Below are 52908 nucleotides of genomic sequence, written 5' to 3' on the forward strand. Positions count from 1 at the left end.
CCAACTCCCTCAGTCTGTCCTCATAGCAGAGCAGCTCCAGCCCTCTGATCATTCTCATGGCCTTTCTCTGGACACCTTCCAGCACCTCCAGATCCTTTCTGTAATAGAGGCTCCAGGGGAGCAGAGGGGGAGAATCATATATGGAGGTATGGAGGTGCTGGAAGGTGTCCAGAGAAGGGCCAGGAGGATGATCAGAGGGCTAGAGCACCTCTCCTATGGGGACAGACTGAAGGAGTTGGGGCTGTTCAGTCTGCAGAAGAGAAGGCTCCCAGGTGACCTCATTGTGGCCTTCCAGTATCTGAATGGGGCCTACAAGAAGGCTGGGGAGGGACTGCTCAGGATCTCAGGCAGTGATAGGACTAGAGGGAATGGAATGAAGCTGGAGGTGGGGAGATTCAGGCTGGAGGTGAGGAAGGAAGTTCTTTCCCATGAGAGTGGTGAAGCCCTGGAATGGGTTGTCCAGGGAGGTGGTTGGGGCCCTGTCCCTGGAGGTGTTTAAGCCCAGGCTGGATGAGGCTCTGGCCAGGCTGATCTAGTGTGGGGTGTCCCTGCCCATGGAAGGGGGGTTGGAACTAGATGATCCTTGTGGTCCCTTCCAACCCTGACTGATACTATGATACTACCTCCCTCGACTTGCTGGCTGTGCTTCTCTTGCTGCAGCCCAGGCTCAGGTTTCTGGACTGCAAGTGCTCACTGCTGGCTCATATTGAGCCTCCCATCCCCCAGCACCCCCCAAGTCCTTCTCTCTTGCTGGGTTTTCTATGTTGAAATCTGAACAGCATGTCTGAGTGACAGCAGCATTTTTACTACAACAAAAGCCATTTTTATTCACAGAACTTCTGAACAGGACTGATGCTTCCCCCAGGTCACAACCACAGGAACAGCTCAAACCAAAGAGTGAGGGGACATTCCCATGTCTCTAGCAGTACTGATCTCTTCTATAAACACTTTATTTTCTTAGCTGTGACCCAAAGTGGAGACAAGAAGCATCTGTCAGTAAAGGAGGGAACAGCATATCAACATATTCAGGTCATAAGAGATACATCAAGGAAATATTTACACATTGTTTTAACTCCAGGGGTAGGGTGATAAAGCTTGAAGGTTCTCACATCACCTTTTGTACTGCAGGCACTGGAGTGCTTTGTAATTAGCAGAGATCACAGTCACCAAGCAGCAATTTGCATTGCTCACCCTAAGTAGCATGCAAAGAGCGAACCAGCCCACAGTAAAAAGCACTCCCTTAAATGTTTCAACGATCTACAAACATTATCAGAAGACACAGAGAGGTTTTAAAAGGTGAAAGATGCTGAGTGTCCTTCCACAAGCTAGCAGCACAAAACACTCTTCTCTCTTTTTTTTTTTCTTTTTTAAACAGACCAGACATCTCTGTTGCATCCTGAGCAGCAGCAGATCACTTTGTTGTCCATGATTTGTGACTCCCCTGTTTTGCAAAGGCCGAGACGTCCAGACGCTTCCCGCTGCTGCACTGCTCATACAGAGTCTGAAAGGCAAGCAGAACACAGGAACTCAGCTGAGCAGCTGCACTGCACAGGGATTCCAATCACATCTGCAGGGCAAACAATACCATAACACCATGGAGATAAACCACAGCACAGGAGGTTCCACCTCAGTGTGAGGACTACAGGAGGGAGGGGACAGGCTCCGCTTAGTTGTGCCCAGGGATAGGACAAGGAGTAATGGATATGAACTCCAGCACAGGAGGTTCCACCTCAACATGAGGAGGAACTTCTTCACTGTGAGGGTCACAGAGCAGTGGAACAGGCTGCCCAGAGAGCTTGTGGAGTCTCCTCCTCTGGTGACATCCAGAGCCTGTCTGGATGCATTCCTGTGGGGCCTGTGCTAGATTCTATGGTGCTGCTCTAGCAGAAGGGTTGCAGTCGAAGATCTCTTTGGGTCCCTTCCAACCCCTAACACAGGAATTCAGCTGAGCAGCTGCACTGCACAGGGATTCCAATCACATCTGCAGGGCAAACATTACCATAACACCATGGATATAAACCACAGCACAGGAGGTTCCACCTCAGTGTGAGGACTACAAGAGGAAGGGGACAGGCTCTGCTTTCTTGTATCCGGGGATAGCACAAAGGGCAACGTATATAAACTCCAGCACAGGAGGTTCCACCTCAACATGAGGAGGAACTTCTGCACTGTGAGGGTCACAGAGCAGTGGAACAGGCTGCCCAGAGAGCTTGTGGAGTCTCTTCCTCTGGACACTTCCAGAGCCTGTCTGGATGCATTCCTGTGGGGCCTGTGCTAGATTCTATGGTGCTGCTCTAGCAGAAGGATTGCAGTCAAAGATCTCTTTGGGTCCCTTCCAACCCCTAACACAGGAATTCAGCTGAGCAGCTGCACTACACAGGGATTCCAATCACATCTGCAGGGCAAACATTACCATAACACTATGGATATAAACCACAGCACAAGAGGTTCCACCTCAGTGTGAGGACATCAAGAGGAAGAGGACAGGCTCTGCTCTCTTGCACCCTGTGATAGGACAAGGGGCAATGGATATAAACTCCAGCACAGGAGGTTCCACCTCAACATGAGGAGGAACTTCTGCACTGTGTGGGTCACAGAGCCCTGGAGCAGGCTGCCCAGAGAGGTTGTGGAGTCTCCTTCTCTGGAGACTTTCAAGCCCCATCTGGATGTGTTCCTGTGTGACCTGTGCTGGATTCTATGATCCTGCTCTGGCAGAGGGCTTGGACTCTATGATCTTCAGGTCCCTTCCAACCCCTAGCATGCTGTGATCCTTGAAATAAATCATCACAGACTGAAATATTCTCACCTCCATGCTACAGCTTCTCACTCAAATCAGGGAAAGGGAATAGAATAGAGCAGGTTGGAAGAGACCTTAAAGATCATCCAGTCCAACCTATCATCCAACACCACCTTATCAACTAAACCATGCAACCAAGCACTCTATCAAGTCGTCTCCTGAACACCTCCAGTGATGGTGACTCCACCACCTCCCTGGGCAGCACATTCCAATAGGCAATCACTCTCTCTGTGTAAAACTTCCTCCTAACCTCCAGCCTAAACCTCCCCTGGCACAACCCGAGACTGTGTCCTCTTGTTCTGGTGCTGGTTGCCCGGGAGAAGAAACACCTAAAGGGAGGTTGTAGCCAGGTGGGGGTTGGTCTCTTCTCCCAGGCAGCCAGCACCAGAACAAGAGGACACAGTCTCAGGCTGCACCAAGGGAAGTTTAGGCTTGAGGTGAGGAGAAAGTTCTTCACAGAGCTGTTAGCCATTGGGATGTGCTGCCCAGAGAGGTGGTGGAGTCCCCATCCCTGGAGGTGTTCAAGAGGGGATTGGATGTGGTGTTTGGTGCCATGGTTTAGTGATCAGGAGGTCTTGGGTGACAGCTTGGACTTGATGATCCTTGAGGTCTTTGCCAACCTCACTGATTCTATGACACTGATCTTCAGAGGTCCCTTCCAACCCCTAACATCCTGTGATCCTTGAAATACATCATCACATGTTGCAATATTCCCAAGTCCATGCTACAGCTTCTCTCAGAGACAGAGACACTGCAGGCAGCTCAGTTGGAAGGCAGTGTAGTTGCTTAAAAGGCAGCATGGGCTGATTTGGCTGCACAAGCAAGCTGGCTGAGAAAGTAATTGCTGAGATTAAAACAACCCACAAAATAAAAGTCAGATTTATTCCATGAGTTGCCTCTGATGTAGTAACACCAGCATGGAAGGAGAGAGGCATTTGCAAGCTCAGGGCAAGCAAGCTTTATGAGAAGAGAGGGAAAATAAGCGGCCACAGCCAGAGCTGCGTCACAATGCCATTCCAAAGGGAATTTCTTGTTCACTCCCAGCTCTCAAAAAGATATTCAAGTATGACTAGCAGTGCAAGGCAGTGCAAGAGCCTTCTGTAGATTTACTCACTGCACCCTGAAAATTACAGGCAGAGGTTGGTCTCTTCTCCCAGGCAGCCAGCACCAGAACAAAAGGACACAGTCTCAGGCTGTGCCAGGGGAGGTTCAGGTTGGAGGTTAGGAAGAAGTTCTACACAGAGAGAGTGATTGCCCATTGGAATGGGCTGCCCAGGGAGGTGGTGGAGTCACCATCACTGGAGGTGTTCAGGAGGAGACTTGATGGGGTGCTTGGTGCCATGGGTTAGCTGTTTGGGTGGGTTGGATTGGTTGATAGGTTGGATGCGATCATCTTGAAGGTCTCTTCCAACCTGGTTTATTCTATTCTAAAGAGCTTTGTATTCCTTCTCAGGTTACACACAGACCACCACCACCCCTTCTGAGAGAGATGGAAAGAATCCAGGTGGTGAAGAGTTCACAAATACCTGAGGGCTGAGTGCCAAGAGGGAGGGGACAGGCTCTGCTCAGTTGTGCCCTGGGATAGGACAAGGAGCAATAGATGTAAACCCCAGCACAGGAGGTTCCACCTCAACACGAGGAGGAACCTCTTCAGTGTGAGGGTCACAGAGCACTGGAACAGGCTGCCCAGAGAGGTTCTGGAGTCTCCTCCTCTGGAGACTTCCAGAGCCTGTCTGGATGTGTTCCTGTGTGGCCTGTGCTAGATTCTATGGTCCTGCTCTGGCAGAGGGGCTGCACTCAAAGATCTCTTTGGGTCCCTTCCACCCCCTAACATCCTGTAATCCTGTGAGGAGTTATCAAACCTCTCTCAGGCAGTCAACCAAGAGACTGGAATCATAACACCTCAACATACAAAGAGTACTTCACACAGCAATGCATTAACAGTTCAGCAGCTTCCAGGAAGCAAAGACTGAGTCCAAGAGCTAGCACACTTGACAGATGAATTTATATCATCTCTGTATGAGGATGGTCCTTAAAATTAGAAGACCTACTACAGGTTTGGGGCAGCCTGAAAGCAGTTCAGTAAGGAATGCTCCAGAGAGGAGATCCTGGGTCAGCAGGGCATTTGGAAACAAAGCAGCACAGCTGTCATGAGGAGGAGCAGCTAAAAAGTAGTAAAACACAAAGTAACTTCATGTGACCATCATCCCTTCAACAGTTTCGATTCAGAAGGACGTAGAGAGATTCTGCATGCTTCCAAACAAAAAGCAGTACAGTGTGGCATGGTTTTCTAAGCTGTGGGTACAGCTTGGATTGAGGTATCCTTCCAGCTCTCATCACCAAACAGTCTACCCTTTGTTGGCATGAACAGGGACTACCACACAGAACAGAAAATGCACTTACCCTAGCAGCTCTAGAAATAGAGTTGGGAGAATTCAAGCCAACAAGCTGGCCAAGGATAAGTTTCATTTCCTCTGTTGTTCCTTTTGCAGTTGGAAGACCTGCAATTAATTAATTTAGAATTATGCTGAAGCTGTACACAACTCCTAAGAGGTTTAATTAAAATCTTGATGAAAGATGTTGAGGTCCTCAAAAATGTGTCCAGAGAAGGCCAACAAGGCTGGGGAGGGGTCTGGAGCACAGCCCTGTGAGGAGAGGCTGAGGGAGCTGGGGGTGTTTAGCCTGGAGGAGAGGAGGCTCAGGGGAGACCTTCTTGCTCTCTGCAACTGTGGCTGTGAGCAACCTGCTGTAGTGTGAGGTGTCCCTGCCCATGGCAGGGGGGTTGGAACTAGATGATCTCTGGGGACCCTTCCAACCCTGATGATTCTACGACCTCGCTGAAGGGAGGTTGTAGCCAGGAGGGGGTTGGTCTCTTCTCCCAGGCAACCAGCACCAGAACAAGAGGACACAGTCTCAAGCTGCACCAGGGGAGGTTTAGGCTGGATGGTAGGAAGAAATTCTTCACAGAAAGAGAGATTGGCCATTAGGATGTGCTGCCCAGGGAGGTGGTGGAGTCACCAGCACTGGAGGTGTTTAAGAGCAGCCTGGATGAGACTCTTGGTGCCATGGTTTAGGTGGTTAGATGGTGCTGGGTGATAGGTTGGACTTGATGATCTCTGAGGTCTTTTCCAACCTGGTTAGTTCTGTGATTCTATGAAAACACTGAAGTCTGTTCTGAAACACACATAGGCACCAAACAGAACAGACTGTTCACCAGCAAGTGGGAAGGACATACAGGAGGCAGAGCATTTTGTTTTCTGAAATAAAATGAGAGAGACTAATGAATGCAAATGCATTTGAAAAGGTAAATGTACCTGTTTGGCAGTGACTTGGAATTTGAACATAGGGGTGCACCAGCAGCTCTGAGACAGATATTCTTTGTTTGGGATTTCTTATTAAGCAGTGCTGCAAAGGAAAACAAGGAGAATGCTTTGCCCACAAATCAAGAACTTGCCTAAGAGTTAACAGTGAGGACTCTGTAGAAACATGTCAGCTGTTCTTTACTGCCAACCTACATAACAACCCCAATCACAATACAGTAACAGATTAATTGCCTTCATTATCTTCAGAGTCAAGTTAGGCATCTCTGTTTGACTCAAGCAACAGTGCCAGAAGAGGTGAAGCCTAGAACCTACAATGTCCTTTTGTGTTGCATGACAATGACACTGAGATTTGAAAGCTAAGGGGATTAATGCTTCTAGACTTCAGTTTGTTAGAGGGACCTGGACAGGCTGGAGAGGTGGGCACAAGCCAACCTCAGGAGGTTCAACAAGACCAAGTGCAGGGTCCTGCATCTGGGTGGAGGCAATCCCAGGCACAAATCCAGGCTGGGCAGGGACTGGCTGGAAAGCAGCCCTGAGGAGAGAGACTTGGGGGTGCTGGGGGAGGAGAAGCTCAACAGGAGCTCTCAGTGTGCACTTGCAGCCCACAAAGCCGATCAGATCCTGGGCTGCATCAGGAGAAGTGTGGCCAGCAGGGCAAGGGAGGTGATTCTCCCCCTCTGCTCAGCTCTGCTGAGACCCCACCTGGAGTACTGCCTCCAGTTCTGGAGCCCCTATTACAAGAGGGACGTGGAGGTGCTGGAAGGTGTCCAGAGAAGGGCCACGAGGATGAGCAGAGGGCTGTCCTCACAGGAGAGGTGCTCCAGAGTGAAGGAGTTGGGGCTGTTCAGTCTGGAGAAGAGAAGGCTCCCAGGTGACCTAATTGTAGCTCCCTTCAGATACTGGAAGGCTACAGGAAGGCTGGGGAAGGACTTCTCAGGATCTCAGGCAGTGATAGGACTAGGGGGAATGGAATGAAGCTGGAGGTGGGGAGATTCAGGCTGGAGGTGAGGAGGAAGTTCTTCCCCATGCAAGTGGTAAAGCCCTGGAATGGGTTGTCCAGGGAGGTGGTTGGGGCCCCATCCCTGGAGATATTTAAGCCCAGGCTGGCTGAGGCTCTGGCCAGGCTGATCTAGTGTGGGGTGTCCCTGGCCATGGCAGGGGGGTTGGAACTAGATGATCCTTGTGGTCCCTTCCAACCCTGACTGATATTATGATACTAACTTTGTTAGCTGCTGAGCAACATAACTAGAGTTTGAGCAACAGCACAGGCCAAGTTTCAACAGCAGGCAAGGGAGAGGGATGGCAAATACAAAGGCTGCTGTGATTACTTTGCCTTGTTCAACCAAAAGGAGCTAAGCCAGACTACCTACTGACTTATTTGATGAGCTGAAAATACACTTTTACTACAGCAGCTATAGGAAGTAGGCTCTGGCTTTGTTAAGCCTTCTTTTGGCCTAGTTGCTAGAAGGAGCAGGAAGCATTTTGGTCCCCGATTTCTCAAGCACAGCTCAATCAGCTTTAAGGAAATATGCTTTAAAGAAGCTAATCTGAAGTCAAGTAAGGGCAATTTATCTTTGTTACCTTTAGCACATCTTGAAGGTCTTTCTCAGCAATATCTGGAAATTCTATATCATAGGTGGGATCAACGATGGCATGCAGTTTGTTAAGTGGATTGGTTATATGTTGGAATGGAGTCCTCCTGTATGTCATGCAGTACAAAATGCATCCCAACGACCACACATCGCTTTTGGGACTTATCTGAAACACAAAACAAGGATTACTCCTCACTTAAAGGAGCTGCCCCACTCAGTTTGTCACTTAATTGAGCTGGTAAATGAAATTACTGGGCACCTTTGAGCATAAGCCCTGTGAGGAGAGGCTGAGGGAGCTGGGGTGGCTTAGCCTGGAGAAGAGAAGGCTCAGGGGAGACCTTCTTGCTAGTTACAACTCCCTGAAGGGAGGTTGTAGCCAGGTGGGGGTTGGTCTCTTCTCCCAGGCAGCCAGCACCAGAACAAGAGGACACAGTCTCAAGCTGTGCAGGAGAAAGTTTAGGCTTGAGGTGAGGATTCTTCCCAGCAAGAGAGGTTGGCCATTGGAATGTGCTGCCCAGGGCAGTGGTGGAGTCCCCATCACTGGAGGTGTTCAAAAAAGGATTGGATGTGGTACCTGAAGCCATGGTTTAGTTGTCAGGAGGTGTTGGGTGATAGGTTGGACTTGATCTCTCAGGTGTCTTTTCCAACCTTATTGATTCTATGATCTATTTTACACTGGTTAACAGAGCTTAGCATACCACACATGCACCAAGACTCTGTGCCACTAAGTGCTGTGACTTCAGTCATTAATAGTCCTTAAAAAAGATCTTTATTAATTATTTTTTGAGTATCAAGCTCCTTGAACAACAAAAGCTTACAGGTAGCTGTGGTGGGTTGGAATTTCCCCCCCGCCACACACACACACATTAGCTTTGCCAGACCAACTGCCACAGCAGCCCTTCAGTTGAGCAGCAGTAGTTTACTTTCATATTGATGAGTAAATACAAATAAAATCATACTAAATTAGTTCAGGGCAGAAACCACTGAGACAGAAGCAGCCTCAGTGATGCCAGCCTCTTCTCACTGATGTCCAATGATCAGACAAGGGGCAACAGTGCAAACTGGAGCACAGGAGGTTCCATGTGAACATAAGGAAAACTTTTTTCACTGTGAGGGGGCCAGAGCACTGGAACAGGCTGCCTAGAGAGGTTGTGGAGTCGTCTTCTCTGGAAACATTCAAAGCCCACCTGTGTGACCTGCTCTAGGTGACCCTGCTCTGGCAGGGGAGGTGGACTGGATGATCTTTTGAGGTCCCTTCCAACCCCTAGCATTAGGAGAGGCTGAGGGAGCTAGGGTTGCTTAGCCTGGAGAAGAGAAGGCTCAGGGGTGACCTTATTGCTCTCTACAACTACCTGAAGGGAGGTTGTAGCCAGGTGGGGGTTGGTCTCTTCTCCCAGGCAGCCAGCACCAGCACAAGAGGACACAGTCTCAGGCTGCACCAGGGGAGGTTCAGGATGGAGGTCAGGAGGAAGTTTTACACAGAGAGAGTGATTGCCCATTGGAATGGGCTGCCTGGGGAGGTGGTGGAGTCAGCATCACTGGAGGTGTTCAGGAGGAGACTTGACAGGGTGCTTGGTGCCATGGGTTAGTTGGCTGGGAGGTGTTGGATGATAGGTTGGACACGATCTTGAAGGTCTCTTCCAACATGGTTTATTCTATTCCATTCTGTGACCACTGCCATGTCCCTAACTGGGAAATCAGTTCAGTTCCTCTGGGTTTAAAGGATTTAGACCCAGATTTCAAGCACCACACCTAGGCTAGTTTCTTACAGGCCTACCTACTTCTGTTGAAGCTGAAGTACTTTAAAAGGAAAGCACATAAGGTTGGGAGAGGGATTAGGGGAGAGGAGGGAGGTGAGCAAAGAGACCCAGAGAGCTTGACTCCAAACATCTCTCTCCCAGGAAGAGGGAAACAAAAGAACAACAGAAGATTGCTACCTTAGAGCGAGGTTTCCCATTTTCTCCATAGGAAGACATATCTTTTATTGCTTCAGGGGGCATGTAGTTCATTGTGCCAACCTAAGCAGAAAGAAGTAAAAACATTCAGTGACACATGCCCTTAATTTAACTCACCTGATTACAAATCAACACTCATCTCTCAAAGCACTGAAAAGCACCTCAAAAAGAACCATGCTGCACTTCAGGCTGCTGCAATCCCATTCAATAAAAGCTCATGAATGTTTTACCTATACATAAAACCATTCAGCTGCACATTTCAGTAGCCATTGCAGTTACTACATTGATCAACATATTCAGCAAGTGCTACAGCACTTCTCTGGGAAGCCTATAGGGATGTGCCACAAGTATTTCACCTGAGAGTCCATAATGATGCTTGTAACATCTGGCTGCATCTGGTTTGCAATGCCAAAGTCAATTAGCTTTAACATTCCATCCACTATCAGAAAGTTTGCTGGTTTCAGGTCACTGTGAATGATGCCTGTAAAAGAAGAGTTTGAAGTCAACCCAAGTTGCTACCAGGTTTTTGTATTGCTCACTTTCCACAGCTGTTGCTCAGAGAGATGTGGAGGTGCTGGAGCAGAGGCAGGCAACAAAGCTGGGGAAGGGCTTGGAGTATAAATCTGATGAGGAGCAACTGAGGGAGCTGAGGCTGTTTAGTTTGAACAGGAAGCAGAGGGGAGACCTCATCACTCTCTACAACCACCTGAAAAGGTATTGTGGAGAGGTTGGTGCTGGTCTCTTCTCACAGGCAAGTAGTTTCAGAACAAGAGGGAAGAGCCTGAAACTGCAACAGGGTAGGTTTAGACTGGACATCAGGAAAAATGTTTTCACAGCAAGAGTGGTCAGGGATTGGAATGTGCTGCCCAGGGAGATGGTTGAGTCCTCAAGCCTGGATGTGTTTCAAGGTGGTTTCTATGTGGTTCAGCAGCTAAAAGGGACCTCAAAAGATCACCCAGTCCAGGTCCCCTGCCAGAGCAGGATCACCAACACCAGATTACACAGGAACACATCCAGGCAAGTTTTGACTATCTCCAGAGAGGGAGACTCCACAACCTCCCTGGGCAGCCTGTTCCAGTGCTCTGTCACCCTCACAGGGAAAAGATTTTTCCTCCTTATTTACATGAAACTTCCTATGCCTCAACTGCCACCCATTGCCCCTTGTGCTGTCATTGGGCACCACTGAAAATAGGATTCAATAAAGATGGAAGGAAGGAATGGTGAGAAAAAGCTGAAACACCACATCAACTAAACTATAGAGCTGGGTACAAGCTGTCACTCATGTAAAAGCTTTGCTGGAGAGAATGAGTGGCTGTCCCCCTCTGGAGATATTCAAGACCCATCTGGATGTGTTCCTATGTGGTCTGCTCTAGGTGATCCTGCTCTGGGCAGGGCAGCTGGACTGGATGAGCCTTTGAAGTCCCTTCCAGCCCCTAACACTGGGATTCTGTGGAAGTGTGAGTGCAAAGGGGAACAAGCAGTATTGAGAGTATAGAATGTATAGCAGAAGAAAGAGAGAATAATTCCAAGGAGCTGGGAAGCCTCACACAATGCTGACACCTCATAGAATCACAGAACAGATGATTAGAAAGACTTGGTATTTGGCACTTCAAGCAGTTTCTGGCAGACCTATCCCACAGTTAACAGAAATGTACATCATTTTCTGCATCAGAATAAATGAACAGAGTTCATTTAGTGGAATCAGGCATTAAAAGGCATTAATGCAATCATCAGGATTCATTCAGTACTAATAGCATCTCAACACAGAGAATCATAGTAGGGTTGGAAGGGACCTCAAGGAGCATCTAGTTCCAGCCCCCCTGCCATGGGCAGGGACACCTCACACTAGATCAGGCTGCCCAGAGCCTCATCCAGCCTGGGCTTAAACACCTCCAGGGATGGGGCCCCAACCACCTCCCTGGACAACCCATTCCAGGGCTTCACCATTCTCATGGGGAAGAGCTTCCTCCCCACCTCCAGGCTTCATTCCATTCTCCCTAGTCCTATCACTACCTGAGATCCTGAGCAGTCCCTCCCCAGCCTTCTTGTAGCCCCCTTCAGATACTGGAAGGCCACAATGAGGTCACCTCAGAGCCTTCTCTTCTCCAGACTGAACAGCCCCAACTCCCTGAGTCTGTCCTCACAGCGGAGATGCTCCAGAGGTACTTGGAGATCCTTTTGACTGCTCCAAGCCCCCTCACCTTTGAAGGTGACTAGGCTTTCAACTAAGAGAAATACCACTTCCAAAATGCAAACCCTGATATTGCCTCTGCCCCACCACCTGTACAGACACCTAGACTCATTGAACAGCACCATATTCGTGGATTGTGTGAACAGCTTCCAGCATGTTTTTCCAATAGCTCTTCCTTTCCAAGGGATCAATGGTTTTCTTCTTTTTGAGCCAGCTATTGAGGTCAATATTTCCACACTCCATCACCATGTAGATATGCTGGTCAGTAATTTCACTGCAAAGAAATACATAAATACTTGTTAAAATTTAAGGCCAGTTTTTCCATGAAGAATAGAATAGACCAGGTTGGAAGAGGCCTTCAAGATCGTGTCCAACCTATCATCCAACACCACCTAATCAACTAACCCATGGCACCAAGCACCCCATCAAGTCTCCTCCTGAACACCTCCAGTGATGGTGACTCCACCACCTCCCCAGGCAGCCCATTCCAATGGGCAATCACTCTCTCTGTGTAAACCTTCCTCCTGACCTCCAGCCTGAACCTCCCCTGGTGCAGCCTGAGACTGTGTCCTCTTGTTCTGGTGCTGGCTGCCTGGGAGAAGAGACCAACCTCTGCCTGTCTACAACCTCCCTTCAGGTAGTTGTAGAGAGCAATGAGGTCACCCCTGAGTCTCCTCTCCTCACAGGGCTGTGTTCCAAGCCCCTCACCAACTTCATTGCCCTTCTCTGGACTCATTCCAGCAAGTCAACCTCCTTCCTAAACTGAGGGGCCCAGAACTGGACACAGGACTCAAGGTGTGGCCTAACCAGTGCAGTGTACAGGGGCAGAATGACCTCCCTGCTCCTGCTGGCCGCACTCTTCCTGATGCAGGCCAGGATGCCATTGGCCCTCTTGGCTGCCTGGGCACACTGCAGGCTCATGTTCAGCCTACCATCAACCAGCACCCCCAGGTCCCTCTCTGTTTGAGAGGTCTCCGCCACTCTGACTCCAGCCTGTAGCACTGCATTGGGTTGTTGTGGCCAATGTGCAGCACCTGGCACTTGGATGTGTTCAATCTCCTGCCCTTGGACTCTGCCCATCTGTCCAGCCTGTCCAGGTCCCTCTGCAGAGCCTCTCTACCCTCCAGCAGATCAACTCCTGCCCCCAGCTTGGTGTTATCAGCAAATTCACTGCTGATGGACTCAATGCCCTCATCCAGATCATCAATAAAGATGTTAAAGAGCACAGGGCCCAGCACTGATCCCTGGGGCACACCACTGGTGCCTGGCTGCCAGCTGGCTGTGGCACCATTCACCACCACCCTCTGGGCTCAGCCATCCAGCCAGTTCCTAACCCAGCTCAGAGGTCTTGGTGCAACCAGAGTTGACTCACTAGGCATAAAGGCGAATGATCTTGTCACTGTGCTGCTGCAGCTTACTCAAATGAGCAATTTCATTCTTGTAGCTCTCCACAGTCCGTGGATCAGCTTCCTCCAGGTTCACGTATTTGATGGCATACAGCTGCTTCTTTTCATTGAGGACCTGAAACACCTGCAATAGTGTATCAGTGAGGAACTCCAGTCAGTCCTAGTACTGGTTTACTCTGGTCCTTCAAATCACCATAGAATCATAGAATCAGTAAGGTTGGAAGAGACTTCAAAGATCATCGAGTCCAACTTGTCACCTCATGACTACTAAACCGTGGCACCAAGTGCCACATCCAATCCCCTCTTGAGCACCTCCAGGGATGGGGACTCCACCACCTCCCTGGGCAGCACATTCCAAAGGCAAACAACTCTCAGTGAAGAACTTTCTCCTCACCTTCAGCCTAAACTTCCCCTGGCACATCTTGAGACTGTGTCCTCTTGTTCTGGTGCTGGCCACCCGTGAGTACCTGGCTACAACCTCCCTTCAGGTAGTTGTAGACAGCAATAAGGTCTTTTCTGAGCCTCTTCCTCTCCAGGCTAAGCAATCCCAGCTCCCTCAGCCTCTCCTTGTAGGGCTTGTGCTTGAGACCTCTCCCCAGCCTTGTTGCCTCTCTCTGGACACGTTCAAGTGTCTCAATGGCCTTCTTAAATTGAGGGGTCCAGAACTGGGCACAGTACTCAAGGTGTGGCCACATGATGAAGGACATTGAGAGACTTGAAGGTGTCCAGAGAAGGGCAACGAGGCTGGTGAGAGGCCTTGAGCACAGCCCTGTGAGGAGAGGCTGAGGGAGCTGGGGTTGCTTAGCCTGGAGAAGAGGAGGCTCAGGGGAGACCTCATTGCTCTCTACAACTACCTGAAGGGGGGCTCTAGCCAGAAGGGAGTTGGTCTCTTCTCCCAGGCAACCAGCACCACAACAAGAGGACACAGTCTCAAGCTGTGCCAGGGGAGGTTTAGGCTGGAGGTGAGGAGAAAGTTCTTCACCAAGAGAGTCGTTCACCATTGGGATGTGCTGCCCAGGGAGGTGGTCACCATCCCTGGAGGGGTTCAAGAGGGGATTGGATGTGGTGCTTGGAGCCATGATTTGGTTGTCAGGAGGTGCTGGGTATTAGGTAATGGATTGATCTCTGAGGTCTTTTCCAACCTGGTGGATTCTATATATATATGTTAGGCACTCATTAGATGACCTAAACATAATTTCAATATGCAACTGCCACTGTGTTAATGAAGAACACTGAAAAAGATAAAATACCTTCTTACCTTACTTGAGCCTCCACTACCTATTTGCTTTAATATTGTATAAACTCTTCCTTTGACAGTAAGGCATTCATGTGAAGGGATGGGAGTTGGAACCTGGGTATAGACAGAAAACAAAGTAACTATTAGCACAGATGCAGCACAACTTGGTAGTGCCCTACTCAGTTGATGAAAAACTCAACAGCAGTCAGCAATGTGTGCCTGCAGTCCAGGAGGCCAAGCCATGTCCTGGGCTGCAGCAGAGAGAGTGTGGCCAGCTGATTGAGAGGTGATTCTCACCCTCTGCCTGGAATACTGCATTCAGTTCAGCTGCCCCCAACACAAGAACATCAAACTGTTGGAGCAGGTCCAGAGGAGAGCCATGAAGATGATCAGAGGGCTCTCTGGACACATTCCAGCACCTCCAGATCCTTCCTGTAATAGGAGCTCCAGAACTGGACATAGTGCTCCAGGTGGGGTCTCACTAGAGTGGAGTACTGAGGGAGAATCACCTCCCTCGACCTGCTGGCTCTGCTTCTCTTGATGCAGCCCAGGCTCTGCTTGGCTTTCTGGCCTGCAAGTGCTCACTGCTGGCTCCTGTTGAGCTTCTCATCCACTAGCATCCCCAAGTCCTTTTCTTCAGGGCTGCTCTCCAGCCAGTCCCTGCCCAGCCTGTATCCATGCTTGGGATTGCCCTGAAAACCAGATCACCTAAAACACATTGAGTCACAGCATGCAACTAGCTTAGAGCTGTACTCATCTCACCTACTGAGTCCTAACTACTAGCTAGCAGACTTCAGTGCTGTGAAGCTTTTACAGCCTGCTCTAAACTGTAGAACAGCCAGAAGTTTTAAATAAGAATCCTCTGATATGAAGCTTAAGCCTGCAGCTGGGGGAGAATCCCACCCATCCAACAAAGAGGGAATCATTCTAAACTTTTACCCCACCTCAGCTTCATACAGCTTTTAAACACAGCCTTCTCCATGGGTACTCCATTGTAGTAGGTAGTACCAGTATAAAAGCATAGCAGGAAAGGACAGTGACTATCTCTTGTCACTGTCATAAAGTAGACTCTGAAAAGGCTTAGATTTCCCACAAAGGCTTCATGATTTGACAGCTTGATTTTGGAAGAGCCGGCTTATTTCACTGAAATTCAGGCATTCACACAAAGAAACAGGGACTGAGTGCACCCTCAGCAAGTCTGCTGATGACACCAAGCTGTGTGGTGCAGCAGACAGGCTGGAGGGAAGGGAGGCCATCCAGAGGGACCTGGACAGGCTGGAGAGGTGGGCACAAGCCAGCCTCAGGAGGTTCAACAAGACCTAGGGCAGGGTCCTGCATCTGGGTCAAGGCAATCCCAGGCACAAATCCAGGCTGGGCAGGGACTGGCTGGAAAGCAGCCATGAGGAGAGAGACTTGGGGGTGCTGGGGGAGGAGAAGCTCAACAGGAGCTCTCAGTGTGCACTTGCAGCCCACAAAGCCAATCAGATCCTGGGCTGCAGCAGGAGAAGCGTGGCCAGCAGGGCAAGGGAGGTGATTCTCCCCCTCTGCTCAGCCCTGGTGAGACCCTACCTGGAGTACTGCCTCTAGTTCTGGAGCCCCTATTCCAAGAGGGATGTGGAGGTGCTGGAAGGTGTCCAGAGAAGGGCCACGAGGATGATCAGAGGGCTGGAGCACCTCTCCTATGAGGACAGACTGAAGGAGTTGGGGCTGTTCAGTCTGGAGAAGAGAAGGCTCCCAGGTGACCTCATTGTGGCCTTCCAGTATCTGAAGGGGGCCTACAGGAAGGCTGGGGAGGGACTGCTCAGGATCTCAGGCAGTGATAGGACTAGGGGGAATGGAATGAAGCTGGAGGTGGGGAGATTGAGGCTGGAGGTGAGGAGGAAGTTCTTCCCCATGAGAGTGGTGAAGCCCTGGAATGGGTTGTCCAGGGAGGTGGCTGGGGCCCCGTCCCTGGGGGTGTTTAAGCCCAGGCTGGATGAGGCTCTGGCCAGGCTGATGTAGTGTGGGGTGTCCCTGCCCATGGCAGGGGGGTTGGAACTAGCTGATCCTTGTGGTCCCTTCCAACCCTGACTGATACTGTGATACTATGATTTTGGGAAAGGATCCTTATGGCTTAGTCTCATTACTCATGCAGAAGGACAAAGAGCAACTCTAGATTAAAAATACACACACACACATGCAGATATTTAAACTGAAGTAGTCTCCAGTGAAAAAATACATGGACTGAAAAATGGCAGAATACAGCTTATGATCATTACCTGCAAGCCAGTTGGATTTTGAAATCCAGTTGCTGGAGTATGTGGTAGGGAATAGGGGAGCTGGCTGTAGGAAGCAGACATCTGACCTGGTAGGAATTTGTTCTTTACAACTGGGGTTCTGAAACTGTGAAGGAAAAAAGAGTGTGAACAGTGTCAGCAGTTAGCTGTATTATTTTTAAGACTGTTCTAGCAACAAAGTTGAAATCTTCAGTGCTTCCTGACAGTTAAACTTTATTGCATAGCAAAAGCTCAAGCTTCTGCTAAATTCACTAATTAAGATCACTTCAACTTCACTCCAGAACTGGACACAGTACTCCAAGTGGGGTCTCACCAGAGCAGAGCAGAGGGAGAACATCACCTCTCTCAACCTGCTGGCCACACTTCTCTTGCTGCAGCCCAGGCTCTGCTTGGCTCTCTGGGCTGCAAGTGCTCACTGCTGGCTCTTGTTGAGCTTCTCATCCCCCAGCACCCCCAGGTCCTTTTCTTCAGGGCTGCTCTCAACCAGTCCCTGCCCAGCCTGTGTCAATGGCTGGGATTGCTCCAACCCAGATGCAGGACCTTGCACTTTTAATGAAAGCCCACAGATGCACCATGGGAACCAGACTAAGAGAACTAAACTGAGCCATCCTGTCAGCCACAAAACACAAGGCACCCAAAGCAAGCAGTGTATAGCAGGAATCAGAGAAAGGAGACAAATGCTGTAATTTACTCTTGGTTTGAGAGTGTACTTACAAATGCTGAAAAGTTGACTGAAGCTGAGGAGTTCCCTAAATGCAATCTAAATCTTAAAGTCAGGCAGCTGACAGTTAAGTGTTGGAATCACCTAGAAATCTTGTTTGTTATGTGACCAGGAACACAAGAAGGCCAATGGCATCCTGGCCTGCATCAGGAAGAGTGTGGCCAGCAGGAGCAGGGAGGTCATTGTGCCCTGTGCTCAGCACTGGTTAGGCCACACCTTGAGTACTGTGTCCAGTTCTGGGCTCCTCAGTTTAGGAAAGATGTTGAGCTGCTGGAAGGTGTCCAGAGAAGGGCAACAAAGCTGGGGAGGGGTCTGGAGCACAGCCCTGTGAGGAAAGGCTGAGGGAGCTGGGGTTGCTTAGCCTGGAGAAGAGGAGGCTCAGGAAAAGACCTTATTGCTCTCTACAACTCCCTGAATGAAGGTGATAGCCAGGTGGGGGTTGGTCTGTTGTCCCAGGCAACCAGCACCAGAACAAGAGGACACAGTCTCAAGCTGTGCCAGGGGAGGTTCAGGCTGGATGTTAGGAAGAAATTCTTCCCAGAAAGAGACTGGCCATTGGAATGTGCTGCCCAGGGAGGTGGTGGAGTCACCATCACCGGAAGTGTTTAAGAAGAGCCTGGATGAGGCACTTGGTGCCATGGTTTAGTTGATTAGATGGTGTGGGGTGATAGGTTGGACTTTATGATCTTGAAGGTCTTTTCCAACCTGGTTAATTCTATTCTATACTTAAGGGACCCTGTTAAAGACTGCTCAAGTCTTTCCAGGGATTCACTAGCACCAGTGTGCAGACAAGGGAGTGGCTTACCAGTCCATATAGTCATCATTTGTGGTGCTTGGTGTTCCAGCGACATATGGTGGATCACTTGTCCTAGAAACAGGATCTGGTGGTGATAATTCCTTGGAAACAGGATGACCAGCTTGTTCAAGGCTTGACTGTTTTATCTACAGAGGACAAAGCACACCTATTTCAGACAGGGAGCCACAATTAAGAACATAGTAGTGCTTTTTTCCACATGGAAGGGTTGCAGCAGCTGGAAAAGCAGTGCATGTCCCTGTTGCTTTACCTCTCGATAGCAGCTCTTCTGTGGCACTTCTTGACCTGGCCATTTTTTCCTGGCACTGACACAGTTGAGTTTCATCTGTTCCAACTGCTTCCTACAGCTTTCACTAGAACTCAATTGTTGCTGTTGATTTTCCAGGCTCCTTGGCTCTGGTACCTTCGGCTCCTGAAGCAGGACTTTATTTTCTGCAAAGGAAAACAAAGCTGATGATTAGAAAGATTCAGTGTTTGGCACTTCCAAGCAGTTTCATCCCACAGGTAACAGGAATTTACATCATTTTCTGTATCAGAATTAATGAACAGAGTTCATTTAGTGGAATCAGGCATTAAAAGGCATTAATGCAATCATCAGGATTCATTCAGTACTAATAGCATCTCAACACACACACAGAATCATAGTAGGGTTGGAAGGGACCTCAAGGAGCATCTAGTTCCAACCCACCTGCCATGGGCAGGGACACCTCACACTACAGCAGGTTGCTCACAGCCACATCCAGCCTGGCTGCAAAAACCTCCAGGGATGAGGCTTCCACCACCTCCCTGGGCAACCTGTGCCAGGCTCTCACCACCCTCATGGAGAAGAGGAAAAGCTAACATCCAATCTGAATCTACCCAATTCTAGTTTTGCTCCATTCCCCCCAGTCCTATCACTCCCTGACACCCTCAAAAGTCCCTCCCTAGCTTTTTTGCAGACCCCCTCGGACACTGGAAGGCCACAAGAAGGTCTCCTCAGAGCCTTCTCTCCTCTACACTGAGCAACCCCAACTCCCTCAGTCTGTCCTCATAGCAGAGCAGCTCCAGCCCTCTGCTCATCCTCCTGGCCCTTCTCTGGACACCTTCCAGCACCTCCAATTCCTTCCTGTAATAGAGGCTCCAGAACTAGATGCAGTGCTCCAGGTGTGGTCTCCCCAGAGCGGAGCAGAGGGGGAGAATCACCTCTCTCAACCTGCTGTTCTATTGATGCAGAGAGGCCTAAATGCTTCTCAGTTGCAAACAGATCAACTTTTCCCATTTTTTTTGAAGAATAACCTATTTACCATGTAATTAAAACAAAACAGAGCAGTAAACTTTCAATGCTTGTTCTATTTCAAATGACTGAAACATTACATATGAACACTTACCTTCTCTTTTCATCACAAGACTTGTATCCATTTTGCTTTTCAGAGTTAAAGTTGAATTGGTAGCTGTTTCTGAGCTGTTCTCATCTGGTATCTGCAAATGTAAAGAGTTTTTTTCTCTTAAGGACTGAAGAAAAAGCCTCTTAAAACAATTGCAAAGATCCCAAGTACAGTGGCCAAAAGACATTTCCTTATGATAATTAAGGACTGCTGCATCACAAAGAGAATGTGCTTCAGGAAACAGTGCAGGGTACCTGGACAAGTACCACTTAAGGGCAACAAAGTTGGGGAGGGGTCTGGAGCACAGCCCTGTGAGGAGAGGCTGAGGGAGCTGGGGTTACTTAGCCTGGAGAAGAGGAGGCTCAGGGGAGACCTTCTTGCTCTCTAAAACTCCCTGAAGGGAGATTGTAGCCAGGTGGGGGTTGGTCTCTTCTTCCAGGCAACCACCACCAGAACAAGAGGACACAGTCTCAAGCTGTGCCAGGGGAGATTTAGGCTAGATGGTAGGAAGAAATTCCTCCCAGCAAGAGAGATTTGCCATTGGAATGTGCTGCCCAGGGAGGTGGTGGAGTCTGTCACTGGAGGTGTTGGTTGATAGGTTGGACTTGATGATCTCAAAGGTCTTTTCCAACCTGGTTAATTCTACTCTGTTCTATTCTACTGATACTGTTATTAAATCCATCACTGAGTTTCCATCCCACAGTTCCTACAGCAAATACCCAAATGCTTTGTAGCATTGAATTTACTTTTGGGGGTTGAAGATACATGACATCATAGTATCAGTCAGGGTTGGAAGGGACCACAAGGATCATCTAGTTCCAACCCCCCTGCCATGGCCAGGGACACCCCACACTACATCAGCCTGGCCAGAGCCTCAGCCAGCCTGGGCTTAAACACCTCCAGGGACAGGGCCCCAACCACCTCTCTGGACAACCCATTCCAGGGCTTCACCACTCTCATGGGGAAGAACTTCCTCCTCACCTCCAGCCTGAATCTCCCCACCTCCAGCTTCATTCCATTCCCCCTAGTCCTGTCACTACCTGACATCCTGAGAAGTCCTTCCCCAGCCTTCCTGTAGCCCCCTTCAGATACTGGAAGGCCACAATGAGGTCACCTGGGAGCCTTCTCTTCTCCAGACTGAACAGCCCCAACTCCTTCAGTCTGTCCTCACAGGAGAGGTGCTCCAGCCCTCTGATCATCCTCATGGTCCTTCTCTGGACACCTTCCAGCACCTCCACATCCCTCTTGTAATAGGGGCTCCAGAACTGGAGGCAGTACTCCAGGTGGGGTCTCATCAGAGCTGAGCAGAGGGGGAGAATCCCCTCCCTTGCCCTGCTGGCCACACTTCTCCTGAGGCAGCCCAGGATCTGATTGGCTTTGCGGGCTGCAAGTGCACACTGAGAGCTCCTGTTGAGCTTCTTGTCCACCAGCACCCCCAAGTCTCTCTCCTCAGGGCTGCTTTCCAGCCAGTCATGAACATGCACAGTACAGCTTGAAGTTAATCTCTATCAAAAAGTCCTAACTGGCACCTCCATGAAGCATTTAATGAGCTCAGTTAAATGGACTTCATTGAACAGAGTGCTTCCCATCATACAACTCATGACTAAACTGAACAGGCTCATGCAGTCAAGATGAAAGCTGTTGATTCCTGCTTCATGAATCAATTGAAAGGTTAACACCTACTCTATTTTCCCCTTCAGATGCATGGGTCAGAGAAAGCTCTTTCTTAATGCCTGAGTATGCATAACAACATTCAAATGTGAACATCCACAAGTAATGTCTAAGTCACAATTATTTCTTTCATTGAAACAAGAAAGGGTTATTTTCCTTTCTGACAGACAGCCAGGCAAAGTTTCTTAACACAGAATCAATAAGGTTGGAAAAGACCCCAGAGATGGTCTGTGGTGATGGGTTGTACTTGATGATCTTTGAGATCTCTTCCAACCTTGGTGATTCTGTGATCATCAAGCCCAACCTATCACCCAACACCTCATGACTAACTAAACATGTCTTCCATTGCCACATCTAATCCTTTTTTTGAACACCTCCAGTGATGGTGACTCCACCACCTCCCTGGGCAGCACATTCCAATGGCAAATCTCTCTTGCTGGGAAGAACTTTCTTCTCACCTCCAGCCTAAACTTCCCCTGGTGCAGCTTGAGACTGTGTCCTCTTGTTCTGGTGCTGGTTGCCTGGGAGAAGAGACCAACCCCCACCTGGTTACAACCTCCCTTCAGGTAGTTGTAGACAGCAAGAAGGTCTCCCCTGAAGCCTCCTCTTCTCCAGGCTAAACAACCCCAGCTCCCTCAGCCTCTCCTCATAGGCTGTTAAAAAGATTTAAGTTACCTGTAAGTCTTGCAGGTCATATGATTCACCCCCACAAGATTTTGGTTCTGAGGGTGGAAAACGGGCAGTGAAGGCTGTGCCTTTGGATCTGGATACTTGCCTGTTAAAGTAAGAACATTAATTACATCACATGCCAACATCATGTAGTGATGGAGACTTTCAAGGCCTGTCTGGATGTGTTCCTGTGTGACCTGAGCTAGATTGTATGGTCCCACTCTGGCACAGGGGTTGGACTTGATCTCTTTGGGTCCCTTCCAATCCCTGACATCCTGTGATCGCCTTTTGTGAACCCAATGAGAAAAGGTAGGTGGAAGACTTTTGGCTACAGGTTTCAACCATACATAAAAGCAGGTCAAGAAGCTAAGGATGAAGCTTTTACCCTGTGCTTACTAATTTCAGTTTTAAATTACCAAATTCCCATTTCTGTATGAATTTAATCAGAGCAGTAAGTAGTGTGTGGGTGGGGAAGTTAGCATAACAGACTTAGGGGGGAAAAGCTTTCTCCTGTTTAATTTCTAGCTCTGCTACAGTTAGCACTTTGCTACATGTAACCTGTTTTACTTGACAGATTCTTCCACTGCTAGAGTCATTCATAATAAAATGAGTGTAATGCTTCTCTAGTCTGCCCTGGTGAGGCCACATCTGGAATATTGTATCCAGTTCTGGGCCTCTCACTTCAAGAAGGACCTGAGGGAACTGCTTGAAAGAGTTCAGAGACACAAAAATGCTTAGGGGAATGAAACATCTCCCTTATTAAGAGAGACTGAGGGAGCTGGGGCTCTTCAGCCTGGAGAAGAGAAGACTATAGTGGTGACCTCATTCATGTTTATAAATATGTGCAGGGTGAGTGCCAAGAAGCTGAAGCCAGGCTCTGCTGGGTGATACCCAATACCAGCACAAGGGGCAATGGTGGAAGTTGAGGCATAGGAAGCCCCATGGAAACATAATGAAGTCTTTTTTTCCCTGCAAGGGTGACAGAACATAGGAACAGACTGCCCAGGGGGGATTGTGGAGTCTCCCTCTCTGGAGATATTCAAACTCCACCTAGATGCACTGCTGTGTGGTCTACTCTAGGTGATCCTGCTCTGGCAGGGGGGTTGGACTGGATGAGCTTTCGAGGTCCCTTCCAGCCCCCAACATTCTGTGATTCTGTCATCCCTTCCTTTACATAATCACTACCATACTGATGTTAAAAATGAGGCTATAAAAATCTGTTTGAAGTTACAGGATTGTCTCTTGCCTAATGTTAGAAACTGGAATACAAGTGGATAAAGTTTCTTTGAATACATTTCTGGGAGCTTTAGTCTCAATTTCCTTTGGGTTGACTGATTAGCCAGAAGAAGAGATTGATCACAGTATAACTAAGGTTGGAAGAGACCTCGAGGATCATCAAGTCCAACCTATCAACACAGACCCCATGACTAGACCATGGCACCAAGTGCCACATCCAATCCCCTCTTGAACACCTCCAGGGATGGGGACTCCACCACCTCCCTGGGCAGCACATTCCAATGACGAATGACTCGCTCGGTGAAGAACTTTCTCCTCACCTCGAGTCTAAACCTCCCCTGGCGCAGCTTGAGACTGTGTCCTCTTGTTCTGGTGCTGCTTGCCTGGGAGAAGAGGCCAACCCCTTCCTGGCCACAACCACCTTTCAGGTAGTTGTAGAGGGCAATGAGGTCACCCCTGAGCCTCCTCTTCTCCAGGCTAAACAATCCCAGCTCCCTCAGCCTCTCCTCACAGGGCTGTGCTCAAGGCCTCTCCCCAGCCTTGTTGCCCTTCTCTGGACACCTTCAAGTGTCTCAATGTCCTTCTTAAACTGAGGGGCCCAGAACTGGACACAGGACTCAAGGTGTGGCCTAACCAATGCAGAGTCCAGGGGCACAATGACTTCCCTGCTCCTGCTGGCCACGCGATTCCTAATGCAGGCCAGGATGCCATTGGCCCTCTTGGCCACCTGGGCACACTGCTGGCTCATATTCAGGTGGCTGTTGATCAGCACCCCCAGGTCCCTCTCTGTTTGGCAGCTCTCAGCCACTCTGACCCCAGCCTGTAGCTCTGCATGGGGTTGCCGTGGCCAAAGTGCAGCACCTGGCACTTGGACTTGTTGAATGCCATCCTGTTGGACTCTGCCCATCTGTCCAGTCAGTCGAGGTCCCTCTGCAGTGCCTCTCTATCCTCTAACTGACTAACATCTGCTCCTAACTTGGTGTCATCTGCAAACTTGATGATGACTGACTCAACCCCCTCATGCAGATCATCAATGAAGATGTTAAAGAGCACAGGGCCCAGCACTGATCCCTGGGGGACACCACTGGTGCCTGGCCGCCAGCTGGCTGTGGCACCATTCACCACCACTCTCTGCATGCTCTCTCACAAAGAGCCTGAGATAGGAAGCTGGTTATTGCAATACCTTTTGTAACTATGGTGACTATTTGCCCATAAATTTTAACACCTGACAGTTCCCCTATCCAAATAACCATACCTCTTCATAACACTAGCTGTAAGTGGGAAATCCGTTGGTTTCACATCCTCCTCCTCCTCCTCATCATCACTTACTAGTTGAACAGGAATCCTCCCAAAGGGGCAGGCCTAAGGGCAAATTAAAAGTTATCAGATGTGCAAAGCAGAAGGAAGAGTTTACAGTTCTGAAGCAGAATGATGCATGTTCTACCTGGCTAGTTTTGTTTAGTGGTCTTAATGGATTGTGGTTATTCACTACAGCATCAAGTTCCTGTGACTTCTCCTCCCTGAAGGCCAGAAAGACAAAACACAACACTGTAATTTGTGCTTTGGCTGGATGGAAAAGATGTTTTTAGACAATCAAAGAAGAAATAAAGCCATTACCCAAGCAGATGTCTGCTAAAAATAGAGGAATTTTCACCAGAATCATTCTTGATGCTTCTGTGACTTCCAATGGTGCTCTGAAGTCCAGACTCTTGGGTACTTGGCACTGTAGGTAAATGAGTTAGAATTATTCAGATACTACTATAGTAGTGATAGGACTAGGGGGAATGGAATGAAGCTGGAGGTGGGGAGATTCAGGCTGGAGGTGAGGAAGAAGTTCTTCCCCATGAGAGTGGTGAAACCCTGGAATGGGTTGTCCATGGAGGTGGTTGAGGCCCCAGCCCTGGAGGTGTTTAAGCCCAGGCTGGCTGAGGCTCTGGCCAGGCTGATCTAGTGTGGGGTGTCCCTGCCCATGGCAGAGGGGTTGGAACTAGATGATCCTTGTGGTCCCTTCCAACCCTGACTGATACTATGATACTGCAGATGGTCTTTGTTTCAAAAGGGAAAAACTCTTCCCTAAACGTGACACTTGAAAAGACAATAGCAAATGGAGTTTGTGTTTGCAAGAGACAAGCATTAGAAAGATGGTTTGGAGTTTTAAATCTAGGATTACAACCTGAGTCAGCTCAGCCAACATTGTAAGGAATTGCAATTACCTGCTAAGTTCTCTTTCTCTTCATCTGAAAGCAACTGCTTTTTTTGCAAATGAAAGTTTTGGAGGGCAGTTTTCAACATTTCCAGGGGAACAGCAGAGCACTCCACCGCTTTCTGAAGGAGCTGCTTACACTTCTTTGCATTTCCTAAACAACAAGGAAAACAGACTTAAGAAATCAAGGAAATAAACAATTATACCAGGGCAACATTGTCTTTTTTGGGTGTCTTAACATGTGATTGCATTCATTCTGTCTTTTGTCCACTTTGCAACATTCTCTGAAGATGAAGCTACTGCTCATGAGGCACTTAGAATAGAATTAGCCAGGTTGGAAAAGACCTTTGAGATCGAGTCCAATCTATCACCCAACACCACCTAATCAACTAAACCATGGCACCAAGTGCCTCATTCAGGCTCTTCCTAAACACCTCCAGGCATGGTGACTCCACCACCTCCCTGGGCAGCACATCCCAATGGCCAATCTCTCTTTCTATGAAGAACTTCTTCCTAACATCCAGCCTAAACCTCCCCTGGTGCAGCTTGAGACTGTGTCCTTTCTCCCTCAGATAACCACTTCACACAGTGCCTGGAATGAGTGCCAGATGAATCAGGCAAGTCAGTTCTTCACAAGAGGTTGAACACCAAGTCACAAAATATGCTTTCTGAACTCAGAAATGCATTCTCAGTGTTTCTTCAGTTCTTCTACAGCAACTGTAGGGGAAAACCACAAACTAGAATGCAGAGTGGGTGCTGGTTGATGGTATGATGAACATGAGCCTGCAGTGTGCCCAGGCAGCCAGGAGGGCAATGGCATCCTGGCCTGCATTAAGAACAGTGTGGCCAGCAGGAGCAGGGAGGTCATTCTGCCCCTGTACACTGCACTGGTTAGGCCACACCTCGAGTCCTGTGTCCAGTTCTGGGCCATCAGTTTAGGAAGGAGGTGGACTTGCTGGAACGAGTCCAGAGAAGGGCAACGAAGTTGGTGAGGGGCTTGGAACACAGCCCTGGGAGGAGAGGCTGAGGGAGCTGGGGCTGCTTAGCCTGGAGAGGAGGAGACTCAGGGGTGACCTTATTGCTCTCTACAACTACCTGAAGGGGGATTGTAAACAGGCAGAGGTTGGTCTCTTCTCCCAGGCAGCCAGCACCAGAACAAGAGGACAGTGTCTCAGGCTGCACCAGGGAAAGATCAGGCTGGAGGTCAGGAGGAAGTTTTACACAGAGAGAGTGATTGCCCATTGGAATGGGCTGCCTGGGGAGGTGGTGGAGTCGCCATCACTGGAGGTGTTTAGGAGGAGACTTGACAGGGTGCTTGGTGCCATGGGTTAGTTGATTAGGTGGTGTTGGATGATAGGTTGGACACGATCTTGAAGGTCTCTTCTAACCTGGTTTATTCTATTCTATTCTTTACTTGGTATTTTCAGGAAGGAAAGAAGACTTTCATGGACTTGCACTTATATCTGACCAGATACAAACTTCATTACGTATGCATTATAAAGTACCTTTAAATGCACTTAATAGAAATCAAAGGTAAAAGCAGCTGTTAAATCCAACATCACTACTTCAATGAAACAGTCCTACAGTTGAAATGAAAGGGCTATTACAAAAACTAATAATTTTAAGAGTCAAAGAAAGAAGTGTACTGCAGCCAGCATATTTCCTTTGGTTCAGAGAGCATCAGGGCAAAACAATGCACTGTTAGAGCTGTTAACCACCTTGACATCTCAAGTGCCCTTTGTCCTCATTTCAAAGCAGCAAAATGTAGAGCACTTTGTTCTTACAAGTACCACATACATATATATACACTCATTTCTTATGCAATATGCTGTTTGATAAGCATTAGCACTCAAATCTCCAGGGACAACTGAAGTGAGGTGGCACTGTCACCTGAAGTCCAGACTAGGGTGGGGAAAAAGAGTGAGGGGTATGTATTAAGAACTTATACTTAAACAGCCTATATTAAGACCATGAAATGGCTTATGTTGGAAACTGAAGCAAGACAAACAAAAACAAAAGGGAGGATTATTTCATTTCAAACCAATTTTGCACCATTTGTTATGACTTGGGGTTTAACCACAAATACTTTCTTCCAAATCTTTAGCAAGTAGATAGATCTCTATTTCTTTCAGAATGCTTAAAGCAGCATTCTATCTTAAACACATATTAACCACACATGACTTGAACAACACCTGCTACTCAAAATGAGAGTAAGAGAAGTATAGCCAGCAGGTCAAAGGAGTGATTCTCCTGCTCTACTCCACTCTGCTGAGACCCCATCTGGAGTACTGTGTCCAGTTCTAGAGCCCCTCTTACAGGATTAGGAGGTGCTGGAAGGTGCCCAGAGAAGGGCCACAAGGATGAGCAGAGGGGTGGAGCTCCTCTCCTAGGAGGACAGACTGAGGGAGTTGGGGCTGTTCAGTCTGGAGAAGAGAAAGCTCTGAGGAGATCTAATTGTGGCCTTCCAGTATCTGAAGGGGGTTACAAGAAGGCTGGGGAGGGACTTTTTAAGGTACAGGGAATGATAGGACTGGGGGGAATGGAACAAAACTAGAAATGGGTAGATTCAGATTGGATGTGAGGAAGAAATTCTTCCCCATGAGGGTGGTGAGAGACTGGCACAGGTTGCCCAGGGAGGTGGTGGAAGCCTCACCCCTGGAGGTTTTGAAGGCCAGGCTGGATGTGGCTGTGGATGATGTAGTGTGAGGTGCCCCTGCCTATGGCAGCAGAGTTGGAATTGGCTGATCCTCAAGGTCCCTTCCAACCCTAACAATTCTATTATATACCTCATTGAGTGACATGAGACCTAAACACTTATGGGAAAAATAAGCCTCTCCATTCCCTTAACAGGTAAGGACTTTGTTCCCCTGCACTTAAGAGATGAAGAACCAATGCACAGAAGTAAAGCCAGAAGTATCTGTGAGTTTCAAAAGAGTCCACTTCATCACACACAAAAAGCTTGAATGGTACACCCAGGCACATTCCATAGCCAAAAGCAGAGATTTATGGTCATGAGTTCCGAGCACCAGGCAGTAAATCTTGCTTCAAGCACACCACCCAAGCCACACTGAAACACACAGCTCCTCACCTGGCCTATTTCAATGAAGTGGTATTCAGCATTTAAATCAAATCAAAACAGAATGGCACCTTTGTGTCCTCCTGTTTTCAGGTTGTGACTATTTATAAAGGAAATCAGTATCAGTTTCCCAGCCCTAATTGTAGGGCTGCCATAAGATTTAGCTCATTATTTTGTTCAATATAGGGAAAGGAATGTAGAATTAATTTTCTTCTCAGTGGAAAGGGAAGTCAAGATGAATCCAGAAGAAACTGCCAGCACTACTGAAACCATTGGGATAGGAGGTAGAAAGGCATTGGCCTCCTCCATTCCCTCTGGCCTCAGGTGGGCACTCAAGTGAAAGAGGAGCAGCATTCAAAGTGCCAATACTCACATGTTACATCAATGCTCTCTGAGGCACCCAGGCAGGGACAACATTGCCCAATGTCAAATAGACCATCTCAAGGAGAACAGATACAAATCAGATAGCACACTGGAGATAAACAAGCTTATTCCTTTGGGATTAGGACGTGATTTTAGGTTGACTATTTGCTGTCAAAGAGATACTATTGCATGAACACATCCCATAGCTGCAGGGTAATTAAACTCAAGTGATTGGTAACCAGTAGTAACATTTCTACACTTCAAATTACACAACAGGATTTGCTTACTCCATCCATTGGACACTCTTTCTTATTGCAGTACTACTATTTTATAATCTTTTTTAAACCAGCATGCAGTGCTCACTAGAATTATTAGTTACTTTCTGCTATTGTTTAAAAGTTCAGCACTACAAGTACATTTGCCAGGTGCTGCACTTTGGCCACAGCAACCCCATGCAGAGCTACAGGCTGGGGTCAGAGTGGCTGAGAGCAGCCAAACAGAGAGGGACCTGGGGGTGCTGATCAACAGCCACCTGAATATGAGCCAGCAGTGTGCCCAGGCAGCCAAGAGGGCCAATGGCATCCTGGCCTGCATTAGGAATAGTGTGGCCAGCAGGAGCAGGGAAGTCATTGTGCCCCTGGACTCTGCATTGGTTAGGCCACACCTTGAGTCCTGTGTCCAGTTCTGGGCCCCTCAGTTTAGGAAGGACATCAAAACACTTGAAGGTGTCCAGAGAAGGGCAACAAGGCTGGGGAGAGGCCTTGAGCACAGCCCTGTGAGGAGAGGTTGAGGGAGCTGGGGTTGCTTAGCCTGGAGAAGAGGAGGCTCAGGGGTGACCTCATTGCCCTCTACAACTCCCTGAAAGGTGGTTGTAGCCAGGAAGGGGTTGGTCTCTTCTCCCAGGCAACCAGCACCAGAACAAGGGGACACAGTCTCAAGCTGTGCCAGGGGAAGTTTAGGCTCGAGGTGAGGAGAAAGTTCTTCACAGAGTCATTGGTCATTGGAATGTGCTGCCCAGGGAGGTGGTGGAGTCACCATCCCTGGAGGTGTTCAAGAGGGGATTGGACATGGCACTTGGTGCCATGCTCTAGTCATGAGGTCTATGGTGACAGGTTGGACTCAATCTTTGAGGTCTCTTCCAGCCTTAGTGATACTGTGCTATTAAAACAAGACCAGTCAGATATGTCACTGAAACAGAGAAACTGGAATTTCAAGTCAGAAATATGCAGATTGCTTATTCCTGTCCTGTGAATATCCAGCATCCACCATTTATTTTACATGCATGTATTTCTCAGGGGGGTGGATTTCCACTCTTTCCTCCATTACAAATCAATTTATTAGGAAAAAAAGCCCTGGAAAGCCAAATGATTATTTGCTGACTGATCGTAATACAGTGGCTCTGCTTCATGGGACATGCTTTGCACATTTAAACTGCATCCTAAAACACAGTCCAAAAAAGTACTTGGCTGAAAGTATTTTCCACTGGTAGTGGTTTTATCTATAAGTAACCAAAGTAAATGCAAAGAAGAATTACTAGTGAGATGTATTCAGAGTCCAGAGTGTAGAAAAGACAGTTTAATCACCTTGGATTACTTGTGGTTACATTTTCATAGCATTAGTCAGGGTTGGAAGGGACCACAAGGATCATCCAGTTCCACCCCCCTGCCATGGGCAGGGACACCCCACACTACATCAGCCTGGCCAGAGCCTCAGCCAGCCTGGGCTTAAACACCTCCAGGGACAGGGCCTCAACCACCTCCCTGGACAACCCATTCCAGGGCTTCACCACTCTCATGGGGAAGAACTTCCTCCCCACCTCCAGCCTGAATCTCCCCACCTCCAGCTTCATTCCATTCCCCCTAGTCCTATCACTACCTGAGATCCTGAGCAGTCCCTCCCCAGCCTTCCTGTAGCCCCCTTCAGATACTGGAAGGCCACAATTTTGAAGAGATTTTCTCATATTAAGTAGTACACACCAGCTTGCATTGTACTGATGAAAACTATGAAGAAGAAACCACCACAGAGTTACGAATTTATCTGCCCTGGCTGCTGCTATTCAAAGATGAGAGCTCTAATGGAACATGCTTTTCCTTGTGGACAGAGCAATCTGTTAAAGGTAGGAGATAAACAGGTGGTGAGACCCACACCTGGAGTAGTGTGTCCAGTTCCAGAGCCCCCATTGCAAGAAGGATCTGGAGGCGCTGGAATGTGTCCAGAGAAGAGCCATGAGGATGAGCAGAGGGCTGGAGCTCCTCTCCTATGGAGACAGACAGAGAGTTGGGACTGTTCAATCTGGAGAAGAAAAGGCTCCCAGGAGACCTAATTGTGGCCTTCTAGTATCTTAAGGGGGGCTACAAGAAAGCTGGGGAGGGACTTTTTAGTCAGGGAGTGATAGGACTAGGGGAAACTGAACAAAACTAGAAATGGGTAGATTCAGATTGGATGTTAGGAAGAAGTTCTTCCTCAGAAGGGGGGTGAGATGCTGTGTTCTTAGAGGCACAGCCTCAAACAGTTAGTGTTGATGATGTCTTTGGGTCCCTTCCAACCCCAGGCATCCTGTGATGAACCATCACCATTGTCTCAATGTGACTATTCAACAGGAAACAGAAGAATCAATTAAAATCCAATTGCTACCTACTTAAGAACCTGAGTAAAAGGAAAAGAAAAATAAAAGTCTAATGGCACCAAACTGCACATTTATGATAAAATTAGATGCATCTCTGGCTGCTGGTTGGAAGAAGTCAGAATTTCTTCTGCAAGCTGGAAGTATCTACAGAGAAATTACCATCCAAATTTGAGCAGCATTTTTTCAACACAGAAAGAGCCTTACTCATGCCTCCCACTGAAAGATCTAAGCTTAAGAGACAACAGAAAAGCACTGCCAGTTTTCATCTCGGTTGAGAGTTATTTCTGAAAAGGAAAAGCCTCTTGAGAACTGTGAACACATTTGGATTAAAAAAAGCTTCAGAATCAATAAGGTTGGAAAAGGCCTCAGAGCTCACCAAGTCCAACCTATCACCCAACACCATCTAATCAACTAAACCATGGCACCAAGTGCCACGTCCAATCCCCTCTTGAACACCTCCAGGGATGGTGACTCCACCACCTCCCTGGGCAGCACATCCCAATGGCAAACAACTCTTTCTGGGAAGAACTTTCTCCTCACCTCCAGACTAAACCTCCCCTGGCACAGCCTGAGACTGTGTCCTCTTGTTCTGGTGCTGGGTGCCTGAGAGAAGAGACCAACCCCTTCCTGGCTACAACCTCCCTTCAGGTAGTTGTAGAGAGCAAGAAGGTCTCCCCCGAGCCTCCTCATCTCCAGGTTAAGCAACCCCAGCTCCCTCAGCCTCTCCTCACAGGGCTGTGCTCCAGACTGCTCCCCAGCCTCATTGCCCTTCTCTGGACATGTTCAAGTGCCTCAATATCCACATCTCATTACATTTCAACTACAAAAAGCCAACAACACTGATGGCTATTAGAAGAATCTCTTTGCAAATTATGTAACATGAGTCCAAAACAACAAAACCTAGAACACCACAGAACAGCAACACCAAACAAGCTGGGGTTGGTTTGGTTGGTTTTTTTGATTGTCTGATTGGCATTTTTGGTTTTACACACCTTGTGACAGCTCAAACTGTGCAAAAGCCACGTGCACAAAAGCAAAGTTCTTGCAGTTCAGTCTGGCCAGATGAAATTGGTCCCGTGCCTCCTCTGGATCTTGAAGACTGTAAAGACAGCATATCAGTAGTTACACAAAGTGAAGAGCCTGAGTAACAAGGATGAATAGGATAGAATAGAATAAGCCAGGTTGGAAGAGACCTTCAAGATCATCATGTCCAACCTATCATCCAACACCACCTAATCAACTAACCCATGCAACCAAGCACCCTGTCAAGTCTCCTCCATGAAGTTCCATGTGCTAGATGATGGCTTCAGGTAATTCTCCCAAAGCAACCCATCTTTAGCTGTAGACTCTTAAAATGCCAATTAAAAGATATCAATCTGACCCTTTCCAAAAGCCAGAGTGTGCTTCAGTCTGAAGCAAAGATCAAGGACTCATTCTTTGTCACTGTTAATATGATTTCTCAATATATGTGAATAGATCAGAACAGGTTGGAAGAGACCTTCAAGATTATCGTGTCCAACTTATCATCCAACACCACCCAACCAACTAAACCATGCAACCAAGCACCCCATCAAGTCTCCTCCTGAACACCTCCAGTGATGGTGACTCCACCACCTCCCCAGGCAGCCCATTCCAATGGGCAATCACTCTTTCTCTGTGTAGAACTTCCTCCTAACCTCCAGCCTGTATTTTCACTCATAACACCCACTTGCAAGCTGCAAGGCAGGAGAGACAAGAAGGCCATTGCTTTGAAAACACCAAGCCTAGAAGTGGAACATATTAATGAAGTCAGAAGAATCCAGGCTGGACAAGGCTCTGGCCAGCCTGATCTCCAGGCTGGACGAGGCTCTGGCCAGCCTGATCTTGTGTGAGGTGTCCCTGCCCATGGCAGGGGGGTTGGAACTAGATGATCCTTGTGGTCCCTTCCAACCCTGACTGATACTATGATACTAAGAAATACTACATACATTATGAGTTACATCCTGCAGCCATGTGGTCACCAAATTTCCCACCCATTAAAGCAGCACTGAACTCCAAAATTCCACTTGAGTTCAAGGGTCTTTTTACATCAAAGAGCTTCTGCAACTGTATCCAAATTGTCAGAATCCCTCAACAGGGACACAGGTCACTCAAGAGTTGTTTCTGGTGGCACATCTGTAATACCATACCTACAGAAAACTGGACCACATGAGCATCTATCCAACAGCTACCACTATTAAAGGTTCCATAGGAACATGGAGTTTTTACAAGACACAGGGAATTCAGTCCCTTTTACTCATACTTTGAGGCAAGAGTCTTGGCAGTTAAATTTGGGAGCACAAGGCAGATTTAAGTCCATTTTCTGCAGACACATCAACAGCAACAGCTAATATTCTATCCTTCCCAAATGTACAGATGTGCCACAAAGTCCAGACAAGAGGCCTCACACTTCAGTTTCTTCACTTCTGCTAAGTTTTAATCCTTGTTTTACTTTCAACCAGAGATTGCTAAGCAAAACAGCTGAGATGCTTGCACACAGTACACCAAAATTCAAATATTCTGCAGCCTCAGAAAATAGTCAGGATAGAAAAGGCCCAAATCTACCATCACTCTGAAATAAACTCACATGGCATTTCAATGGACTCTCTCCCTTCTTTTTAAATGTTTCTTTTTAGCTATTTTTAATGAAAATCTCAATCAAGAAATACAGGAATTGCTGCCAAAAATTCAACCCTGGCTCAACAGGTCAGTAAAGTAGTACTTAGAAGTGAGGACAGTGAAAAAAAAACACATGACAGAGGCTTAAAAATACAAGAAGAGAAAAGCACAACACTGAAAGCCAAAGAAAGTATTTCCAGTAAAATTCCATGGGATTAGAAATGAGAAACAGGGCTTAAGCATGTTGCTGGACTCCTGCAAGTGGAATAAACTCAGTTCTGATCATCCAAAGCAATGGGGCAGGCACTGAATAAGGCATCTGCAGGCAAGGTGACAGTGACAGATATTGAGCTGTAGCCTGTAAGTGCCAACAAGCATGTTAAAGGTTAAGTTCTTGTAGAAAGCAGCAGTGACTTGGATGGCAATATTCAAACCACGACCTAATGTTAACAACAGGCACCAAGTGCCACACACTTGGTGGCACTGTCCCACAGCCAGAATCATAACATGAAAGCAGGCCTAGCATGGCTAATGTGCAACAGGGATAATCAATCCCAGATGCAGCTGACTGCTCACCTGTGCCTGTTTCAGTGTACATTCAAGGGTTCTTCAACCACCCTCACTACCATGATAATTAAAAGTGTTTTGCATAGTCAGGCTGCAGCTGGAGGACATGTGGGACAATACAGCTCCAGTGCCAAGAATGGAATAATGCAGCTTTGATCTGAAGACAGCAGTGATGCCAACAGACCCTAAACTTTCAAGCTCTTGTCACTGCTTCTGAAGTTTGTGATGCCCCAACTTGTTTTCCTGTTTGGTGGAACATTTCAGAGAACAGCAAGCTGAACTCTGCTGAAGAGCACCTTTCCCCCACCCCACCCCGCAATCAAAGGTGATATCATGGCACTTATGCAAATTACTGTTTCAATTGCAACAGCAGAAAGCATGAGCTGAAAGCTTATGTTACACTTTGTTCAGGGGAAATACAACTAGCCCTTGGACAAGGAGTCCATTTCTCAGTGTCTTTAAAGGCAAGAGGTCTTTCTGGAAGACAGGCTTTTCTCACAAGAAGACCTTACAAGATACTAAGGATTGACAGCAGGTAATTATTCACTCCTGCTTGTTTCTCAACAGTAGATTTAACAGATTATTTCCATTGTGTGCTCTTAGTAAACACAGATGCAGCAAGATCCATGCAAATGATAATACAGACAAGCAGACGGTATCTTACTGCAAGATCAAGCCAAAAAGCTAAACAGGACATAAAAGAAATGGAAAAGACTAGCTATATTCACTGAAGACTACTTCCTCAACTCCAAGGATTGATACACTGCACCTAGGAAGGTGGCAGAAGCCTTATCCCTGGAGGTTTGTAAGGCCAAGCTGGATGTGGCTGTGAGCAACCTGATGCAGTGTGAGGTGTCCCTACCCATGGCAGCGGGGTTTGAACTGGCTGCTCCTTGAGGTCCCTTCCAACCCTAACAATTCTATGATTCTCTTACAGCTCTTGCTGCAATGATGTTTCAAGGGACAAAAGAACTCCTTTTAAAAAAATAATCATGTTATAACTGTTTCATATTACATCTGAAAACATCTGAACAACCACACTGCTCAAACTTGGACTGAATGAAACAAAGCACCAAAAAGCACCCTAATCTCCAAATTATCAAAGTATAGAATGTCCTAAGGGATGCTTCCTGCTCTAAAGCAGCTGATTTAATGTAGCTGGAATAAGTCTTTCCTAGTAAGGGTAAAAAGCAGACTGGACAAGGGTAGACTACCATGGTTTGACTAGATGGGTTAGATAATAGCAATCTCTCTACCTCACTGCCAAATCAGCAATACAAATCCCCATGGAAATTAATCTTAGCATTACATAATTCACCAGGTTGGAAAAGACCTTCAAAAATCAAGTCCAACCTATCTCCCAACACCATCTAATCAACTAAACCATGGCATGAAGTGCCTCATCTAGCCTCTTCCTAAACACCTCCAGGGATGGTGACTCCACCACCTCCCTGGGCAGCACATTCTAATGGCCAATCTCTCTTTCTGGGAAGAATTTTGTCCTAACATCCAGCCTAAACCTCCCCTGGCACAGCTTAAGACTGTCCTCTTGTTCTGGTGCTGGTTGCCTGGGAGAAGAGACCAACCCCCCACCTGGCTACAACCTCCCTTCAGGGAGTTGTAAGGAGCAAGGAGGTCTCCCCTGAGCCTCCTCTTCTCCAGGCTAAGCAGTCCCAGCTCCCTCAGCCTCTCCTCATAGGCCTTGTGCTCCAAACACCTCACCAGCTATGTTGCCCTTCTCTGGACACCTTCCAGCAACTCAACATGTTTTCTAAACTAAGGGGCCCAGAACTGGGCACAGGACTCAAGGTATGGCCTAGCCAGTGCTGAGTCCAGGGGCACAACAACTTCCCTGTTCCTGCTGGCCACACAAACACTGAACTGACCAAAGGTGCTCACAGATTCAAGACGCCAATACACAAACATCCACGCTTAAAAATGATTAGTTTGCTGCAGAAAGCACCAACAAACCCAGGCTGGTGTTATCATCCTCCCAACACAGAATTCTCAAGGACAAGTTCTTGTACTGCTAATCTGTACTTACGCTTTCAACTCGGCAAATCTCACAAGGATGCGAGCGTAGTTCTCGTCCTGACTGTGCTTCTCTGCAGGTAACGCAGTCACTGCTTGACTGTAACGCCCAATCAGCCTGTCCAGTAGGCTAACACCCATCTGAGGAATACCCTTCTTCTCCAGCTTGAGCAAAAAATGCAGCCAGTCTTCTGGATTATTTGTTGTCATTATTATTTGATTAACAGTTCCAGAGTTATCTGACAGGAGAAAACACCACCACCAGACAAAAGGAGGCTGATTAAAGCGGCAGCAATCGTGAACAGAATGAAATACTTCTTACAAGCTTTCGTGAAGAGGGATTGATTTGTTTGCAACACAATGAAACACAGCTGACTGAAGAATAAGGAGAGATGAAATGTGTTTTGTGGCCATTAACACTGAAGAAATGCTAAAGCTTAAATTCTTTCAATTCAAGGTTCTTTCACTCAGCCTAGATTACCATCTGTTGCATAAGTGAGAACTCCAAGGAAAAGACATACCTGTTGTATCAGCTGAGATTTTAGTACAGTTAAGCTCATCTGTCACATTGTCTTCAGTTCTGTATTTGTTTCTCAAGTCTCGAACTCTATTCATGATTGAAGCAATTTGTGGCAATCCTCTTTCACTTAGGTCTTCCTTCTCCATCTGCAGACAAAAGGATAAAATCCAGTGAAGCTAAGAACCCAGCAGTCACCGTCCCTGGAGGGGTTCAAGAGGGGACTGGACGTGGCACTTGGTGCCATGGTCTAGTCATGAGGTCTGTGGTGACGGGTTGGACTTGATGATCTTTGAGGTCTCTTCCAACCTTGGTGATGCTGTGATAGTAGACCATACCAATTAGGGAATTACCCTGGCAAACCCTCTCATTTTGCAGCTCAAAACTCAACCAATTTATGCAGCAAAAATATTCTGTTAGCCTTGGTCAATGCTGTTGATGATCTTGAAGGTCTCTTACAACCTGGTTTCATAGTATCATAGTATCAGTCAGGGTTGGAAGGGACCACAAGGATCATCTAGTTCCAACCCCCCTGCCATGGGCAGGGACACCCCACACTACATCAGCCTGGCCACAGCCTCAGCCAGCCTGGGCTTAAACACCTCCAGGCACAGGGCCTCAACCACCTCCCTGGACAACCCATTCCAGGGCTTCACCACTCTCATGGGGAAGAACTTCCTCTTCACCTCCAGCCTCAATCTCCCCACCTCCAGCTTCATTCCATTCCCCCTAGTCCTATCACTACCTGAGATCCTGAGAAGTCCTTCCCCAGCCTTCCTGTAGGCCCCTTCAGATACTGGAAGGCCACAATGAGGTCACCTCGGAGCCTTCTCTTCTGCAGACTGAACAGCCCCAACTCCCTCAGTCTGTCCTCACAGGAGAGGTGCTCCAGCCCTCTGATCATCCTTGTGGCCCTTCGCTGGACACCTTCCAGCACCTCCAGATCCCTCTTGGAATAGGGGCTCCAGAACTGGACACAGTACTCCAGGTTTATTCTATTCTATTCTGTTAAACAAGTGAACTTCCTAGCAGAAGTCAGCTTAAAGGAGCAAAGGAATCAGTCAGATCTGTCCAAATTCTAGTCCATGGTTCACAGTAGCCCTTTCCAATCAAGTACATTCAGTGTTTAAATAAAATGGGGGGTGGGATATGTTGCCTCAGTAGTTCTGAGTCTACTGTATTAAAGTACATCTCACATCCCTAGATTAGGATGGCCAAGAGGTAGTCCTCCCCCTAGCCATACACTCCGGCCACTTGAGCAAACAGCAGTGGAACAAGCATTTGTCAGACTTCATGGTGACATGGCTCAGGAATAAATTCCAACACAAAGCAACACAAAATAGAGGCAGAGCTATTATCTTATTCCTTGAGGGCAGGGGGAGGGGGTTCCTGCTCTCTCAATTGTGTCACCACATAGACATAAGAACAGAAAGGCAGGAAGGAGAGAATTTCCTTTGATGACACCTCCAAGGCTGGGTTAGACTACCTTAGATATGTCTAGCCCACACACACTCCTCCCTTAAACATTTTTCACATTGGAAGAACACTTGGTACTATATACTTGAAGTTTTAATGATACTGGTTTTTCTCCATCACAGATACCACTTACAGCAGAAATGCTAAGTTTCAAGACATAAAAGACACTTACAACCCATCTCTTAGCATTGCCTCCTCTCTGAGGAGGTCATGATTTTTATTTAGCATAATACATGTGTAATCAGAAAGTGAAATGTGATCTGAAAATATTATTCATGTTATGCTTCAACAGTATCATTCTCTAAAGCAGCCCTTAATTGAAATTTGGTGTACTTACATCACTGAGATTCTAAACCAACCATTTTGAAACAGTTCCTTGGCCTAGTTCTCATTAACTTTTGCTGTTGCAAAATTCCACCACCTGCCTATCCAAAAGGATTTCTTCTTACAGATTTCTATCAGAAGAGATAGGATTCTTTCTAAAGAGCTAGGTAAGGGCTTACAAATTCATATCCAAGTAGAAATCAGGGCAGAGGGCATACAGGTATGTGAGAGTGCATGGAAAGAAGAAAGAATGCAAGAAAAAAAAGTAATAAAGTTAAGGCAGAAATGAGTATCACCAAATCTGGTATTTTGGAAGACTTCAGACTTTTCTTTAGTCTTTCCTAACTAGCTTAGGTAGTAAATGCTACATGCAAGTGTTGACAATCATTCAGTAATCTGGTCATTTAAATCTAGGTTTGCAGCTGCTAACACATCTGAATGAATGCAGGTAGTTTAATGCCCCTCACTCTCAAATCTCAATTAATATTTCATAACAGTGGTACACTAAGTGTCTGACTTTCAGATCTCAGACTAGGAAGAATACAGCAAATTATACTATACTGAAATGATAATTGCCAAACACTTAATTAAAAGAGCTCCAACCACTAATAAATGCTGAAAACCACTGTTGTGATAAAATATCTTCTGGGGATACACAAAAAGCTTGGAGCTTTTTGCCAGCAGAGCTAGTGGAAGGACACACAAACACTCAGCAGAGGCAAGCACATGAGAAAAAAGGCAATTTCCACCCCTTTAACAAAACTTGCACGTTTCAGCTACCTTCTCATCCAAAATACTCTTCCCATCACAACATTCTATCAATATTCTAAAAGCCATTAACACAAGTTTCCATGTTCCTTACTATGTACCCACTTCTGGCCATCTATTGCAGATGTGGTTACTTCCTACTTCAGATAATCAAACCCATGCACCACAAGCAAACAAACTTCTACATACTGTTTAGCACAAACTTATCCCATCCTGATAATCCCCTTCCTCCAGGAGACACCCTTATTGCTTTAAAATGCCACCATGAATATAGCTAAGAATCGATGCAGTCTGAGCAGAGCAAGAGTGCTACAATAAACTGAAACCAACCTGATTTTTCTCCTTTCTGCCCACAACAAAACCTCTACAATTCCATGGAACACACAGCTTTTCCTACATTCAACAATGTTGCCCCAACCTATGGGGAAGTAAGCACATACCCAGGGAACCCAACTTCCTGATTATTTTGAAGATAGGCCCAGAAACAGGGAATGTAACACACCCTGCACAGATTAAATAGCTTCAAATAAAGACTAAGTTTGTTTTTAGAGTGAATCGTTGGTATTTTTTCTTCAGGGATAAACAGGTCAATGCAAATTTGCTAGAAGCCCCAGAGAGATTAAATCTGGTTTAGATTAATTACTAATGGAGATAATTAAAGTAAATTCATCCACTTCTAATTCCACTACCTAAAGAAAAACAAACCTGCACCACTTTCAAAAGTGTCAAGTAATTTTTTCAAGTGTTAGTCATCCCTAGTTTGCATTTCTTTAAAAGCAGCAGACTCCCAGCTTTCCTCAGAGTGTAAACCAGAAAGGTTGGCATGTTTCCAGAGTGTAAGTACACATACCTAACTTTCTTCCTATACTAGAGGTAGCCCACCAAGAATCTACACTTGTCTCTATAGAAGTGTTGGTTTAGTAGGTTCAAAGCAGGGGGTTTGGGGTTAACTCCAAGATTTAGTCTGGCAAAAGCACCATCTATATGATCAGTACCAAAGCTCCCCTTTAAGAGAGAATATCATTAAGGATCTATCCTTGGACAGACAGGCTCTGCTCACTTGCTCCCTGGGATAAGACAAGGAGTAATGGATGCAAGCTGCAGCACAGGATGTTCCACCTCAACACAAAGGGGAGCTTCATTACTGTAAGGGTCACAGAGCACTGGAACAGGCTGCCCAGAGAGGTTGTGGAGTCTCCTTCTCTGGAGACTTTCAATGCCTGTCTGGATGCATTCCTCTGTGACCTGAGCTAGGTTGTATGGTCCTGCTCTGGCAGGGGGGTTGGATTCAATGATCTCTTTGGGTCCTTTCCAACCTCTCACATCCTGAGACTGTAGCCATTCTCTCTAAAAATGGGTGCAGTCAGCTTCTCCAGAACCTGAAGCATCAAGGAGGCCAAAAGAAATTTACCTCATGTTTAATAATTGTATTATCTATCATAAGAATTGCAATTGTTAAAAACCTCCCAGGTGGATTTTCTTTGTAAAAAGCACATTTACATTTTCCTCAACATCAAAGGTTCATTATTCTTTTTGCAGTGAAAGCTTGCAAAACAGAGATCAAAACCAGACAACAAACCAACAAAAAACCCTACACAAAAAAATACCCAAACAAAAAATCCCATACACAACAACAACAAAACCTCCACAAACCAAAACAAACTGAAAAAACAACAGACAAACCCACATTTTCTGCATCAATTTGACCTTAGTAGTCATCAACACACATCAAACTTACATTTCTGGTGTGCAGCTTAGCTGCTCAGGGTTGAATGTGTACTATATGGAGAAAACCTCTCCTGCAGAATGTAAATGCCTTATCAAAAAGAATGTGGATGAGGGTCAGGCTAGGTCAGATGATTCCAAGAATCCAACAGAGGCAAGACGTGTAGCTCTCCATCCTGAAGAAGTTCCTGTGTGTCAAAAGCAGAACAGTTAGATGTTGACAACTGAATGAGTATCACTATGTCCTGGGAACTTCCCTAACCTTCATGACACCCCTGAAATACAGTTTTCATTCAACTATTCTTAGTAATAACAACAGAAGAAAAAAAGCTCAGAGATTACTTTTGGACTGAGGGCAAGCATTTCCAAATGTGTCAGCTTGTTATGACATCAACAGATTAAAAAAGTACACTAAGGGTACATCCACCTGTGCATTGTTATGATTTGTAAGTGATCTTTCTACTCATGCCAAAGATTAAGCCAAAAAGAGGCTCTGAGTATGTGCTTTTGGTTGATCTGCTGAATGACTAGTTTATAAGAAAGGACATTCAAAATCTGACAAGACAGCAAAGACCTAAAACAGCCACAGGCTGTTACACAGGCACACAATAGGAGCTGAGCTTCTGAACAGCTACGTGTCAGCACATCCAAGTCTAGAAATCAATACAGAAGAGGAGGTTATGGAACCAAGAAACTAGGAGGAGACATAAACAGACATCAGGAAGATATAAAACCTTTATTAGAATAAACCAAACCAGGTTGGAAGAGACCTTCAAGATCATCGTGTCCAACCCATCAACCAATCCAACCCACCCAAACAGCTAACCCATGGCACCAAGCACCCCATCAAGTCTCCTTCTGAACACCTTCAATGACGGTGACTCCACCACCTCCCCAGGCAGCCCATTCCAATGGGCAATCACTCTTTCTGTATAGAACTTCTTCCTAACATCCAACCTGAACCTCCCCTGGTGCAGCCTGAGACTGTGTCCTCTTGTTCTGGTACTGGGTGCCTGGGAGAAGAGACCATCATCAGCCTGTCTACAACCTCACTGCAGGGAGTTGTAGAGAGTGATAAGGTCACCCCTGAGTCTCCTCTTCTCCAGGCTGAGCAGCCCCAGCTCCCTCAGCCTCTCCTCACAGGGCTGTGTTCCAAGCCCCTCACCAACTTTGTTGCTCTTCTCTGGACTCGTTCCAGCAAGTCAACATCCTTCCTAAACTGAGGGGCCCAGAACTGGACACAGGACTCGAGGTGTGGCCTAACCAGTGCAGTGTACAGGGGCAGAATGACCTCCCTGCTCCTGCTGGCCACACTGTTCTTGATGCAGGCCAGGATGCCATTGGCCCTCTTGGCTGCCTGGGCACACTGCAGGCTCATGTTCATCCTACCATCAACCAGCACCCCCAGGTCCCTCTCTGCCTGGCTGCTCTCTAGCCACTCTGACCCCAGCCTGTAGCACTGCATGGGGTTGTTGTGAACTACCTCTAAAAAAATAAAATACTGAAGTAACTTCAACTCCTCATATGGAGCCACAAAATGATAGCCAAAGGACAGTGATAAGAGAGCAGTGTGTTTGTTACAAGTGGATGAAGCAGCCGTTCAGGTTAGCCGTAGGATTGCATGTCTAATATTTCAAAATACTAAGAGCTAAAGAAAAACAATCTTGAAAGTCTTGAAAAAATGTTAATGCAGTTTCTGAATGGAGTCAGATGCAGCTTTTCCCTCAAATGCAAACTTTTGCGAAAGTCTGAGAATACTTTTCAATTCTTGAACAAAAGAAAAACACCAAACACTTTTCCTACCTCTGGAATTTACTGATGTTTGGCACTGAAGGATGCATAATATTGATGCATCCAAGGAATGTAGAGAGCTGCAAAATTTAAGTGTCTGAGAGATTGGTGGGCTTTTTTCCTCCAAGTAAAAGAAATTAGCATTAACCTAGGCTAGGATCAGGCTAGGGTCAGCGCTAGCTGACCTGTCTCCAGGGGTGGCTGGAGAGCGCCCAGGCAGAGAGGGACCTGGGGGTGCTGGTTGATGGTAGGATGAACATGAGCCTGCTGTGTGCCCAGGCAGCCAAGAGGGCCAATGGCATCCTGGCCTGCATCAGGAACAGTGTGACCAGCAGCAGCAGGGAGGTCATTCTGCCCCCAGACACTGCACTGGTTAGGCCACACCTCGAGTCCTGTGTCCAGTTCTGGGCCCCTCAGTTTAGGAAGGAGGTTGAGTTGCTGTAAGGTGTCCAGAGAAGGGCAACAAAGTTGGTGAGGGGCTTGGAACACAGCCCTGTGAGGAGAGGCTGAGGGAGCTGGGGCTGCTTAGCCTGGAGAAGAGGAGACTCAAGGGTGACCTTATTGCTCCTGCAGCCTGAATAAAGCATCTACTCAGGCCAAGAAACTACACTGAAGCACTTGGAGTTAAGTCCTCTGCTCTGTGCAGAGTTTCTCTCTCTGCCAATGCCAGCTATGCATTACAATGAGAGACTGAGGGAGCTGGGGCTCTTTACCTTGGAGAAGGGGAGACTCAGAGGTGACTTCATTCATGTTTGTAAAGATGTAAAGGCTGAGTGCCAAGAGGATGGAGTCAAGCCCTGCTCTGTGATGCCCAATGACAGGACAGGGTGCAATGGGTGAAAGTTGAGGCACAGGAAATTCCATGGAGACACAAGGGAAATTTTCACTGTGAGGGTGACAACACACTGGAAGAGGATGCTCAGAAGGGTTGTGGTATCTCCCCCTCTGGAGAGTTTCAAAACCCACCAGGATGTGTTCCTGTGTGATCTGCTCTAGGTGATCCTGCTCTAACAGGGGGTTGGACTGGATGAGCTTTTGAGGTCACTTCCATTCTGTGATCCCTCCAAACCAGGAACTTTACCTATGCATGTGTTTTCTGACACATGTTCCTCCTCATCACCCCTTTTAACATTTAAATTATCATTCCCTTCTTAAGCAGAAGCATCACACAAACAAGCTGGGAAAATTAACTGAAGCTGCCACCTTCTACAGTATTTGAATATTTATTTTGTTGATATATTGCTCATTATTTAACAGTGATCACCACTTCAGGAAAGATTTGCAGGTAGTACAGAAAATGCTGTCAATTGGAAGAAGCAGTGCTACCTTCAAGTACAGTTAAATCAATATTGCATTAACACTCTTCAGTACTACCAAAGACTCTTCACAGGATCACAGAACAGTGGGGGTTGAGAGAGACCTCTGGAGATGCAGTCCAACTCACCTGCCAAGGAAGGGTCACACAGGAACATATCCAGACACTTCCTGAACACCAGGATCTTTTACACAGGCATTTAAGTACTTTAAATTTCCTGCTCTCAATAACATTCTGAAGATGGTCCAGCAGAAGCTAGCTCCTTTACAGCTTCTTGTCTTCAGTCAAAGCAACAATACCTACAGCACTGATACTGCATGCTCTGAGAGGCTTGGTCTCCTAGGTAAGGGGCTTCTCGGCTCAAGGGGGTGTATGTCTTAGTATTACAATGATTTGTTAATGAGTGAAGTTCACTCATTAGGATCATATATTGCAACAGCTTTACATCTTCAGTTTGGTGATAAAAGTTTTATCTTTTGGCAATAGGTTCTTGTTTCTTTATGTCTTGATGGCCTTGGTGTCTTCTTCCAGCTTTCTGTTTAATGGGAACATCTAGCACAGACTAGGCAGGCATGATCAGTCTGAAGTCTTCAAAGACAAAGTTCATAGAATCAACCAGGTTGGAAAAGACCTCAGAGATCATCAAGGCCAACCTAATACCTAACACCACCTGACAACTACACCATGGCTTCATGTGCCACATGCAATCCTTTTTTGAATGCCTCCAGGGATGGCAACTCCACCACCTCTCTGGGCAGCACATTCCAACGGCCAATTACTCTTTCTGGGAAGAACTTTCTCCAGCCTTAAGTTGCTAACAAGGCATACACTTTTTTTTTTACTGAAAGTAAACACCTTCATACCATAAAGCCCCCATCAATGATCTTTTAAGGACAGAAGACCAGTGCAGTATAGTTATCATAGTATTAGTCAGGGTTGGAAGGGACCACAAGGATCAGCTAGTTCCAACCCCCCTGCCATGGGCAGGGACACCTCACACTACATCAGCCTGGCCAGAGCCCCATCCAGCCTGGGCTTAAACACCTCCAGGGATGGGGCCTCGACCACCTCCCTGGACAACCCATTCCAGGGCTTCACCACTCTCATGGGGAAGAACTTCCTCCTCACCTCCAGCCTGAATCTCCCCACCTCCAGCTTCATTCCATTCCCCCTAGTCCTATCACTACCTGAGATCCTGAGCAGTCCCTCCCCAGCCTTCCTGTAGGCCCCCTTCAGATGCTGGAAGGCCACAATTAGGTCTCCTGGGACCCTTTCTTCTCCAGACTGAACAGCCCCAACTCCTTCAGTCTGTCCTCACAGCAGAGCAGCTCCAGCCCTCTGCTCATCCTCGTAGCCCTTCTCTGGACACCTTCCAGCACCTCCACATCCCTCTTGTCATAGGGGCTCCAGAACTGGAGGCAGTACTCCAGGTGGGGTCTCCCCAGAGCTGAGCAGAGGGGGAGAATCACCTCCCTTGCCCTGCTGGCCACACTTCTCCTGATGCAGCCCAGGATCTGATTGGCTTTCTGGGCTGCAAGTGCACACTGAGAGCTCCTGTTGAGCTTCTCCTCCCCCAGCACCCCCAAGTCTCTCTCCTCAGGGCTGCTTTCCAGCCAGTCCCTGCCCAGCCTGCATTTGTGCCTGGGATTGCCTCCACCCAGATGCAGGACCCTGCCCTTGGTCTTGTTGAACTTCATGAGGTTGGCTTGTGCCCACCTCTCCAGCCTGTCAAGGTCCCTCTGGATGGGATCCCTTCCCTCCAGCCTGTCTGCTGCACCACACAGCTTGGTGTCATCAGCAAACTTGCTGAGGGTGCACTCAATGCCACTGTCCATGGCACCCACAAAGATGTTGAATAAGACAGGTCCCAGGACTGATCCTTGAGGGACTCCACTTGTCCCTGGCCTCCACTGGGACATGGACCCATGGACAGCCACTCTTTGGGTGCAGCCATCAAGCCAGTTCCTTATCCATCTAGTGGTCCACCCATCAAATCCATGTGTCACCAGTTTGGAGACCAGGTAGTTAACCCTACCTTGGACACTGTCACCATAGCCTAGGCATTTACTCTGTTTCACTCAGGTAACAAAAGCAGTCACCAAAAACGAAATTCAAATGAGTGACAAAGCACTCCAAACCCTCTCCCACTTCAGTGCCCTTCATATGCCATATAATGCCCTGATTACAAGACTGGGTTACACTGTTTCTAGCCTTCTACCTAGACAGAGTTGGTAACATCTAACCTGTTCCCTACAGCAGCCACTAGTAGAAGTCACCCCTTTATCCAGCCACTACTTCCTAAAAACATGTAGAAATGTGGTGGTTTGGAAGCCTCTATCCTAACATTCTAGAAGTATATACATGCCTCATCTTTGCTTGGTGGTGTTCACAAGTCCTAAAGTGCAAATCAAAATTTTCTTCAAGGGAAAGCAAAGCAAATAGTAAAAAAAAAATCATTTAAAAATACCAGCAACATTAAAAATAATAATAACCCCCCCCCCCCCAAAATTTAGTATTATCTACAAAAAGATAAGACTTAAAGACAGGTTTGCAAATAAGACAGCACAGCAGCAAGTGAGCTACTGCAGCATTAACAAACCAGTAGCTGTATGCCAAGATTAGGGTTACCAAGAGGCAGCAGAGAACAGAGCAGCACAAAACCACTGAGGCACAGTTCTAAGCTCTGAAGGCTAAAGGATCTAACCAAGAGACACAACTGAAAGGAGTTTTAAATCCAGGCTATCATTTCAGGTATATCTGTTGCTGTATCACCTGCACCAGGCAGAGCTCAACTGGCACATGTTCCAAGTTTTTTTCCCCTGTGTCCTTGTGCACCTTCCCATCTCCAAAACAATGTGTATAAATCAACATCAAGCACAGTTCTGCTTTACATCTATTTCTTGCCAGTGATATTCCTCAGCCTAATGGAGGATAACGTGCACAAGGGATTGATGTCATCACCCAGCTGTATCTTTGTGTATGTTGCCAAGCCTGCAGACAGCTGGACTGTCTAGGAGGACTTTTTTGTCTAATTTCATAACATATCAAACTTGAGGAGGAAAACAACCACTACCCATCTCAAAACTCCTCACCAAACTCAAAGACCACTGAGGTCATAGAATCAACAGGGTTGAAAAAGGCCTGAGAGATCATCAAGGTCAACCTAATACCTAACACCTCCTGACAACTAAACCACGGCTCCAAGTGCCACATCCAATCCTTTTTTGAACACCTCCAGGCATGGTGACTCCACCACTTCCCTGGGCAGCACATTCCAATGGCCTCTTTCTGGGAAGAGCCTTCTCCTCACCTCCAGTCTAAACTTCCCCTGGCACAGCTTGAGACTGTGTCCTCTTCTTCTGGTGCTGGTTGCCTGGGGGGAGGTGGCTCAGTTGGTAGCACATAAGACCCTTAACGGTGAAGGTCGTGAGTTCAAGCCTGCAGTGGGCAGTAGTGTCTTCCCTACTCCAGTGGTGAGGTCTGTGGTGACAGGTTGGACTCGATGATCTTTGAGGCCCCTTCCAACCTTAGGAATACTGAATACTGAAAGAGACCAACCCCCACCTGACTACAACCTCCCTTCAGGTTGTTGTAGAGAGCAATAAGGTCTCCCCAGAGCCTCCTCTTCTCCAGGCTAAACACCCTCAGCCTCTCCACACAGGGCTGTGCTCCAGACCTCTCCCCAGCCTCATTGCCCTTCTCTAGACATGTTCAAGTAGCTCAACGTCCTTAAATTGAGGAGCCCAGAACTGGACACAGGTCTTTTCATGCCTTAATGATTCTATTACTCTAAAGGTCTGGAGAGAAGCAGCTGAGGGAAATGAGGTTGTTTTAAGCCTGGAGAAAAGGAGGCTGAGCAGGGACCTCACTCTCTACAAATACTTGAAAGGAGGTTGGAGCCAAGTGGCTTCTCTTTAGTAAATAGTGATAGAATGACAGGGAATGTCCTCAAGCTGCACCAGGGCAGGTTTAGGTTAGATATTATCATCAGACATTAGGGGTTGGAAGGGACCTCCACAGATCATCAAGTCCAACCCCCCTGCTAGAGCAGGGCCATAGAATCCAGCACAGGAATGCATCCAGATGGGGCCTGAAAGTCTCCAGAGAAAGAGACTCCACAACCTCTCTGGGCAGCCTGTTCCAGTGCTCTGTGACCCTCACAGTGAAGAAGTTCCTCCTCACGTTGAGGTAGAGCCTACTGCACTGAAGAAGCTAGAAATCAGAAGAAACTTCTCCACTAGAAGGGTTCTCAAACACTGTTAGAGGCTGCCCAGGGAGGTGGTCGAATCCCCATGCCTGGAGGCGTTTCAAAGCTGCCGAGATGTGGTGCTGAGGGACATGGCTTAGCACCACGCTTAGCAGAGTTAGGTAACGGTTCGACTTGGTGGTCTTAAAGGTCTTCTCCAACCGAAACGATTCTCTGCTCCTATAACTCAGGTCAGGAAAACAAAACACCACCAAAATATCCCGAGCGGAGGAAGGCGATGGGAAGAGGTCGTGAGGGAAGAAGCAGCCGCCCCGTTTCCTTACCCGCAGAGGCAGCCCCCTATGGGGCCGCAGCCCTCGTTCCCCTCCGAGAGGCAGGCCGCAGCCCACCCTCCGGGCCCGGGAGAGCCGAAGGGGCCGCGCCTGCACCACCGTTGGCCTCAGGCGTGCGCGGGGCAGCGCCGGCCTCTCGCCCGCCGCGGGGAGGGGAGGGCGGGGCCGGCGGAAGATGAACCCCGCGGGCTCCTCCAGTCCTACCGCCGCTCAGCAGCCCCACCGCTAGACGTGCGCCGCTGCCGCCCACCGCCCCGCTCCTGGCCTGGCCGCACTCACCCTCAGACTCCCTCTTCCTTTTCCTCCTCCTCCTGCCGCCGCTGCTGCGGGGCCTGGGACGCGGCTGCGGATCGAGCGAGTGCGCGCGCCGCCCTCAGTTTGAATATCCCCGACGCCCAAAGAGCCCGCCTCCCATTGGTCAGAACGCTCACGGGGAGAGGAAGGAAGCGAGCGCTCAATGGCCAGAGGAGGGAGCAACAGCGGAGCCCGCCAGCCTATTGGAGGGGATGTGTGGTGGCAGCGCCATCCCTGACAGTCCTGGCGCTTCCCGCGCCCCGCTCCTGCCAGCGCTTCCTGAGCGCGGCGGGGCGAGCAGCGCAGGGAAACGTGGGAAAGGCTTCCCTCCGCGCCGGGAACTTTTTGTTCCCGGCGGGCTGGTTTACCGCGGGGCTGATGGTCTTTACCTCATCTTGAGTACTGCGTTCAGTTCTGGGCTCCCCAGTTTAAGAGGGACAGGGATGTGCTGGAGAGGGTCCAGCGGAGCGCTAGGAGGATGATTAGGGGACTGCAGCACTGCCCTGTGAGGAGAGGCTGAGGGACCTGGGGCTGTTTAGCCTGCAGAAGAGAAGACTTGGAAGGCAGTGTCTGCTTCTAGCAGTGATAAGGCTCAGTGTTTAGAGTTAGAATCACGGACTGGTGCGCAGACCAAGGTCACTGCTAAACCTTGCGTTCTGTGCTGGGAGTGCAGAGTAAAAGGCTCCAGTTGCAGGGAGAAATGGTCAGGATAGGTTACCCTACACTGATCAGCAAGGTACTCCAGTCCATATACATCATATTCAGTATAAAGCCAAGAGACCATGAGAGACAAACTCTCTTCTTCAGTGGCCAATATCCAAGGAGGACTCAGCCCATTCTGCCCTCAGTGTCCATGAGTTCCTGAATTCCAGCCTGAGAATCCAGTTGCTGTCTGCCCACAGCATCATACCATGACAGAAGCACAGAACATTAGTGGTTGGAGGGGAAAGGACCTCAGAGATAGAATAGAATAGAATAGAATAGAATAGAATAGAATAGAATAGAATAGAATAGAATAGAATAGAATAGAATAGAATAGAATAGACCAGGTTGGAAGAGACCTTCAAGATCATTGTGTCCAACCTATCATCCAACACCACCTAATCAACTAAACCATGCAACTAAGCACCCTGTCAAGTCTCCTCCTGAACACCTCCAGGGATGGTGACTCCACCACCTCCCCAGGCAGCCCATTCCAATGGGCAATCACTCTCTCTGTGTAAAACTTCCTCCTGACCTCCAGCCTGAACCTCCCCTGGTGCAGCCTGAGACTGTGTCCTCTTGTTCTGGTACTGGCTGCCTGGGAGAAGAGACCAACTTTTGCCTGTCTACAACCTCCCTTCAGGTAGTTGTAGAGAGCACTAAGGTCACCCCTGAGTCTCCTCTTCTCCAGGCTAAGCAGCCCCAGCTCCCTCAGCCTCTCCTCACAGGGCTGTGTTCCAAACCCCTCACCAACTTCATTGCCCTTCTCTGGACTCGTTCCAGCAAGTCAACCTCCTTCCTAAACTGAGGGGCCCAGAACTGGACACAGGACTCGAGGTGTGGCCTAACCAGTGCAGTGTCCAGGGGCAGAATGACCTCCCTGCTCCTGCTGGCCACAATGTTCCTGATGCAGGCCAGGATGCCATTGGCCCTCCTGGCCGCCTGGGCACACTGCAGGCTCATGTTCAGCCTACCATCAACCAGCACCCCCAGGTCCCTCTCTGCCTGACTGCTCTCAGCCACTCTGCCCCCAGCCTGTAGCTCTGCATGGGGTTGTTGTGGCCAGATCATCCAGTCCATCCCCCCTGCCAGAGCAGCATCACTGGAGGTGTTTATAAAGAGAGTGGATGAGGCACTTAGTACCATGGTTTAGTTGATTAGATAATGTTGGATGATAGGTTGGACTTGATGATCTCTGAGGTCTTTTCCAACCTGGTTAATTGTGTAATTCTGTGGACACTTAGAAGAGATTGAGCTGAAAAGTAAAATCATTGAATAGAATCAGTTCTGGCCTAGCTCAAACCAGGACACCTCTATGGTCCAAGCATCCATTTTCATCCTGTCAGTGCCTTTGCATTTTCAGATGCTTTTCTGTGTGTTGCCATCACATAGAAGACCTTGAAAGTATCTGGCAGTTTTGTTTTCAGCACCTGTGCAAGACTGAAAAGTATTGTTCAGATCCCATACCAGAAAACAAAGTCAGTGGCATACCTTAAGTAATACAGGATGCCCAAAATACACTGGGATCTCTGGAGCCTATGTCTAGATAATTCCAGCAGCACAGTAAGAACTTCCTCATTTGAGGATTTCTTTGCCAGTCAATAGATGCATTGATCTTTGAGGAAAAGTATATTGCCATGTCAGAATGGTATCAGTTGTAGATTTATTATAGTGTTGGCCTCTGCAGATTGGCACTGAGCACAGCAAACTTAGGTTCTTGCTCACCTGCAGACTGCATAATTAGTTATCTGCCATGGAGGGCTTTTGAACTGGAGCTCTCCTCTGTTTTGTGCTGTTATCTGGCCAGCACAATGCATGTGTGAGGCCATACAGGAAATCCCTGATGATAGGAGAGTTGTGGTACCTTCAGTAGGAGGATAATACCCTGCTGTACATCTGGATTTCATCAGAGCCAGCTGGTGCTGTTCAGCAGCTTGCTTCAGAGATGGCCAAACTGAGTTCCAGATTGGTGTGGGCTGGAAATGACTAGAAAAGAACAAGAGTTGAGAAATTGTGTGAACAGCGTGCTGTGCAGGTTCACATCTTTGGGTCATGCTGGATGGGGAGGTGGTGGAGTCACCATCACTGGAGGTGTTCAGGAGGAGACTTGACAGGGTGCTTGGTGCCATGGGTTAGTTGATTGGGTGGTGTTGGGTGATAGGTTGGACGTGATGATCTTGAAGGTCTCTTCCAACCTGGTTTATTCTATTCTATTCTATTCTATTCTATTCTATTCTATTCTATTCTATTCTATTCTATTCTATCCCTAGGTTGTGTTGCATGTCTATGTAAAATGAATAGAAGAAACTTACTTTGTGTGCATGTGTGTGTATATATATAGTTTCATATGCAGCATCTATAAAGTGTTGGATGATAGGCTGGACTTGATGATCTCAAAGGTCTCTTTCAACCTGGTTAATTCTATTCTATTCTATTCTATTCTATTCTATTCTATTCTATTCTATTCTATTCTATTCTATTCTATTCCATTCCATTCTATCCTATCCCATCCCATCCCATCCCATCCCATCCCATCCCATCCCATCCTATCCTATCCTATCCTATCCTATCCTATCCTATCCTATCCTATCCTATTCTATTCCATTCTACTTGATTCTATTCTACTCTACTCTACTCCATTCCATTCCATTCCATTCCATTCCATTCCATTCCATTCCATTCCATTCCATTCCATTCCATTC

General features: G+C 47.6%; 1 protein-coding gene across 2 annotated transcripts; it reads right to left on the reverse strand.

The window, feature by feature from the left end:
* Window positions 1–800: 800 nt before the first annotated feature.
* On the reverse strand, window positions 801–49587 carry TTK (TTK protein kinase). 2 transcript variants are annotated; one of them, XM_068165190.1, is made up of 23 exons: window positions 49490–49587; window positions 41579–41753; window positions 37277–37421; window positions 36769–36994; window positions 32513–32619; window positions 25466–25609; window positions 24870–24975; window positions 24697–24772; window positions 24508–24614; window positions 22023–22122; window positions 19680–19770; window positions 18563–18744; window positions 18304–18440; window positions 16760–16883; window positions 14523–14615; window positions 13231–13388; window positions 11981–12132; window positions 10024–10148; window positions 9650–9730; window positions 7702–7878; window positions 6112–6202; window positions 5201–5298; window positions 801–1501 (listed from the first exon to the last, which is right to left on the reverse strand). In XM_068165190.1, exons 3-23 carry the CDS (start codon window positions 37419–37421, stop codon window positions 1412–1414), a joined length of 2610 nt encoding a protein of 869 aa, XP_068021291.1. In that variant the 5' UTR covers window positions 41579–41753; window positions 49490–49587; the 3' UTR covers window positions 801–1411. The 2 variants fall into 2 exon arrangements, with proteins under 2 accessions (XP_068021291.1, XP_068021292.1); XM_068165191.1 differs by lacking the exon at window positions 49490–49587 and adding an exon at window positions 49202–49219.
* Between the last annotated feature and the right edge of the window lie 3321 nt (window positions 49588–52908).

The sequence above is a fragment of the Melanerpes formicivorus genome, unplaced genomic scaffold, assembly GCF_026170545.1.
Source record: "Melanerpes formicivorus ecotype bairdi unplaced genomic scaffold, bMelFor1.0.p_v2 SCAF_85, whole genome shotgun sequence".
NCBI lineage: Eukaryota > Metazoa > Chordata > Aves > Piciformes > Picidae > Melanerpes > Melanerpes formicivorus.

Coding starts and splice junctions, on each gene's coding strand:
- TTK (XM_068165190.1), bottom strand. CDS start 37,421: ATGGAGAAGGAAGACCTAAGTGAAAGAGGATTGCCACAAATTGCTTCA. Junction 9,731..10,023: donor GCATCATTATGGACTCTCAG/GTGAAATACTTG, acceptor CTTTCTGCTTAG/GTTGGCACAATGAACTACAT. Junction 5,299..6,111: donor TCCAAGTCACTGCCAAACAG/GTACATTTACCT, acceptor AATTAATTGCAG/GTCTTCCAACTGCAAAAGGA.